Source organism: Spermophilus citellus, assembly GCF_964194105.1.
Source record: "Spermophilus citellus genome assembly, chromosome: 7".
Classification (NCBI taxonomy): Eukaryota; Metazoa; Chordata; class Mammalia; order Rodentia; family Sciuridae; genus Spermophilus; species Spermophilus citellus.
Genome location: NC_138188.1, coordinates 146,790,315 through 146,862,403, shown reverse-complemented (window position 1 = coordinate 146,862,403; position 72,089 = coordinate 146,790,315). Strand labels below are relative to the sequence as shown.

The following is a 72,089-nucleotide window of genomic DNA, read 5'->3' as shown; positions in this document are numbered from 1 at the left end:
TATAATATTTTTATGAAAAGGGTACATTTTTGTACTTGAGCGAAAGAAAGCCATTCTATTCATTTCCAGGCTCAAAAGCAGTGTTTTCAGTTTTTATTGTACTTGTGCATTGAAGTGATGTTTTTATTTATTTGTTTATTTAGTGAAAAAGAAATATTTTCCAGAAAACTTCCTATTTTATATGTAGAGAAATAGGATTTACACGTGAAACCTGATAAATTGTATTTTATTGCAGTGGCACAAAGTAAATACTCTTTTACAATTCATTTCCTATTTAACGATAGTGGAATTTTAAACTTTTATAATCATTTGAATAACTTAGTACAAAAATGTTTTTTTTAACTTTGTTGCTGTTTCTGTCCATTAAGTAATTTCAGTCAATTCCTAATATTTTTCCTGTTACCTTCTTTTCTCAGTGAAAGATAAATAGGTTCTGTTAAGAAAAATATTTGAGAGAGCAGAACAACAAATGCCTCAACCTTTTACTTGTTATGTCCTAACAGAAATAAAGTGTTTCTTTCAAGTTAAATAATTTGCCAAATGTTTAATAAATATACTTTTGACAATGAAGTTAAGAGTGCAGAAAAACTTTGAGTAAGTGTGAGTATAGATGGGAAGTTGGGGACCAGATAGAGTTTACAACTGTTAGACTTTATGGGACAAGAGGAAGGTTAGTTATGTACTTTCCTATGAAGAAGATGACCTTGCAAGAACCAGCTAGTGTGAACCACAAAAGAGGTAGCCACCTCACTCACCTTCCTTTCTTTGATCTTCTTCTGTTGCAGAAAGAATACTGCACACTGGAGTAAATCTGGTGGAGCCAATGAGATTCATCTAATAGAATCTCAAAAAATAAGCCAAAGCCAAGGAAAATGATTTTAACAGTTCTACCCATTTATAATCCAACTATCATGGGTTAATTAAAGCAGCAGCAGACACCATTTCCCGTGGCATACAGGGTTAACAAGTAATCAAATTGCGTTTCTGTTGCCTTCTTCCTTCCCTCTTCTGGTTCTATTATTACATTCATCTCTGTGTTCCTTTGTTTTTATCATGACTTCTGTTTATATCCACCCTTAAATTTTCCTTAGAGTAAAGGCTCGCTTCTAGTTGAAAGACAAGTATTTACTTTTCTTCATTCAGAAATATTTCTTCTTTTAAAATAATTTTTTTCTTCTTCCTCATCTTCCTCTCATCCTTTCTGCTCATCCTTCTCCTTCTCTTCCTAGTCCCCTCCTCAATGGCTGGCATGGGACCCAGGACCTCACATGTCCTACACAAGAGTTTGCCTACTGAGTTATATACCCCCAGCCTAGGAGCCTTTATTGCTGAACCAGAACCAGTTCAGATGGATTAACAGGCTCATTTTAGATGAACTGTCAATATTGTTGAGCCCTTATCAAGCCAATGATACTAAAAAGTAGCTGAATGACAGATGTATCTGAGAAACTTCACTGATCCAAGCATAGCAATTATGCTGCAAAACAAAAATCATAGTTAGCTATGACAGAAAAATTAGGGCATATACCTTGGAGATTTATATACTTCTGACCTCCTGATAGACACCATTACTCGTATTTTGGGAGTTGTTTGTGTTTATTCTGTTAAGGTCCCATCTTAAGGTGTAGGAATACATTCTAGGAATTTTGATTGTTGATTATTTAAATGTATTTAAGCACCAAAAATATGAAGAACTCTAATGAAAGTATACATACCAATATCTTAAACACTGAAATTGACTAATGACTTTGTTGATGGCTTGATTTCTTCTCTTGATAAATTTTGTAGACAATGCTAACAAAAAATGACTTAATTATAGCAATACCATGAATAAAATAAAAAATGTAACTATAAAGTTGGGTGAAAGAAGCTTAAATATTAAGATTCAAAAAAAGAAGTTGAGAGTTTGACACTCTGGGTCCCCAAGGTTATAAATCTAGAAATTGAAATCAACTGAAACAATCCATTAGAAATCAACTATCCACTAACCTAAATTGTATTTTTTCAATCCAAGCCTAACATCAGATTTAAAATGGGCAATCTAAACTTGTTCTCAGTGGGTAAGAATAAGCCCCGAAGAAGTACTTTTTAAATGTTGCATTTCTCCTCAAAAAACTGGGCTTCAAAGATATTCTGAATACACCATAAAGTTTCAAACTTCAGTACTCTCAAAAGACACACAGGGCTGCCTTTGGCATCAATCAGAATTTTATGTGCATAAGCTAAGGGCAAAGGATAACCATTTATATGATTGACAATATGTTTTTTTTTTTTTTAAGAGAGAGTGAGAGGGGGGGGAGAGAGAGAGAGAGAGACAGAATTTTTTTTTAATATTTATTTTTTTTTAGTTCTCGGGGGACACAACATCTTTGTTGGTATGTGGTGCTGAGGATCGAACCCGGGCTGCACGCATGCCAGATCGAACCCGGGCCGCACGCATGCCAGGCGAGCGGGCTACCACGTGAGCCACATCCCCAGCCCCCGACAATACGTTTGAGGACTAAAAGTTTGTCCAAAATTTCACTGTGACTTTATACTCTGCAAGGACATTGAGTCTCAATGGCTGACTGGCTATCTTCATATGGTAACAATACTAGTTTATTTTCAAATTTAAAAATTTAGAAGAAAAATGTTATTGGATATTTGAAAGACATAGCTAAATTAACTGAATCTTCATAAATATTGAACAGATATAAATATTGAAAAGATATGAAGTTTGTCTTAACTGAGATCCCTTTTATATCAAACATTGGCTTATAAATGCCATAAATCTATATGCAGTAAAAGCAAACATTGCCAATGAACAATCGGAAGTTGCAACTTAGTAAATGAAAACTTTTCTTTCATTAAAATTACAATCTTAAACAGAATGTGTATTTATTTACCATGATGTATTTAAAACTAATATGTTAAGCTCTATTAGCTGATTATAACTGGGATTAAACTTCAGACATTTTCAGTGTCAGAAACCTGTGTTGTAAGGTTTATGCTTATTTATTAGAAATGACACGTTTCCCAGGTTGAGTTATTTTTTTCTTGGAAGAGACTTATTTTGTCCCATTCTGTTCCCTGAATCATTGTGAATGCCTTTTCTGCTTTAAGGATGAATCAAAAAGGCGACTGTATTGCAGGTATCTTTTAAGTTTAAGGTCTTTGACACTGTGGTAAATGACTTCCTGTGGTGAGGACCTATTCCATATACTGTAGGCCACTTAGTGAAATCCCTGGACTCTACCTCCTTCCTGCTAGTGGAGTTCCCACCAAAGTTTAAAAACTAAAACTTTCTCTGGAAACAGAAGTTCATTTGCAACATTTTATTCATTGTCCATCTCAGTAGATAAAAATCTATTTTTTTATTAATTATTCTTTTTTGGCTTTACAGTGCTGGGAATCGAAGCCTGGGCTATGTACAGCCAGGCAAGGGCCCTAACACTGAGTTGCAACCAGAGCCCAAAAGAATTTTTAACATTAACAAATCTGTTAAAATGAACTTGAGGCTGAAAAGGGCACATCCTTGCATTGCTACTAGCTGACTACATAATAAGGATAACAGGTTAGAACAAGTTTAAACAAAACAATAAGGAAACACATAAGGAATAAAGTATGTTGTAGAATACAGATAGCCTGAAGGCTAAAATTGTGAGAAAAAGTTGAGTAAAATGAAATAAAAGTCTACCAAATCTAAACATCAACTACCTCACTATTTTGAGACCCTTTTATACTCAGGGCTACAATTTCATTTTATCTAATGTATGTATCTAATACATGTATCTATCTAATACATATATAAGTGTACATATTAAAATCAGCAAAGGTAAATGTGTATGAGACAAAGTCCAGGAGGAAAAAGGGAAGCTTCCAATTGTGCTTTCCTAGTGGAGTCTTAAGAGATATCACCTTATTCTGCCAGCAGTGGTAAGAGCCAGCCTGCAGAAAGATTTGTCAACCAGGAAAATTCCCTGGACACTGCGTGTCCAGCATTTTTATTAGGGGTTGGCCATGTAGACCAACAGCATTCTCGTGGGTAACATTGATTCCTCAGTCTTCTGCTTCCCACACTTCTCTCTCTGCATTAAGATAGACCTTTCAGTTTTTCTTCAGGTTAAGTATTACTGTGTGGACGAAGGTCTCCACCATTAACCACAATGCAACCATATATGATCCAGCCTAGGCCCAGATCCCAGGAAAACAAACACATTTTTTAGGCAATTATATGCTAAGGGCTTAGAGATTATCTCCTAGAAGTTGTCAAGGAGCAAAGGTTTCTTGAGGATATGTAGAGGTTAGACAGCCCAGACATGTGGAATGATAAATTTCCTCATTGCATTGAATAAGCTAGTGATGCACAATCATAGGAATGTGAGAATGTTCTTGGCCTTCAAAATTGTTTCTTCTTCAGTTTCACTATATATGTATTACTAGGAATGTTATTAATATTTTATATATTCACCCATATATGTAATATGAATTAGAAAAGAAAGTGTCCTATATGACACTGAAAGAGAAATCGAGAGCACCTACATTGTTCTTATATACTAATTTCAGTGCTAAGTGTTTTACACAGTTTAGTAACCTATTGCTGATTTCAGGAATTTGCAGTGATGTAATAGAGTTGGCTGCTACCTACACACAAAGGCTAATGGTTATATTTGAGACATCATGTTGACAGCTTGATATTGTTCATGGGTAGAGATATGTACATTAAAATTGGTAGAAAGTTCAAATCATCATTCTTTCACCCCCAAAGCCACTAATTAAATATTTTAACCCAGATATCAATATGAGGTAAGTAAGTATATCCCAATAAGTTGCAATCCAAGACACAGCACAGTGTTTAAAAAGATTTATTCTGACCCATGTAACTAAATTTCTTTCGAAAATATGTGCTTTAAATGTTCCAGTTCCTAGCCAGAACTCAAAAGAGAATCACCAATTATTGTGTTCCTCTTTTATCCACAGACAATAGCCTCTACCTCCTGGACAGTTCTTTCGTCTTTTTTTTTTTTTTTTAAGAGAGAGAGAGAAAATTTTTTAATATTTAATTTTTTAGTTTTCAGTGGACACAACATCTCAATTTTTTATTTTTATGTGGTGCTGAGGATCGAACCCAGCGCCCCGCACATGCCAGGCGAGCACGCTACCTCTTGAGCCACATCCCCAGCCCAGTACTTTTGTCTTTTACTTTATGATCTTTGGCTCTATTTTAGAAATTACATATGTTTCATATTTTTTCAACAAGTCCTTTCATCATTTTTCATTTTCTTCTCAATTTGTCCATAGTGTGTTTATGTACCAACCCCAAATTCCTTCCACCGAAGTACCTGCAGAAACATTTCCCAGACATGGGAGCTTTTATGTGCTGTTATGTGGGATAAACAAAGTTTCTTTTTTTTTTTTTCATTGCTCAAGTGAAGGACAATATTTTAATTGTACATTTTGAATGGTCACTTTTTATTTATCAGTTTTAAATTCAGAGTCATATGAATCACATGAAAGTCAACTACGATAATTTTACATTTTCTTCTGTAAGACGATGCATGGTAAAGTTATAAGCAATGAAGTACAGTTGGATCTTGGACTCTTCTAATATTATTTTACTCAAGTATAGAGCACAGAAAATATTGCTAAGTCAAATCACTCTCATGCAGATCAATAGGAAATAGTTTTAGTATTTTAAGTCCAGATCATATGTCATTCTTTGACTATTTTCCACCCAACCATAAATATCACCTTTTTTGTAGTTAAAATAATATTAAATATATGATGTCTATTTCCCGGGAAGGTTCTCACATAATATTTAAAAATTTTATACAATTTGAAGAACTGCTGGGATATTTACCTCAGATAACAATCTTGTGCCAATGGTTATAATCTAATCTACCTGCAGTGCTCAGATTAAGTTAATGTAAAACAGTATGTTCATTTCCATTGCATTTCTGTTCTCATCAGTTCATCAATGGTATTTATTTACTTTAATACTATGATGCATCAAGTTGTTCCATGAATGTCAAATCTGTTGCTTTTAACTGCTGCTTCATTTCTAATAATTTTTCTCCACAATAACATGTGTTTATCATGTTATCATATGGTTGGTATATTATTTTCATTAAACTGAAAAAAATGCAGTCATTTATTTGTTCCTTTACTCTTTTTCATCTCCATGCATATAAACATTTCTATAAACATAATAGATACATACTAGTATTAATGTTATTTTTGGTGTATCATTTTTACTTAAATGTGATCTATAAAATACACAAAATTGTATACAAATATTTTAATATAATTACATAAATGTATAGGTATATATCCTCTAAATATGCAATACTGTGTGTACATATTTTAATATATAAATATATAATTACATAAGTACATTGGTATATGCCATCATATTCAAATTGAAATATATTTCTATATATCATGGTTCTTAGTTTACCTTAATACTATGATACATCAAGTTGTTTCCTGAATGTCAAATCTGTTGCTTTTAGCTGCTGCTTCATTTCTAATAATTTTTCTCCATGATACCTTACTCTTTTTTAGTGATGGCTGCTCAAATTTCTTCTAAATGCTAATATAAAAAACTATGATACCATGAGCACTTTAGTTCATATTCATTTATGGACTTACACAGAAATTCCCCAGTATTATAAAACTAGAAGTGACATAGATGAGTCAATTTTATGTTTCTATATTCAGTCTGACAAATATTGAATTGTTCTTCAGCGTGGGTCTGCAGAATGACTATAGAAGCAGTGCCTGAGCCTTCTGATTTCTCCAAATTTCCACCAGGATATGACTGTATTAAAATACCATATTTTACAATCTAGTACACATATAAAATGGTATTTCATTTTTTTAGCTACAATTTTTCTATTACCAGTGATTTCTGTACAATCACAACAATGCTGGTTCTTTGGGCTTTCCTTATGTGACAGGCAGAATAAATCTCCTTCCCCCCAAAATGTGACTATATCCTAATCTTTGGAGTCTGTGAATGATACCTTACCTTGTTAAAGGGGTTTTGCAGACATGATTAAGTTCAGGATCTTGAGAGGGAAGATTGCCCTGGATTATCTGTTGGGCCCAATGTGATCACAAAGCATTATAAGAAGGAGGCAGGAGAAAAACAAGCAGAAGTAACAGTTGCAATGAGAGAGGTAAAAGATCAGAATGACATGAAAAAGAACTATGAGGTGTAACCTAGCAGCTCGAAAAAGTGTGGAAACAGATTTTCCCATCAGAGTCTCTGCATAGAAGTAGTTCTGCAAATGTCATGACTTTAGCGTAGTAAGACTACTTATAAATTTCCAAACTTCAAAACTTTAAGATAATACATTTTTATTGTTTTAAATTACTGAGTTTGTAGCTTTTTTTTACAGCAGAAACAGAACAAATAAAATTTACTTTTAAATTCTTTTTAAATGTTTGCAAAATGTATATTTTATTTTCTGTTTCATTTTTCTAAGTTAAGTAAGTTTCCTTATATCCCAAGATCATCCATTTATAAATTCTAAATATAGAATTTTTTTTCTTTTCTACCATCTGCTGTCCCAAACTTTTATTCATAGCATTCTTAATTGAACAGGACCTTTCATATAAACATTGTTTTTGCTCTGTGGCTTATATTTTAAACATGTTTTTTTGAAAAGTTATTTTTATTATTTCACAGGGATTCTCCATTCTCCTCTGCTGAATATGTTCTAACTTTGACATTGCAGTGGGTAACCATATAGAGACCATATTTATTTTTGATATTACATGGGATATCTTTTGTATGTTCTCTCCTGAATTGGGTCCCAACATGATTTTGAAAACAACCTAACCCATCCACAGTTGTTAGTGATGTCATCTTTATGCACTGCTAAATTTCAAATATACACGTGGGGACACCTTACTTAAACTATCCATAAATGTTCTGTTTGCACACCTTAATAAAACTATTTTTCTGTTTTTGAAAAGATACTGTATTATAATTATTTAATCTTAGCATAATAAAATTAATGCTTTCTCTAAAGAATCAAACTAAGATTGATTAATTAAAAATAATTAATATCAAATAATTAAGTATTTTTTAATATTAAATAACAAATTATTTCCATAAAGAATACATTCTTTACCTATTCTGAAACTACCAAATAAATTTAATACTAAAAAGAACAAAATCTATGCAAATCATTTGATTTTCAGTAAACATGAGCTAGAGCTTTGTGTCTAGAAACAGTAGTGAATCATCTACAATAATCCAGGGATAAAACAATTGAAAAGGTACCTGGGCAGGTGCTTGTGTTCATGAATATGTAAAAATGCATGCTTAACCATTTAGGTATTTGCTTACAATTTCTGTTAGCTGAAAATATTCTTATTTTTCTATTTCTTTAAAATAAAAGAGCATTCAAATACCACATAATGATGATTACATCACTTGAGGAATTATAGTAGCTCAAAGTAGGAACATTGTACAATTTAAATCTAATTTCACATGGATGAAGTTGATAAATATATCAAAAACAATAATTGAATTTCAAGATTAGAGTTGGCTTTTGTATTTTCCAAGTAACACTGAGTTGACACTGAATTTCATATATTTGTTATCATAAAGTTCAGATGTTCATTAGGTCAGACCACAAGCAAGCAAGGAAGTGAGAAAGCAAGAAAAAAAGAGAAGAAAGGAATAAAGACAAAAAAACAGAGAAAATATTTCAGTCATATCATACAAAAATTTGCTATTTAAATAGACATTATATAATTTATTATTATTATTATTCAAATTATTTGTAGAAAATAAAATAAATGTTTTTTTAAAGTATTAATTCATAGTTATATCCATCTGTATATATTTATTCTTTTGTTTCTTTGAATAGTCTCATCATCTGAATCTTTCTAATTCCCTGTGTTTTTATCATTTATATCCCTTCCAAATATTATACATTATAGTTTGTTATCTATTCTCCCTAATTCAGTCTTGCATTTTTCTTTCTCTTAGAATCTTCTTCACCCATATATAAATCACAAACTCAACAATATTGTCTTTGATAAAACACAGACCCGATGATGTCTGCAAGGAATGTCTAATCTCTATTTTCAGAATCTGCAAATTCTCTACATGTCCTGATCTTCATCTGTCATTTCACTTTATTTCATACACTCACCTTTCTGTGTGTCTCTGACACTCGCTCTTCTGTGGTTTCTGGAATGAGGTGTTTATCCAGTGTTTGATCACCGCAGTCTACACATGGGAAAAGCTCCTCATTTAGAGGTTATCCATGTGTGTCTCACATGTTCCTGCAGCCATTCCATTCTGAGGTGTCAGAGAGCTTGTGAGAAGGAAGAAGGACAAATCATGGCTTCAGGTGTGACACTCACAACAGCATGAGCCATGTGGAAGCTTTTGACACAGACTGGTCACCATGATGGACTCCCAGAGGAAAATGCAGAGATTAAAAAAAAAAAAAATGTATGCAGTACTAGTGGTGAACTCCCAAATGGTGATAATGACAATAATTACAATATATTTTTGATATGAGAATTAAATAAGTTGATATGATTAAGGTATGATAATGATAGATATAATAAGATAATATGTAAAATAGGCAGCTTTATTGTTAATTCTATCAGTATTATTATTTAATTTACTACCATCTGAGGGCTTGTTACTTTTTAATTCAAAATTCACTTTGTATTCTGAATATTAAAACAATCGTTATTTAAAAGTTGGAAATATTTTTTACAAATTGGCATTTATCACTGAGGTAAATTGTTACAAGCTGTATTTTACATTATGACAAAACTGTAAAATCGTTTTCTGATTATACTTTTAAAAATCTGTAGTAATTTTTCCCCTTGGCCACATTTAAAAAATATTTTTCTAATTTTCTTGTTTTTAATTGCCTTATTTCAATTTATTTTTATGATAAATTTTACTTTATTTTTTTTCATCTGTAAATCTAATTTTAGCAATAGCCATTCTTGACTATATCTTTATAGATTTAATGAATATGACATCATCCTTTAGTGAATTGCCATTAGCAATGTATTCATTTTTGAAATATTGATTTAAATCCATTGATTTTTAGAAATCTTTCTTGAGCCAATCCAACCTGAAAATATTTTTACTTTCTCCTAAGAGTTGCCATGTTAGCTCATTTTTAAATGTATTTTTTAAAATATTTCTTTAGTTGTAGATGAACACAATGCCTTTTATTTATTTATTTATTTTGATGTGGTGCTGAGGATCGAAACCAGTGCCTCACACACACGAGATACGTGCTCTGCCACTGAACCACAATCCCAGCCCCTTAAATGTATTTTTAAATATTTAATATATTTAAAGATTTAAAGATTTATTTCTGTATACCTGATATTTCACAATTACTGATCATTCCTTTTAAACATAGCATACCTTCAATTTATTTGAGTGATAAAATATGACAGAATATTCTGATATTCTCTGTAAGCAGATCACTTAAACTTTGGTCCCAAGTAGTGCCTATCTAACTGGAAAGCATTTGTTTCTGTAGTGTTCATAGCTTATGTTGAGTGTCCTGGTTTCAGGGACAGGTGGGAGTCTGAATGGTAAAACTTTGAGACTCTTAATTATGGTCTGAATACTGAGCTAAATACCTTTATTCTTGCAGTTAAAGAAATAAGAATACTTTTATTCTTGCAGTTAAAGGAATAAGATCCACTTACAGAATTAACTTGCCTTTGCTGTTGTTGGGATATATGTGTATATATGTGTGTGTGCGCGCGTGTGTGTGTATGCTCGCGCAGTGCACGCATATGCTTGTTATTACTTTTAATGTGTTACTTAATTAAAATGTCAACTTTTAATTGATTAAATTACCTATCTGCATTTAATGTCTTTCCTTCTTCATGTTAGATTGATTCCCTCTGTGAGAAATACTTTTCTAAAATGTAAAATTCCACTTCTAAGTTTTTTTTTGTTTTTTTAAAGAGAGAGAGAATTTTAATATTTATTTATTTATTTATTTTAGTTTTCGGTGGACACAACATCTTTGTTTGTATGTGGTGTTGAGGATCAAACCCGGGCCGAACACATGCCAGGCAAGCGCGCTACCGCTTGAGCCACATCCCCAGCCCTCCACTTCTAAGTCTGCCTCAACATTCCTCTTATTGTATTCTGGAGACGGAACAGATCCTATATTTGAGAACAGCCTGGGATAAAAGTCAAAGTTGGAGCAGGAAAGGAGAAGAGTGGAGAGTAAGCCTCTCTATGGTTTTCATCACTTTCCCCACAATTTCTAAGCTGAGCTGAGTTTCTTTATTTTTTCCTTTCTTTTATTTCTTTCTTTTTTTTTTTTTTTCCAATGACAGTATCCTTTATAAGGATTGTTTGGAGGGTTAAAGCATGGTGATGCATATAAGGACTGGAATGTAGCCAGCATTTGATAAATAGTAGCTGTTGTTATATCACTGCATTGGCCAAAAAGCTGCATATCACCCCTAGTACAGCTAATATTTTTGAACCATTGAAGAGGTACCCAGGATTTGTGCATTTATTTTCATTGCCCTACTTAGTTCTCTTGTGAACTATAAAAACTGTTAATTTTTTATTACATGTTCTAAAGTAGTAAAAAGGCACAACGTCAACTTGCACAGTTATATGCTCTTAATTAGAACAAGGATGGTAACAATTTTAGCACAGCACTCATCTGAACGGCATATAAGGTTTACACTGCTGTTGTGACTGCAGAGGAGTGTTTCAAAGCTGCCTCCCAATCCATGGCATAATAACCAGCAGAGGAATTTTAAGCTAAACCAACTGGAGATTCCTATGCCCACTCCCCCCATGTTCTGATTCAGAGGGTTTGAAACAGGGCCTATAAATCTCTACTTCTCACAAGTTCCCTGAGTGATCTACATGTACATCCAGGCCCTGAGCTACCAATGCAGAGCAAAGTCATGTCCCGATTGGATCTACATGGCTAAGAACAGTCAAATGACAAAGGTAAAGCACACAAATTCTTTTGAGGCCCTGAAATTACAGATTTAGTGAGGCGTGCGGTCAAAAGTTTCTCCAGTGTGGTCATGGCCTGAGAACACCATGAGTTTTTCTCAGGCCGGGTCAGGGATGGCCTTGTTGTCCAGAAGTTCCATCTTCTAGTCACTTGGTGTAGCCACAGTCACCACAGACACGGAGTGTCCACTGGCCCCAGACTCTAGTGAGGAGCCTAAGAATTTCTAACCATTCACCTGGGTGAGACTCTTACCTACCACATGACAAAACTCCAGGCCTAAATACTGAGTGGAGATCAAATTTTAATTCCTCAACCCTGGCTTCTACTTCTCAATTAACTTGTAAATATAAAAAATTGCTTGACTTATCAGCTCCTTTAGAGGACAGCAAGTTGAAATATTTGCACCATTTAGCTTTTTCCAGCTCTGCAGACTTCAGCATGAGATTTCAGTCAACACAAACAAATCCCTCCATCCCAGCTTTGTTTCTGGTGGTATTCAGGCAACAGATTCCAACATCATGACTTTGTAAGACACCTTAGTCTTCCAATTTTTCAAAGTCCACCACTTCTTGATGCATATTTTTTAATGTCTTTTTCATTTATTAATTAGAACCCCTCTGAAAACAGACACTTCCTGTCAACTATTGATTGCCCAGAGACAGAGTTCTTACAGGAAAGGCATTAAATGTTTGATTCATTCCCCTGATTTTCCTGTTTTTAAAATTATTTTTTTAATTTATATATGACAGCAGAATGATTACAATTCTTATTATCTAAAGAGAGCACAATTTTTCATATCTCTGGTTGTACACATAGTGTATTCACACAGATTTATGTCTTCAACTTTGGATAATAATGATCATCACATTCCACCATCATTAATAACACCATGCCGCCTTCCTTCCCCTCCAACCCCTCTGCCTTACCTAGAGTTCCTCTATTCCTCCCATGCTCCCTCTCCCTATCCCACTATGAATCAGCCTTCTTATATCAATGAAAACATTTGGCATTTGGTTTCTTGGGATTAGCTAAGTTCACTTAGCATTATCTTCTCTTACTTCATCCATTTACCTGCAAATGCCATGATTTTATTCTATTTTATTTCTGAGTAAAATTCCATTGTGTATAGGTGCCAGATTTTTTTAATCCATTCATCCACTGAAGGGCATCAAGTTTGGTCCCACAGTTTAGTTATTGTGAATTGTGCTGCTATAAACATTGATATGGCTGTGTATCTGTAGTATGCTGTTTTTAAGTCCTTTGATTATAGGCTGAGGAGTGGGATAGCTAGGTCAAATGGTGGTTCCATTCCCAATTTTCCAAGAAATCTCCATACTACTTTCCATATTGGCTGCACCAATTTGCAGTCCCACCAGCAGTATATGCATGTAACTTTTATAAGCTTCCTTCTCGTAGGTGAGCTTCCTCAGGCCAGAGTGACCCTGGAAAACAGGTTCTGTTCCAGGATTTCTTTTAAGAGCACTCTGCTGGTTTCCCTGCTGGCACCCAGAATAAAGACAAATTTATTCTGCATCTTGAAGTCTTCCTGAAGCTTCTGCAGCACCTCATCTCGGGCCTTAATGAAGCTAGCCCCCTGCTCAATGGCCTCATGCTGTGCCAGGAGCAAGGCTCCATCAGTGCTGCCATAACCCTCAGCACTGCAGAAGCGGGCACCACTGCCTGCCCTGGAAATCCAGAGGTCCCAGTCCACACCTACCTGGTATTTAAGGCTAAATAATTGGGGTGGACGCTAACCACCTTTGGTAGTTAGTTGTACTGGAGAGAAGGTGCTAGTTGTAGCAACGCATCTTATCAGGCTCTTATTTTTAGAGCTTAGTAAAACTAGGACAGAGAAGAGAAGATATGATTCAGTCAAGGGACACTTAGATGATTCCTTTTGTTTTGTTTCCTTCCTCCAATCTAAAGACTTTTAAAATTCTGGCTCAATTTCAGAGTTTGTCCTTCTACAGGGAACTGCTTTGATAAGATTTAATGGTACTAAAGTCTGAATACTTCTTGAGAGTAAATCATGTCCAAATTAATCTTGTTTTTCAATGGGCCTCTTTCAAATTCAATATGAAAGCAAAACAATGCTATGTCCTTTAGGGAAACAGAATGACCAAAATTGATAACATATTCTTTAAAAAGAGAAGGAAAAGCTATATTTTCTGTAACCCTTCAAAGTTTAATTCTTACAAGTTTTAGTCAATAAGCTCCAATCAATCCATTAAATAAAACTATTAACCTTTTGAATAATTAATTCAACTATTAACCTTTGGAATAATTAATTTTATTGGTTAAAATTCATATCTATGCCATACCATATAGAGTTAGATACTGTAAAAATTTATATAAACTATTAGATATTGTAAAATATCTGTGTAGAAGAAAAATAAAAGGAAACATGCTTCCATTTTCTTCAACTAATTAGTCATATATATAATAAAGTAATTATTCCAAAGGTTTTAAACTGTACTCAGTAATTGCATAAAAATGCTATACATTTATTCATCCTGGTTTATTTGTGGGGTAAGATTAGTTAAGTATAGTATCTCTGTTAGGGTTCAATGAGAAATTTCTAAGAACTGAAGTAAGGCAACTGTGGGAACCAAGTAAGCAGTCTCTGTAAGGATCATGTCTTCTGACAGGTTGATTCTAAAGCTTTGATACTACAAGAAAAGCATTAGGATAAAAAAAAAAAAAAACATATGGATAGCAAGAGGAAGCAGAAGCTGGAACCCAGAGTGTGAGGTTTCAGATCCTGTGAACTCGCTTTGCTTCTGACCTGAATGTGGTAGGGACCCAGAAGAAGCCATGGACCTTTATTATCTAGCACTTGCTCTCTCTCTCTCTCTCTCTCTCTCTCTCTCTCTCTCTCTCTCACACACACACACACACACACACACACACATACACAGGGGCACAAACCAGGGTTTGAAGAAGTCTAAGAAGGATCCAGTAAAGACTCAAATTAATGATAAACTGTAAAAATAAGTGGTCTCCTCATATTTTAGCATTTCCTTGCCAAGTAAATTGAATAGCAGAGAAACAAATTGTCTCATTAGAAAAGAAATTACATAATCAGGTTAGCATAACATAATAATGATAGAGTTGATTTTTCTCTCTCATTGTCCTCCCACTTGCTGTTTAATTATTATCTCATGTATTTTATTTTTAAAACAACATTTTGTGACTTCTACTGATATGCACATCAGTGTAATGCATCAGTGTTGTAACCCTCGTGGCACTTATGTTTAGAGTTCAGTTTTTCATCATTTATTACATGCAAAAGCAGGCATAAAAGCAGAGATAGGAAAACATGTTTTTTTCTTAGGTATTGGTTTTCCCATTCATTGTTTACTTTTTAGTTCAATGGACTATTTTACTTTTTAATGGTTCAATTCATTGTTGCTTCAAAAGAAGCAATCTATAAAAGCAGTGAAAATGCTTTGTTATTTTCCCCATCAACGATTGGTTCAAAGGGCTAAGGTTTAGTTTCTATTATGTGTACTATGATTTGTCTTTTATACTTCTTGGTTTCATAAACTACTGGCATTAAAATCAATTTTGTAAGATTATTTTAAAATACTTGCTTAGATGAATATATTCAGCAGAAATGATCAAAGCTGGAAAAATGTATTATGAATCAAAGGCCAAAGGGAGCATATCTGCAGTTGAATAGTTATCTAATTTTTTTTTCAAACAGCTATAAAGATAGTATATACAGAATGTGAAGGAGATAGAGTGCTATGCTGGCAGTGATAGGATTCATTTCATGAAATAAAAAAGTACATTTCCAACTTCTATGGAAGTGATATAGAAAAGGCTCCTTGTTTCATTTGCATATAAGGATATTAAACACAGTAATATTTTTTCTATACTGTGGAATCTAAGTTCATCATCACAATTAAATGAACAAATTATTTCTATCATCATCATTTTTGAATTGAAGACAATACACATACACCTTAGGCTCCTCATAATTGAATTTAACCATCAAATTAATAAGTCTGCATTCTTTTCTATACCGCACATATTGTAAATCTCAAAGAATTGTAAAGGTAAGTGGGCATACATTTTAAGATATTGACATGGAGTCACTTTTTAAAGTCGTATTAACATTAGCGCCAACACAGATTTATTTAGATTTATATTTTACTAAGGGCTTGAAAGATCTTGAAACTGAAAATTGTACAATATTGCTAATAAAATGTTGAGTGACCTAATGAATGATGGGAAAAACTATGTTCAAAGATCAGAAAACTTATTATTACTTATTACTAAAATGGCTGACTCTAAAAAAGCAAGAGTAGATTGTAGGTCTAAAGCAAAGTCAATAAAAATAGCACCATTTGCATATAAAATGACAATCAAGCTACCTAGAACAATTTTTAAAGTAAAGAATAATATTTTAAATTTTAAACTATAACCATGGTTTCAGTAATTAAGGCATGATGAATATGTAGAAAACAATAAATGATTCAAAGATAAAGTCACATATAATAGTCAATTGATTTTCAACCAAAGTATCAACTCACTTAAAGATAAAAGAAAATCTTTCTAAATAATGTTTGAACAGCTCAGTAGCCATGTAAGATATATCTATGTGAGATGTAAAAGACATTGACCTTCATTTCACACCATAATCAATACTAACACAAAATGTAACATAATCCTCATAAAAAAGCCAAAATTTACCTCCAGATAAAAATTTAATAAAAATGAAAGCTACCTAATGGAAGATATATTTTCAGCACATATAATTGAGAAAAGACTTATAGACAAAATATATAAGGGCCGTAAACATCTCAACTTTAGGTTGGAAATAACTGAATAAAATGGGCAATTATCACCAAAGGCATTATATAAAATGAATGTATTGCAAACCATGAAGTACATGAAAAGCTGCCCAGCAAAAATCAAAATAAGGAACATGTAAATTAAAACTAAAATGAGATTGTTCTGGGTAACTTCTAGCATGATCAAATATTTGGTGAGGACTTAGATTAAATGTAATGCTCATATGTCACCAGAGATGCAAAATTGTATAACCACCTCATTAAATGTCTTGATATTTTATAAATAAGTTAAAGGTGTTTCTACTTTATGCCTTGGTCATTCCACTCCTAGATACTCATCTAGAGTAAATAAAACAGGTCTACAAAAAGATGTGTACAAGAGTATATGCAGCCCCCAAATTCAAGATTGTCAATAACTGGAAAATTTTTAAATATCTGTTAATGAATAAATAGTTGAATACAACATATTATGTCATTCAATAGATTAATTCCCAACAAATAAAACACTACATGTTACATGGGAAGTGTCTGATGAATCTCAGCATCACACTGAATTAAAGAAGCCAAAATAAAGTAATACATTTAAAAGTTAGCTAATTTATAATGATAAGAAGCCGGTCATTCATTGTCATGGTCTAAGGTAGAGGGAGGGATGTTGTAATAAAGCTATGAGGAACTATTGGAGGGAGGGTATTAGAAATGTAAGGTATTTGAAACAGAGGACTGTAAGGTATTTGCTGTGGAGGACTATAAAGTTATCAATGTCTATTAAGTTGCACGGTTTAAATAAAGATTTTCATACACAAATTAATCTTCAATAAAATTGATGAGAAATAGTAAAAAATAGTATTAAAATTATTCTCAGTATAGCAAGTAAGCTAAAATTAACTAGTGATGGGAGATCTGGTAATTTTTTACCATCCTGGCATTATTTTTATTAGTTTTACATGACTCATCAATATATTTGATTGATACACTAGGTGGCCCGTAGTATAGCACTTAATGAGAATCAGCCAAATAGCAAGTTTTACTTAAATTCCACAGGTTGTTGAAATGCTGAAATCATAGCAAGTATGATCATACTTTGTTACTTTTTACACATCATTACAGAATAAAACAAATTGACTATATTCTGAAAAATGCCCCTGGGGAATTCACTCAAAGGATCCACACTGTACTCTTAAATGGGAATTGAATCTATTTAAATTGTTTCTCAGTGTTCAAAAGGTCTCAGAAGTTTTCTGAGGAAAATCATTGAAGACTTTTATATGAACATTGGTGTCATTGTTATTGTTAAAGCAGAATGAGGGTGATGATTCCTATTATTTACTACTCTATTTAATGAACATATCATATAAAAATTAAGCTTTTTTGTTTTCTTTTATATTTTTACAGTCTGTTCTGCTCAAGGTTTAATATGTGGCTTACTATAAATTAGTTGTCATGGTTGTAAAACCAAAACAAACAAACAAACAAAAGATATGTTTCCTAATCCTAAAATGTTACTATGAAATTTTTAAATGCTCTGAATTTTTAAAAGTTAATATTTCTAAAACTCTTGACAATATAAGATCCGCCAATGAAATGACATTAATATGCAGACAAAATAATAAATGAGTCTGCTGGATTCTGAAGGAAAGTAGCTACAAGTAGCTGAGCTGGATTGAAGGCCATAGGAATCAGGAGATACCAGGTTGGTGGAAGTCATCTGCCAAGAAAAGCAAGAGGCAGAGAGCAGAGTCCGGCTGAATGAGGGCTCACGTGGGATATAGTCAGTAAGGCTAAAGGGCCAAGACTTCCTAAATCCTAAGCCACTGTATGCCCTGGATGCTAGATGTGGAGTTACAGGACATATTTGCCCAATTGGATTTCAGTCTTGCTTTGCTTCAACCACTTCTCTCTATGCTCCATTCCTTCCTTTTAGAATGGGAATGTTCTCTCTGTGTCATTGAATATCGCAAGCATGTAACTTGCTTTTTATTTTTACAGGGACTCATTGCTGAGAGTTTGCATCTGGTCTCTGAGGAGACATCATACGTGTACTTTTGAGCAATGATGAAACTGTTAAGATTGCAGGGACTCTTGGAGACTGACTGAGCTCATTTTGCATTGTAAGATGGGTACAAGATTTCCATGCCAAGGGTGTAATGTTATGTTTGGATCTAGGAATGTCACACCAAAAGCTCAAGTGTTAGGAAATGTGGTACTTTTCAGAGGTGAAAAGATTGGATTATGAGAGCTCTAAGTGGATTAAACCATTGTCAAATTAATAATTTGAATGGAGTACTGGTGATCACTGAGGGAAGGTGTGGCATGGCTGGAGAAAGTATGTCATTGGAGTATTGACTGAGACTGTACCTGTCTCCCCATACACACATCCTCTCCTCCCTTTTTTCTCTCTATCTCTCTTTCTCTGCTACTGAGATGCTTTTCTCTATAATACTCTCACAGTTGGATATCTTACATTGCCTCAAGTTCAAAATAAACATGTTCCCTTTAAGTTGTTCTTGTAAGGTATTTCAGTCATAGCAACAAAAAGCTGATAAACACAATAAAATTCAGTGAGTACGATGTAATGACTTTTGTAACAATTTTGGAGATTTATAAAATATTGTTCTTTAATTTCTTTTTTTTTCATCATTATTCAAAGCAAGAATTGTTCATAGCACCTATTTGTGCTATGTTTCCAAATGATAGATCAGTTTTTTTCCATTGTTTTACAGTTTTCACAGGATCTTGGGAAATGTGAATCTTGAAGAAATAATTCATTTATTGTAATGACTACAATGATTACATTGATTTATAATAATGAGTTAGACTTTTGGATACTCAGGTTTTTATCATTAATAAAGGAATTATTGAACTTAACATGTAATATTTAGACAGAATTCCAAGGCAGGTTTTGGATATCTGAACAGGAATACTTCATCCTATTCCATACAAGTTACTTCAATATTAACAATGATATTTTACACACTTTGATCCTTAACAATACTTTTATTGCAGGTGTAGTCATTGAAATTTATTTGCACCCATCATTGAATATTTCCACAGGAGGCTGCCATTAATCTTCAAACTGGAGAGTTGATTTGATAAATTCAAATTTAGATTCCCATTCATTTGACTTAACACATAGAAAGTGTGTCACATACATTTAAATGAATATTTAGCAACCACGGGCAGTATGAAATTAAAAAAAAAAACAGCACTAATTTTATTCACTTAAGAGGAAAATTACACTTGCTAGGTTGATACAACTCTGGTGTCTTTTGTCCAGTGAATTTTCTTTTGGGTGAAATAAAATATGGACATGATACAAATTAAAATTAACAAAGTGGCGAGGATATGACACAAATGGCATAATATGTAAGATTTAGTTTTATGCCTAAAGTACACAAAAAGATCTATGTGCTCAGTCCCACAATAAGCTGATACTAACAGCAACAGGAAGAATAACTTCTTTTAATTTCCAAAGGAATTCAAATTTAGATGAAAATCTTTATAGACACCCTAAGGTTAAATGACTTGAATGAAATTATCCAGGTAGTTAATTGAGTTAATAGGAAGACTAAGAGAAGAGATTACCTGTGGTTATTTTAACACAATGAGTTTTTAGTAAGATTGGAGGTGAATTTATGCTTGAAGGAGTCTTGAATCTAAAACATTTCATTACTTCATAATAAATCTTCAGTTCATGTTCAATTCCATCCATTATTAAGTTCTAGCAAGAAGCTATGTAAATGAAGACACTTTCTTAACTCAATAGTTTAAACTGAAACCTTACAGCATATTTTGATAATCCTTAACAAAGCTAACATGTGGCTTGATGCATTTTGTTTGTTGGTTTGTTTGTTTCTCTTTTTTTTTTGAGAATGGCTATTATCTTGATACATGTATTGTAGAAAATGCACAAAATACAACCATAAGAATATAATTTTTAATTTGTAGCATTCATCCTTAATTAGGCATGTATTATTTCCCAGTATGTAAAAATTGCTTCTTGGGAATAGTGGGAAATGTTTTACTTTTTTGGTGTAAAAATATTAATTGAGTACATAAACAGATAGTAAAGTCTTCTGAAAGAAGTTATGAGAAAAACAGCTCAGACAATTTTAATATCAGAAAAAAGTAATTATTAAGATCCTTTAAAGATGATCTCAAATATCTCTTGTTTCAATACAGAAATAATCATCATCTTCTTCTCATTCTCCTCCTCCTCCTTTTAATAATCTTCCTCCTCCTCCTCCTCCTCCTCCTCCTCCTCCTCCTCCTCCTCCTCCTCCTCCTCCTCCTCCTTCACTTGTATCGTCATTCTTCATTTAGGCTTCAGTTTTCCCTCTACTGAGGTCACTGGAAATCCTTATAGGCTTGTCAATAGTCTTTCCTTCCACTATAAATTCTTCAAAAGATTCATGTGCAGATCTTGCCCTTTGCTAGGGACACTGTTCTGGTGCTGTAAGCAAGTCATGGTTCAGAAATTCAAATCATTGTCTCTCTTATCATCTTGGGAGCCTTTTGTTTGGCTTTGTATTCTATTTCTGCAAAAGTAAGACATTTCAACTGGGAGAAAAAAACAAATAAAAATGAGTACTGTTGCCTCTTGGCACCAAGTGCCAGAAATTCTTGAAATGTGCAAATTAGAATGTTCCCGTTTCTGAAGAAAGACTGGGAAGAAAGAGATGCATCTAAGGATTCTGGGCTCTTCTCTGAAACAGCACAGATAAACACTCCAGGAAAACTGCATGCGCTTCATTAATCAAAGAAGAGTGGCAGCATCTACTTTCACCATTATCACCAATATGAACTCAATTCCTCAGTACAACTCAATAGATGAAGAAGATTGTTGTTTACTTTCTGCTGAAATATAACAACTCTCAGAGAGATCTTTACTAACTATAAGAATAGTGTGCCACAAATAAATCTTTTATCTTGCTTTATTTTGTTTTTAAAAGTTATTACTCTATGATTTGTGCATGTTCATCTATGGGTCATTATCCTTCATATACTGGGTGATGAACTGAAGAAAATCATGACATTTTCAGATGTGTTCGTTTTACTATACTCAAGGCCTGTTACCAAGAAGGCGGCAGTAATTATTTGTTGAATAAAACCAATGTTATATGAAAAACATCTTGTTCATTCAAAACAATTTTTTCAGAAAAGCTGAGATGATATTACATTTTAAAAATTATTTTCTTAAAAAATCACCAGGTATGGTGGTGCTAAGGAGGCTGAGGCAGGAGGATCACAAGTTCAAAGCCAACCTCAGCACCTTAATGAAGCCTTAAGCAACTCAGTGAGACCATCTCTCTAAATAAAATACAAAATAGGGTTGGAGATGTGGCTCAGTTGAGTACCCCTGAATTCAACTCCCTGTACCCACCCCCCAAAAAATAATGTACTGATTTAGCAGAGGATCATATATACCACGATCCTGTGATAATCATTATTAATAAGTGACACCTTGATATTACATCCCAATTCTAAAAAAAATTATCATTTATCATACAGTAATAATGTAAATAAGTTCAGTTATTTTAAAATACAATTAACTAAAGTTAAACATTTTTAAAAAGCATAGTCTTTTGTCATGTATCCATTATCCATTCTCTGGCAATTTATAGCAACGAATATCCATATACTGGCATGAAATAACACAACACATAGAAATGCAGACATATTTAAATTTCAATATTTAAATTTTTTATTGATGTGTTTAAAACTAAAATACAGAAGGATTCTGCTTAGAACATTTTTTTATGAGATGCAATACAGTTGCCCATCTCAGTTTTCTTGTCAGTAAAATGTGGATTTGAATTTATAATATTCAGTATGATGACTGCCATATTCAAGATGAATTTTTGTTCTGTATTAGGTTTTCTTGATGGATTGGTGTAAAAAGTAAAAAGGAAGGCAAAGCTCAGATAATCAGTTGGAGGTTGTCAGGAAGTACATGTGCGAGTTCTGTTTCTTGTGACCTGAATCCTATAACCTGTTAAAAAGAGGCTTCTATTATGGATTTCTCTGCAGTCCAGTAGCCCACTGGAATTTGCCTGCTAGTCATTGCTGCCCCCATAACTCTCCCTAAACATATCCAAACATTCCTGCTGAGTGCCTGAACAGAACAGCACCTTGAAGAATTACTGTGCTCTTCTCAGAGAATAAGAATATTCTTGTAGGAGATAATAAACATAGACATTTCCAATGGAAAAAATACAACTTGCAAAGAATGTAAAAAAAATAATAATACAAAGCACATATCAAAAACTAAACTTAATCATGTACATTCTCACATATTTATTTCATAGAAATATCACTGTTACTACTCCTGTTAGCCTGCATTTTTGCTTATCTATACATGGAAATGTTATCTCTTTACCTTATTAGACTCAACTATATACTTCGAGTCTGGTGAAATGGAAAGAAATAATGTGTGGTAGATTTATGCAAAAATATTTTATTAACATATACTAATTTTTCATATTAATAGGCTTAAGTGTGACATTTCCACCCATGCATACAGCACTCATTGATCATATTAAACCACACTTCTTCCACCCTAACCTTCCCCTGTAGTCCCTGGCACACTTCCCAATCTAGTAATCACTATTCTACTGTCAAATAGACTGATGTTTTCCATATATGAGATAAAACATGTGGTACTTGTTCATATCTGGCTTTTTGTGCTTAACATAGTGTGCTCTGGTTTCATTCATTTTGTCACAAATAACAGAATTTATTTCTTATTTTATTTTATTTTAATGGACCAGGTATTGAACCCAAAGACATTTAACCACTGAGCCACATCCCCAACTTTTTAAAAAAATTTTGAGACAGTTTCACTAAGTTGCTTAGGCCCTCGCTAAATTGCTGAGGCTTGCTTTGAATTCTCAATCCTCCTGTCTTAGCCTCTTGAGCCACTGGAATTACAGGCATGCACTAGTGCCCTCAGCTCTACTTAATGAATGAATAATTTTTAGAGTCACTGAATTTTCCCAATCCTATTGTCTTCCTGCTGGATACTTCTTTAGTTTGGATCCTGAATTAAAGACATTGAGCTCTGGGCTCGGGATGTGGCTCAAGCAGTATCGCGCTTGTCTGGCATGTGCGGGCACTGGGTTTGATCCTCAGCGTCACATAAAAATAAAATAAAGATGTTGTGTCCATCGAAAACTAAAAAATAAATAAATATTAAAAATTCTCTCTCACTCTCTCTCTCTCTCTCTCTTAAAAAAAAAAAAAAAGACATTGAGCCCTAGAGCCAAAGCTGACTCATGATGCACGTGTTACTTCTTTTATGTAAACCCCAGAACTTTCACAATTGTTTATGATTTCAGCAAACTTTGCCTATTCTGATCCATGAAATCAATGGTGGAATTGAAACTATGGTGAAAAGCAACAGTTCTAAATGTTGTTGGCACATTTGAAGTGTAACATTTAATACTACCACTCTGAAAATAAAGTTTACTAAATGACATAAATATGAAATTATTATTCATGTGTTTGAAAAACTCCTGAGAAAACAAAACAGAACTATACTTCTAAAGATATTCAGTATGTAGTACAAATTCTCAAAAATAAAATAATGGTTACTAAAAAAATTGATATTCAATATTAAAATCGTGCTGTGAAGACAAACTTTCATCTGTTCTAATGGTATCACTTAACATTTCAATGTTCTTATGGGAAGTGTTTGCTGTTTAGTACTGGTATTTTGGAAGCCATTGCTGACCATAGATGACACCAGCAGCTACGATTTTTAGCCCTTGATTATCCTCAAACCAATTCCTGAAAACCATATTTAAGTATCTGGAACTCAACTGTTTACACAGCTCTTAAATCAATCTATCTATCTTTTTTTCTTTCTTATATATTATATATACTTATCTTAAAAATTATTACAAATTATTATTTAATAATTGTTTTAGTTTATTTTGTGGCTGAGAATAAATCAAACTGTTATGCCTGAACGTGTTTCTGTTCTCCAAAAATTTAAAGCATAATTGCTTTGAAGACCTTTACATATACTATTAAGTCTGGTTGTATTGTAACTCACAAGATTCTGTATACAGACTCCCCGTGAAGTGTTGTCCTCTCACAAATCCCTGTATTGGAGAAATGGTACTGATTCTTCTTGCCTGTTTTCTTCTGTGAACTCATATTGAAAAGATATGATCTGCTTTAAGATCTTATGGTCTTTCTTTCAATCTGATATTTGAAACTCAAAGGGAAATTATCTTGACTATTCATAGCTTCAGTTGTCTCACTTGTACTATAGTGAGAGAAATAATATTCCACATAAGGTTTTATTAAATTTTGTGGGATATAATCTATAGGATGTGATAAGAATACTTCTCAACATATAAGTTACTTTTGACAAATGTTAGCGATTCTTAAAAAGATGATGATTCATTGACATTATAAATCAACCGTGAATATTGATACAAATTGTACTAAATAAGAGTTTCCATTGGATATCAAACCCCATTTGAAATGGAAGTAAAAAAATAAAGTATACAATTTAGGTTGTATTCTAGTCTATGATAATATTCATGAATGCTTTTGTTAGTTCACACACACATACAAAAAAAAAAAAAAAAAAAAACATTCAGAATGGTATACCAAGAAGCACATCTACAGCTAAATTCACTTAGGAATACTCATCTTCCATTTTGGAAATCCTTCCTTTGAAAGATTAATGTAATAATAGTGTAAATACTATTCTCATGATTGAACAGTGGATCAGAAAAATAGAAAGGGGAACACTTTGCACACAAACAATATGCAACAAGTCCCTTGCTTCTGTAATTACTTGTAGATATTCAACCCATATAAAATTGGAGAATGTTGAAAACACACCTTAAGTATTATACTACTTTAACTTTTGACCCAAGAGATTAAAAGTTGCAAGATTATAAAACAGAAGTGGACATTTTATCACCTAAAGCAAAAATGATACTTATTTCTGTCATATTCTCTGAAAAAAAATCTAAAGGAGCATTGTAAATACATATAGTAATGTTAATTCTATCTTTATAAAAAATCATTGTACTTTCTATGATCTCTCATATTCAATGACTGCTTTCCTTAGAACTATGTGACATTTTTATTTCAAAATTAAGAAATAGGTCTTGCAATAATTATAAGTACAACCCATGAATTCATTACAAATGTAGGCATTTCAACTTCAAGAGAAAATTGGCACTAGGAGTTGTAGGAAATAAAATATTTCTGAGCAATTAGGAACTAAATGAGTATGTAATTCTACTTTAGGAAAATATTGTTCATCCCTTTCTATTTTATATAGCATTTCAAACACTGTGATTAAAATACAAACAACATCGTCTGAGAAAACATTTAGCTTGAACAACTGATAGCAAAGTATTATATCATTTTCATTATATATAGGAGTGTTTTCTTTAAACAGCAACACCTGACAAATAGCCACTTTCGGTGAATTACAGTAATGACAGTCATTGTGCTTTGAGGATTTATACCAGGCCCTGTGCCAAGTGCTTTGCATATAGTATCACAACAAATTCTTGCAAGAATTTGAGAAGCAAGTACCACTATTATGTTCAATTTACCAATGTAAATTGAGAATTATAGAGATTAAACGTCTTGGCCAATGTACAAAAATAATTAAAAGAGGCAGCTGGTTTCTGCAACTAGTTCAGAGCCTCTGCTATTATCCAGGAAGTCCTCCTGTCAGCTAGCTCTTAAATCTTGGACTCTTCTTTTTCCATCTGCTTTCCCACTTCCCCAGCTCAGACAAGCATCATGTCTTTTTTTTTTTTTCAATTACTACAGTATCTTCTTATTGATTTGCTGTCTCCCAAACATAAATCTAATCAACTTATTCACTGCTCTAATGCTTAAAACATGTCCAAGCAAGATAATTTATTACCTGGCCACTTCTCCTTGCAGACTTAGTCCTCAAAACCCTCTTGTTTATAGGTGGGGCTCCAATTTTATCCATTCAGTTCACTGAAGATGCCAAGTCATCCCTTGGCAGGATACCAATGCCTGTGATTTTCCCTGGACAAGGCTATCTCTGTCTTCATTTCTTAGGTCAAATATCACATCTTACTCAAAAATCGATTCTACCTGGAAAAGCCCTCTTACGTGCTTGCACTGTAACTGTATCCAGGTTCCAGAGTAAACCAACACACATATCAACAGAGGTAATTTGGACATTTCTGAGGAATTGCTGCCGATTGCCAGTGAGAATCATGTATTTCTCCATTGTCCCAGCTGCCTGTTATCTTCTCTGATTTTAACTGTCCAAGAGCTAAATACTAACACTAGTTTCCCTGGAGTCATGGGCCTATATTTTTGTAAGCCTGTCTTATAGTATTGTTTTATTTTATTTAATTAATTAATTTTTTGTGTGTATGTATGTGTGTGTGTGTGTGTCCTTCTCTGATATAACACAAATACATAGTTATCTGTGATTTAAATTGGAGATTCAACTTTAATATGTGTGTGTGTATGTATATATATATATATATATGTGTGTGTGTGTGTGTGTGTGTGTGTGTGTGTATACATACACACACACACACACACATACATATATACATATGCATATTTTTTTAAACAAATGTCCTAGTAGTCCATCATGGAAGTTCTCCTCTGCTTCTTTAATTTACCTTGTGATCTAATTTAACATTTTGACTCATTGCACTTGTTCATGGGGTTAAACATATAAATAAAAATTTAAAATAAATTTTCTCTGAAGTCTTCCCTGACTTCATTATTGCCTCTTGATGAGGCTCCAGAGGTTGGGCCAATCTCAGGGAATGAGAAAGATAGGATGATAAGTGAGAAAGTTAGACTCCACATGGATATTGTCTGCTATTTTTTTTTTTTAAATTAACCCAGAGGCGCTTAAACACTGAGCCACATCTCCAGCCTGTTTTTATATTTTATTTAGAGACACGGTCGAACTGAGTAGCTTAGGACCTTGCTAATTTGCTGAGACTAATTTTGAACTCATGATCCTCCTGCCTCAGACTCCCAAGTTACTGGGATTAAAGGCATGAGTCAATGCACCTAACTTGTGTGCTAATTCTTTTTATTGGTTGTTCAAAACATTACAAAGCTCTTGACATATCATATTTCATACATTAGATTCAAGTGGGTTATGAACTCCCATTTTACCCCAAATACAGATTGCAGAATCACATCGTTGTGTGCTAATTTTCATCTGGTCTCTGATCATTGCCAATGGAAATGTTGACATGATCACAATATGTCCTGAGCTAATGTCCTACAAATAAATAATACCCATTTGAAAATTTTTTCATTAAAATGGGCATCAGGAACATAGGTTAAATGCTTCGTTCCTTAATGTCAAAGACATTAAAACTCTTTGTAAAAAAAGATAAGTCTTTTACATATATTTTTAAAATATCATTTTTTGCAGAAAAATACTCTATGAAATTCATAAATGATCCAGCATGATTTCTTCATTTAGAATAAGAAAATTAGGAGTTATCATTTTTGTCCATGATTTTTACTCATCTCTTATAATGTTGAAATAATGTTATCACATCCTAAGCATCATATGTTATCATTATCTGACAACAGAAGAGAATTATGATGTGTAAATGATTAGAAAGCAGTTATTAACTAGAAACTGGAAGCCTATTGTATTTTCTAAAGAAATTAGTCACAGTTTTAGTTATCAAATTAACCTACTAATATGTAATAAACAGCTATCCCACTTCTCCTTTTATACCCAAAGGACTTAAAATCAGCACACTACATGATGCAGCAACATCAATGTTCATAGCAGCTTAATTCACAGTATCTAAATTGGAATCAACTTAGATGCCCTTCAACAGAAAAATGGATAAAGAAAATGTGGTATATATACAAAATGGAATATTACTCATCTTTACAGAAAAATGAAATAATGGCATTTGCAGGTAAGTGGATGCAGCTGGAGAATATTATGCTAACATTAATAAGCCTATCCCCCAAAAGCAAAGCCAAATGTAATCTGAATCTCTGATTCATGGATGCTAATGTGTAATGGGGTTGGGAAGGGCTAAGGAAAAAGATGTACTTTGGATTAGGTAGAGGGGAGTGAGAGAAGGGGACGGGGTAATAGCGGTAGGAAGGATAGTTGAATGAATTTGACATTATAAACCTATGTACATATATGATTACATGACTGATGTGATTCTACATCATGTATAATCAGAAGAATGAGAAGTTATACTCCATTTATGCATAGTGTTATTCTACTGTAATGTATAATTAATTAGAACAAATTTAAAAGATCTTTTTTTAATTGCAAAAAAAAAAAATTAATCTGCAGCCAGATGTGTTAGTGTATGCCTTTAATTCAAATGGTTTAGGAGGCTGAGACAGGAGGATCAAAGCTCAAGGCCATCTTCAGTAACTAGTGAAGCCCTAAGCAGCTTACTGAGACCATGTCTCAAAATAAAAATAAAGAAGACTGGTGATGTGGTTCAGTGGGAAACACAACAGGGTTCAATTGTTGGTACAAAAAAAATTAATCTACATGTTGGGGAAGAAACACCTAAATGTATGATCAGATTTGGAGATTTGGGAACATTTATTCCTAAATAAGCAAGATATCTCTTAATAAATAAGCTCTCTTTCTGGGAAATATATATTTAAAATAAGCAAAATATTAAAAATAGGCATTTGATCAAATTTTTACTAGACATGTTTCAAAATTTAACATTTGGTTCATTTTCATAACAATGTAATAGTAGACAGAAAAAAACAATCAAATGGAAAATTTGCTTTGACATTGCACAACATTTTGAAATGCGGGAAAAATGAAATATATTGAATAAAGTTAAAAATTAAATTCTGCTTATTGTACATATTTTTAAAAGATAAATCTTCTGTTAAAGTGTTTCTTGTGAATTTTCCAGATTATTATAAATTAAATGTTAAATATTGAAAGCTTCTCATGTAACAAGAGAAATAGGTTATTCAATGGAGAACTATTAAACAATACTTCTTCACAAATACGTCTAAAACTTAAGTAGATAACTTAAAATACTTATTTTTTACTAACCTATCACTTATTTTTAAAATATTTTAATAAAATAGTGGATATGTTACTATTTTTCAAAATCAAATCTCCAATATCAAAACTCACGTATGCTTAGTTAAGACATACATTTTTCTGCAATTTCAGTTAATATTTATTTCAAGCTTTCATTCTGCCTGGGAAAAGGAAATGTAATCTGTAGCGTCATAGGTTAAACTCACCCAACTCTTCTGGTGGATTTTCCTTCTTCTTTTTCTAGGGTTGACTTTTAAATTGAAGAGTTTATTAAATCCTGTGTTATCATTGCAGATACACTATTGTCCCATCTGTTTCCCAGCAAATGTCATATCTCACATTTGGCATCTGATGTGAGAGTAACATTTTAAGTTGATTAATGAACATGGGCCAAAACAAAGGTAAATGAAGCATTTAAAGTACAAAATTAGAGGAAATTCATCATGGGGTCATCTGAGTATTCTGTTCTGATGTAAATATATGCCTATGCCATATTAGGGTGAGGTTTGCAATCTTCAAAATTAGAAAAAATTAAAATCAGCATTGTTTATTTTTTAAATTTTGATTTGTTATTATGACAACAGAATACATTATAATTCATATTACACATATACAGCACAATTTTCCATATCTCTGGTTATACACAAAGTTGAGTCACATCTTTCATGTCTTCTTATATGTAATTGGGATAAAATCAGCACTTATTCTGTCACCTGATCTGTCAATTTTTAGTTACTTCAATGGTAAAAGTAAGTTCTGTCACTTTCCTCTCCTTTCTTCCTTTAAGCTAAAATTTGGTAAAATCTCTTCTCTCTCTCTCTCTCTCTCTCTCTCTCTCTCTCTCTCTCTCTCTCTCTCACACACACACACACACACACACACACACACACCAATTTCTTCCCTTTTACATACTATCCTTGTGGTTTTAAGAACATCTGAAGGCTTGCCATGTATTAGGGGAAAAAAATTCAGAACATGAATTCTAGCCCCATAACAAAACTCACAATAAAACTGTGTAAAATTTGTGATTTAATAAAATATTTAAGCTTTCAGGGGAAAAAAAGATGCATTGTATACAAAGAAAATAAGAGATGAATGGCATTAAGCAGCTGCTTTCCTCTCATTAAAATAATAAGTCAAAAGGCAGGGAAGCAACATCTTCAACATACTAAAGACACTGCCATTCTACAAGTCTGTACTAAGCAAAACTATTTTTCAAAAAATAAAGGTGAACGAAGACATTTTCATACAGCCAAAGCTGGAAGAATTCACCATCATAAAACTGATACTACAAAACAATCTCAAGGGAAGTGGTTCAGGGAGAAGCAAAATGATACCAAATAGAAATACAGACCAATGAAAAGGAATGATGAAAATCACGAAGTAAATATGAACTGAACAGCTTGTTTGGACTGCCCATAACCCAGGGTTCAGCAGACCTAAATGAAAGAGTCGTCATTTGGCACTAGGATCAACCACAATAGGCAGTAAGAGAAGGGGAGTTATGGGCCAGGAACGAATAGGTTTGGACTTAGATGGTCCCCTTATGTTTCTTGTGTTTTCTTCCGTCTCTCATAATCCTGAGTGTGAGAAGATGAGCACAGTAAAGTTGGCTACGGCTCAAGATGTCTCTGGAATGAGGGTATGGACCACACTACAAGTCAGGCACCATGACAAGCAGATATAGTTTTGGTAGGAAAATACTCAATTTGAGGGAGATATAGAAGGACCTAGGCAGCCAGGATCAAGATGATGAGTGAGGAGGTTGGGAGCAGGGCCCAAACAAAGGGGCACAGAGAAGGTCTTTTAAAGAGCTCAACTTCCTGGTTAACAAAAGCACTTGTGGAAGCAATCAGGGAAACGAATCAGACAGATACTTCTGTACTCATGCACCTAAGCTAGGGATCCAATAGGAAAACTAAAATAGATATGTGGACATAGAGGCAACAAATCAATAATAGTGAGAAGAGTGTGAGGGGAGGAGATAAGGAAAGGAAGTAACTTCAGAGACCATAAGAATAGTCCCAAACTTCTCCACCAGATTCCCAGCTCTGGGATTCCTTCTCTTTGGAGAAGTCTGGCTCTGTTGCTTGTGAACTAAATCTTCTGATTGCTTGCTACCTCTGTGTCCTGTTCTTCAATTCTTTGCTGAATGGAGACAATAAACCCATCACCCCTAGATGGTTAAAAATAGCATCCTTCAAACCATCTCCAGTGATGGAAGGCTATAGTTTGTTCAAGTTATGTCCATCTGTCCATCTTCTAAATTTTCTTACAGGAATCTCAGAAATCAAGCACATGTGGAAAAAAACTTCATGTGTACAAATCATGGTCTGTGAAAGGAATGAATTTGCAGAATACAGGTAGATTTTCACAGAGGAACATGTGTGGCGTGTAGTCATACAAGTCTCCAGTTTTACTAACTTCTGGGAATATCTTTCAAACTGAGGCCACACTCCTCCCAGGAAGCCCCAGCCAATGTTAAAACTGGGTCTAGCCATCTCTTCCCGAGGTGAGACTCTGAATTGACCAGTAAATTTGATGGAAAGCTCAAAGGGTTTTGTTTTGTTTTGTTCCCAATGGATGCATATAATTCGCTTTACTCCAATTATTTGGGTCATCTATTTTTTTTTAACACTATGCATGAAGACATCTAACCAATTAAAAAACTGGGTCTTATAATTATGCTTTGTACATCATTAATATTAAACTCAAAAATATTATCACAGTGGATGTAAATAATCAAGTTAACAGTGATCACAAAAAAAACTGAAGGGGCAATAATTGTACAGCAAATTATCTGAAATTTTTCAAGTGTGGTTTCTACTGTAACTTGATTTTCCTTGGATTATGAATTTTCTATTCTTAGGTATTTTTATACGTACCTGCCTTATCCTTTCATTTTTTCTCTATCTATCTGTCTTTCAGATTCTAATGATTTAAAACATGTTTAAAAAAAGACTTTCCATTATATCCTAAATACTGTTATGTAATAAGACTATTTTTTTCTAATATTTTTTTCCCATTTTAAGGTTATTTACTGACTTATCTGTTTCCTAATTATACTTATATCTTAAATGTCAATCGCTTTTACAATTTAAACTTACTCCTTGAAAATGACTGATGACTTATGACTTTTAGCTTTTTGTTTGTTTTAAACCAAAACATCTCTGTTTTTGTAATGAAATATTAGTGTGAATATAAATAAATGTAATATGCAGCTATTGAACAAATGTTTTCTGATTGTCATAGTCAGGATTTTGAAGATTTCCATTCCAAAGTGATTTATCAACACTGATCAAGGAACTTTGCAGAATAATCAACTAAGTTATTAATTAGTTGTGGTATATATATGTAATAAGAATTGTAATTAAAAAAAAACAAAATACATGTATAAAACATGAATTGGCAGGAACATAATTTATATACAAAGATATGAAAAATTGTGCTCTATTTGTGTAATAATACATTGTAATGTATTTTGCTGTTGTGTATTAAAAAATAAAATCAATTAAAGAAAAAAAAAAGAAAAGTGTAAATGAGGACCAAAAAAATGTTATTAATTAGTGTCCCTTAAATTTGGAATATCATGTGAAATTATCCATATGTATTCAATATCATTGGGCAAACTTTAAAAAATAAATAAATATTTTTTCTTTGGTTAGAGCCAGGGAAAGAGTTCAGAAGATGAAAGCAAAAGACACTGGGCAGGAATGAAGGGAAGACTGTTGTTACATGTAGCTCAGGAAGCTGAGGTTGACTGCTGCTCTACAGCTGCTAAGGAAACAAGGCTTCAGTCCAACAACCACCAGGAATTCATTTTGACCAACAACTGGAATGAGCTTCAAGACTGATTTTTCCCAGAGCCATAGATGAAGAGCCCAGCTAACTGACATCTTCATTTTGTCCCTGTAGAACCAAGAACAGCGAAAGCAACTGAGTCAGCTTGACACTGATAATAAATGGAATGTGATAATAAATCTATATTGTCTTAAGCCACCAAGTTTGTGATCAGTTTTTTACAGGAGGAATAGAAAACTTATAAACTTAAAATTTCTTTATGTTATATCATATATTATTGATTCACATATTTTATTAATCCTACTTCATGAATACTAAACCTTCATAATAGAATATACAGATTCATGGTGAAATGTGCACTGGGTCTCAAGGGTACTTGACATTTTTTCTTCTATTTTTGCAGTGACTACAGAGGTAATGGGATAGAAACAATGGAATCAGACAGAATGTAACATTACATGGAGGAATGCTATCATGTGAAACATACTATTAGTATTAAAGTACACCAGGAATAAGAAATAAAATTTGTTGTGCTTAAACCACTGCAATGTTTTCATTTGCATTGTTTGTGTAGAGTGGATATGGACAAAGTCATTTGAACCGTATGGCCTGCAGTTGCAATTATTATAGCTTCAGAGAATCTGGCAGATTCTATTCTAGTCCTGAAGTGCTCAGTGAATACATCCCATCATGTAAAGAACTTGCAAAGAAACTTGTGACTTGCATTCATTTTGACACCTTTTGGTTGGTGTGAGTAGACATGAGAAGCTGACCAGAATCTGGTGTTATGGATCCTTTTGATATTGGGTTGAATTATGAATATGAGTTTTTTCCAGAACCCTATATTCTCATCAGGTATAACATTAAGGATAATACTGCAGGTGTAATATATTTTCATCTTCCTTATGTTTGTAATATACAACATAAGAGAGTAATTACTGAAACTTCAGCAATGTTAACAATCATATGGTTGAAACACACTTGTGAAAAATCATGGTTAAGAAGAGATCAAGGCTTGGAGGTAATGCTAAGCACTGGAATTTGCTAAAATCAGAAGGTTGGCCAGGCACACTTGCACACCTATAATCCCAGGAGGATTACGCCTGTAATCTTCAGGAGGCTGTGGCAGGAAGATAAGATTTCACGACAGGCTCAGCAGAAGTGAGGCACTAAGCAACTCAATGAGATCCCATCTCTAAATAAAATACAAAAAAGTTTAGAGATGTGGTTCAGTGGCTAAGTGCCCCTAAATTCAATCCCCATTACCCATCCCACAAAAATATCAGAAGGTCGTTAGGGCCACTTTAAATCAGAGAATGGCATGGTGACTATGAATTATCAACAGTGATGAATATGAATGGGCCAAGACTGAAGAGAGAAACTGACCCATTGGGCAGCAGTGTTGGAGAGGAGGTGAAAGATGTGGGAAATATTTAAGAAAGCAAATGTGGAAACTTGGAATGTTAGACATAAGGTATGGAGATTTTTCATAAATCAACAATTCACATATTGGAGATTTAGTGGCTTGTGTAACTGTTATTTTAAATAGCAAGTGTTTAAGAGAATATTCCCTCCTTAGTGCATTTTTAAGATACACTTTAACCTGAGTGCTTCAAAGGTGACTTCATGCTCACAATCTAAATTTTAGTGAAGTGAAGATAAATGAAAGGTGCTATCTTGTATCCTCTTGTACAAGAGCTCACACTTTTTTTTCTTTCTTTTTTCTTTTTCTTTTTTTTTTTTTTTTTACTTCTTAAATGAACCAACAGCTTAATGTGCTGTAAAGTCCCAGCATATGGAGAAAACATCTCCAAGTCTGCAGCTCAAACAGAGGTTATCTGGAGTTTTACCTATGACATTAAAACTAAAAACATAATGCACTTTCTTGTTCAAGTGAGAACAATTGCCCAGAATAGTTGAGCATAGTAATGCAATTAATAATTTTGAAGATATTCAAACATATGCATGCTGTATATAATTTCAAGTTAGTTTAGGTTACATCATGGAGCTTTTTATTTGCTTTATGAAAGATCTATTTTAAGCCTTTGTCTGACAGGAGAAATAATTATGAAATATAGATCCTCAGCATGTGTAAATCATGAATTAGGGGACAGAGTAAGCCCAGGTCATACATGAAGCAAAGCCTGGCCTGAGTCTTGTCTTCTTCACTCTGTTTCTAGAATTCACATTAATTATTTGTCATCAGCTGCTACATTTCCCCCCACCTTCCACTCCCTGCCAATCCATTAACTCTGATGTTTTTGTTGTTGTTGTTGTTGTTTCTTTTGGTACAAGATATTAAACCCAGTAGTGTTTAACCATTGAGGCACATCTCCAGCCCTTTTTATTTTTTTTATTTTGAGACAGGGTCTTCTAAGTTTCTTAGGGCCTCACTAAATTGCTGAGGCTCATCTTGAACTTGCAATCCTCATGCCTCAGCCTCCTGAGCCACTAGGATTATAGGAGTGTACCACCATGCCTGGCTGAACACTGATTTTTAATGCTGCTTAGGTTTCCAATGCTTTATTGAATTTTTTAAAAATTCTTACATTAGTTTAGAAAAATTCTTAACCTTTAAATCTACTTAACTATTACCATTCTATATATCAGTGTTTCTTCTGGTAATTCAGTTACTTAGATATTAGACTTCTTATACCATCCTTTAAAATGTCTTTAGTTCTTCACTAATACCCACTAATTACCACAATAAGATATTTGCACATTTTCTTCAATATGCCCCTACTCCACTTAGTTTTGCGTATCTTTTAATATTTTTAGTTGTAGATGGACACAAGGACTTTATTTTGTTTATTTATTTATTTTTATGTAGTGCTGAGGATCAAATCCAGTGCCTTGTACATGCCAGGCAAGCGCTCTACCCCTGAGCTACAGCCCCAGGCTCCTCCACTAGTTTTTGTATAGGTGGCTCTGACTCAGTCATTCAGGAATCAGTTCAAATATAAGGGTCTTAGAAAAACATCTCCTTATAATCTGTGTGTGAACCACTTACACAATGTTGCACTAACATTTTCTTAAATTTGCCTATCATTTATTTCTTTGCTTACTCTTAATCCCACATGAACTATATATATTCAAAGTAAGTATTTATTTTATTTATTATGACATCCACAACTAAAAAATCAAAGGTATACCCTTAACAAATATTATTTAAATTACGGAATAAAACAATGAGGTTACACAACTATGTCATAAGATTATTCTAGGATCACATAACATAATACTTATAAAGTACTAGTCTGAGTCTTGCATAAAGTATGTTTTCTTTCAGTTTAGAACATCACCTGTATATATTATTTATACAGAAGCCGTCAAAATACTTGTCAACAAATTTGATTTTCATGAACAAATTAATCTTCTAATTATAGTGTGCTCAATTATATTTAGAAATGACTATTACCAATGATTGAATTAAAATCTCATTTTCATTTTACAAAAACCATAACTGCTTTAAAAAGTTCTGTCTTTATAATAGTCTATGATCGTGTCAGTCAAGGGAATCTGTTTCCTTGCTTTCCTTCTTTTCATATCAAAACTGTGCTATTCTTAAATATGATTTTATCATAGAGTTTCAAGTGTACACTTTGAGATTACAGCAATAAATTTTATAACATTAACATGACATCATAACTTAAGCCTGAATAAACAATGTTTGGGGAACTTGAATAAACTGCAGATTTTGTAAAGCAAGATTAAAGCTCTATTAAGCCAACCCTGCTCCCCTCTCAGTGTCATCACACTGACATCCCTGAAGAGAGTGGGGAGGTGAAATACAAGAAAGGTGCAAGGAGAGCACATGCTTATTATCTCTGTAAATTATTAACAGGTCCCAGTAGAAGCCATAAACCTATGCCACAGGGTTAGATCAATTGGTAATGAAGTCTATTAGTTGAGTAGGCATTGGAAGCCTAGTTGTTGTTAATGATATATGAAACTAAAAATTGTACCCTGTGGTAATATTTGTAATTAATGTGGTATAGACCATTTATTTCCATTTCCAGATATGTTATATGTAGTCATCATATATTAACAATTATAATGATATTGCACGTTAGATCTGACAATTTTGCTATGCCTCCCGACTGCTGTAATCACCACATACTTTGTGTACAAAGCTACATGAGGAAATGACATTTTGAACATTTTCCACAATCATATGATTCCTTGAGTATCACATGTACAGGGAAATGATTTATTCAACAAGGTGGAAATAACTGCAAAATCACAAATTTATTTGTGTAATGGTTGTGCACACATTAAATAGAATTTAAGAAACAATGTTAATATATCAATTTAAAATTCAGGCCCTATTCATTGTGATCATTGGGTCACATAAGATATATGAGATATATTTTATGTATATATGTGTCAGAGGAAAATGGCTGTAATCTGGAAAATCACACAGACAAGATCCTCAGGTTAAACTCATAGTAAAATAAGCTGAAGAAGTCATTTTTATCACTTCAATGGTCCATTTTGCAAAATAGGTTTCAGTGAGGATAAAATCAATGAAAACTTTTATTTAAATAACTTTTTCAATAAACGTAATAAAAGTTTACCATTATACATCCAGGTAGAATTAAACTTCCAGAATAAGAAATATAAATTTACGTAAAGCTTCTATTATTTACCAGTTGTTAGAACAATATTTCCATTAGAACAGTATGTCTCTCCCCTAAATTTTATGAGATATCCTAAACCACAAATTGATACCCTCAATATTTTTCTAGCGCTGGATATGGTCAATGTTTACAATGATATTTTGTTTATTTTAGCTCCACTTTGAAGTAATGGAAAGGTTCGCCTCAAAGCTTAATCAATCGACAATAATAACAGTAAAGACGTTTCACATATCTTTATTTGCAAAGCCTTTGAAATCTGTTATCCACAATGTCAGACTTTTCAACTTTTGTAACACATCTCACATTCTTCCTGTCCTCAGGCCCCCCAAATGGGAAAGACTACTGTGCTCCAGTGATGAGTGTTTTCTTTACTCTAAAATTATAGTCACTTCCTGTTCATATATCTTCCTTTGGGCATCTTTCTTGGGGTATTATTGGACTGAGATGTCTTTTAATTTGGAAACTGAATTTACTTCTATTAAACAGCTATTTACTCTTACCCAAAATATTTCATTTATTCTAAGGTCCTAGTTTTTTCACTTTTTTTTTTTCCGATACTTCTGTTGACCGTAGTTTTACTCCTGCACATGAATCAGGTGCTTATAAAACGTGCATTTCTAAAAATAATATTTTTCTCTAGGTACTCAGAAACATAGCTTTTGCTGACTTGTTAAATATTCCAGTTGGCTACTTTTATTGGTAGTGTTTCCAGGTTTTATTCTAACACACTTTCAGACCATTCAGTGAACTTTTAAAGAAAAATTTTAAATGGAAAACATTTCTGTATGTTATGTCAACTTTAATTGAACTGCTATTAGGAGAATTTAATGGTTCTTTAAATATATCCTTCTGATCTAAGTTGAAATGAGAGTATAATGTTTCCCTTCTGGTTTCATATTTAATTGGCCATCTTTATGAAAATTGCATTATCTCATTTAAAGATCTTGAAGGTCACATCATCTCCCATTTTCTTTAGCAAATCTTGATATTAACATGAAATATGATATTAACATATCACACTTAAGAATTCCAATTCACATTTACATGATTTTGACATAATAATGTTACAGTCACCTTCCTCAGAATCGCTGTAATGTTAATAATATAAGACCTGTAGACTCTTTAACATGACAAATTAATGGTATCTCCTCAAAGAGTCATTAACAATCACTGTTTTTGAAATGAGTGAATGATTACCAATAATAACTTCACTTCTGCCTCATAGATTTCTCTTTAAATTAAGATTTGGAAGCTAACCTCTTCGTACACATGCTAGTTTCTCTCTGGGAAAAGGACTTTTGACTCATTTAACTTCTCTGAGTTCACACACCACTACCACACTCTCATGATCTCTTCCAGATGACTCAGAAAATATCAAATAGTGACTTAATATACCTATCACATAAATTGTTAAGCATTCACTACAACCAGAGAATGTTGTAGCAGAGCAATGTATATGAACTTTCCATGTGTTATAATTTTCCACCTCACAATGGCTAAAACTGTCATCTCATGTATTATGTGAAGTCTTCTTTTCACAGTTCTTTTCCAATAGAAATATGAAATTTTCAATGAATAAGTAACTTATGTTAAGCAATATGGCTATGAAGCTTCAGAAAATCATGTAAATCCCTTTAAACAGTATGATTTATTGCAATATTTCCCTTAAAATTATTTTTATCTAAGATAGTTCTCTTTTGTTAACAGTTATCCCAGGTCCAGTGTGATATTTATACCTATAATTATTTTATCATGATCCTTCCATATATGTGGTGGTAAGTTCCACTTGGTAGGTTAGATTCTGGTTTAGCTTATAATTGAGTTTTAGACACCTAGTAAACTATGTAACACATAGAAGTGGATGAATCACTTATTGGAAGAAAAATAGAAAGGGGAAGGATGCTAGGAAGGAATTAACGAAGAAACTGGAGGAGAAAAGGATATAAGGAGAAAGGAGAACAGAGGAAGAAAAAAGCCTTTTTAAGTTTGTTTTAGATTCAGGATCATGGAGATATGGAGGAACAGCAAAGTTCCTATTGGTCAAGTCTTGTTTAATTCCACGTGCATGCCTTATGTGATAATTTAATTGTCATGTCCACACCTAATTCTAAAAGAGCATGGAAAGAAGTATAATCTGGCAGTCATATGCCCAGCTATAACAATTTCTGCTGAAGAGAAGGAGTGTGAATTTTGGTAATAGCTTAGGGATCTTAACAACAAGGACTTTCCTAGGTTGCTTCTTTGCAACAAAGTATGTAAAACCTATTTATCTGTATAGAAATCATCTGGTTTCCAATCCTTTCATGTTTAGAAGCTAGTAAAATTAGCACCCCTAATTTGACTGTTTAGTGTATGAAATATGTTACATTTAACTGCATATGAAATGAACTTAGCAACATGACTAGTCATAAGTTTACTTCATGTTCCCTCTCTTCCAGTTGCTCTGACTTGTTCATTCTATTATCCTTGTCACTCATCCAGTAGACAAACATGACCCTACCAGTAGCTTTTTGCTCTTCCTGTGCCTCTACCTGAGCTTATTTTCAGACATCCTTAAGGTTCATGCTCTTGCTTTCAAATATCTTTATTCAGAGGCCATTTTCTCATTAAGGTAAACTCTGGCCACCTTTTCTTTAAAATTCCCAAGTCACCACAATTCCTAGATTTTTCTCTAATTATATTTTATTGCTGATTTTGACATTAAAGTGCTATTTGCTTTACCATGTTTTTCCAGTTCTGTTTGTCCCCTATTCCACTGAAATTCCTCAAGTGAAGGCAAAGATGTTATTCTCCTTGTGTGATGTTTTATCGCCCGTATTGGCACATAGTACACATTTAATAACTATCTGCTGAGAAGATCATTGCTTGCTATCCGCATAATGTCATCAGTATAGAAATCAATCTGTGTCAGGAAAGAATATGAATATTTTCACACTTCTTGCATAGTCACCAATTTCTAGGCAAAAAGTACCAGCAACCCCCAACCTGTCTTAGAAAAATGAGGAAGTGGAAGCAAGTCTCTGAAATTATAGGTAAATACCAAGGGGAGATTTTAAATCAATTATCCCTATAGGTGATCATTTACATAACAAAAGGCAAATAAATCCCTGACCCATTCATTTATATTCCAGAGAGCTGAAAACTTAAGAACTTTTCCCTTCACTTCCTCAAGAGAATTTTTTAACAATACAAAGTTTTCCCTTTCTCTGTCTAGATGAAAAGAGAAGAAGAAATATATACAAACTGTCCTATGTCCTGTGAAAGTTTTGAGATTCATACATTTGGAGTGCCTATCTTAAACCACATATATATGCTGTATGTACAAGATAATTTGGTCTTCACCATGTTGTCCACAAGGTAGAACAGTTTTATGTGCAACCTGTGTTAACATATTCTGTAAGTGTAGGGCACGCTGGTGCACACCTGTATTCCCAGCAATGAGGGAGGTTGAGGCTGGAGGATCACAAGTTGAAATCAATCTCAGCAACTTAGCAAGACCCTGTCTCAAAATAAAAAATAAATAAATAAACTAAAAGGGCTGGGGAGGTGGCTCAATGTCCCATGGGTTCCTAGTACTACAAGGAAAAACATACACACACATACATACACACACACACACGCACACAAAAATGAAAGATATTCTATAAGTAACTATTTTGTATGTCTCTGATCCATAAAGCACTTTTTCATAGTTACACTACAATAAATGAATATAAACATAAAATGCCAGCCTGTAATCCCTGCAACTCAGGAGACTGAGGTAGGAGGATCATGAGTTCAAGGTCAGCTTCACAAACTTACAGAGGCCCTAAACAACTTAGGAAGACCCTTTATCAAAATAAAAGTGTGGGGGTTGGGGATGTGGCTCAGTGTTTAAGTATATATATATATATATATATATATATATATATATATATACTTATATATATATATATAAATTTATATATATATATATGTATAAATTTAGATGAAGAAGTGAAATACCATCACCTATCATAAACATAATTGGCTGGAGAAGAAAGATGGAGGCAGGAGTTTGATAATCCAGTTATTATTAGCAGCAAACAGATTGAGCCAAGTATTTAGAAAATCATTCTCTCCTCAGTGTCTGTCCCTTTAAGGAGGAATTGGGAGGATGCTTACTGGCTGGAATATAGTTGACCCAAGCATCCTGATTGTGGCTTGCAGTTCTCTCTCTTTCCTCCTCAAGGAAAGGAAGTGCCATTTGATTCCTGAGGCTAGTTGCTGGTCTTGAACATAAAACCCATTGTGTCTCCACCACTGGTTCAGAGATACTTTCTTAATATTCCTCTGATTCCTTTATATTTGTCCACGAAAAATTCAGCTGCTTTAAAGTTAAATAGAGCCAAGGTCTCACTAGACTCCAAGTTCTCACCCACTCCATTAGATCTTGCTCAGAAACTTCAAGGAAATAAGGATTTGAATTGTTATTACTCTATTGGGCACAGGAACTCAAATACCAATTCTCTTTGGACACTGGGTACAGAGGTGACAAAGGTGCTAACAGTGTAGTATGGAACATGTTATCCTGTGGAGGGGTAGAGTAAATAATCAGTAGCGACCTGGTTGATTCATATTTATGAGGGATGAGGACCGTGGGGCAAGGCAGAGAGGGAGACAGCCATGGAGAGATGGTGTGCATGTGAGACAGCACACACACTTGACACTGGCTGTTTTTGTGAGCTTTTGCCCAGCTCTCACCTACCCATTTCAGTTTCACCTTCCCATTATCAATCATCTAGCCAGAAGATATGTCAGGATGGCCGGGCAGCTGTGACTTCATCCCTGAAAGGGTAACATAAGCTTGAGCTTTGACCAAACCCTGGAGTGAAGAAATACCACACAAACAAATGCTTTGTGGTATTGTTTTACTGGTTCCACCTTTGAAGGCATGTTAGAGATAAGGTATTATGTTCTTTGCTTGTTATTTCTTACCTCATGAGATCCAGAGGAGATAGTTCCAATATTTCAAGGGGGGAAAGTTGCAGTTACAGAGTGAAATAAACCCCTCTAGCATTTATGAGCAGCAGGTGAGTTTGGAGTTAATACAGTATTCTAATCTCTGAACTCTAGCTGTCAAGGCAAATTGTTATCTTTGTGTCCCCAAAACAAAAAAAAAAAGGGGGGGAGGAAGCATATACCCCCTTGTGAAGTTTTTAACTTGCTTTTTCATAAATTGCTAGATATACTCACCCAAAAAAATCAGATATTGGCTTGACAGTGAACTCCTATTAGGAGATGTAATGACTCTTCAGCCTGAGATGCCCATTTTTGATTCTATAACTCAGGTGAAAAAATCTTAGAAAATGCTTCATCAATAAGTGATTAGTCATGATTTTAGGTTACATTGTGACAGCTTAATAAAAAAAATATTTTCATCAGAATAATGGTAAATACCCTGAAAATTGTCATTTCTGGATCCTACTTTTTGACACCTCTTTTAATATGACTTTTCACATAGCTGTCATAAATAAGCATCATAAATATACTATAAATAATCAAAGTAAGACCATGCTGTGACTTTTGAATGCATTTATAATAAAATCCACATTCCTTACTCTGGCCTCCATCTCTGACATCATCCCCTTCTCTTCTCTTCCTAGGTCATTAGTCCCCATAGAAAGTAGGTTTTCATTGGTGAAAGTTGTTTTGTTTTACATTCCTGGTCTATCATTATATAAAAATTATTCCCAACTTTTTTAATCTTTTAAAAAACATAGACTAGCCTACATGTGTAGAGTAGTTGCTATACTACTAATTTTATTTTGTATCTGATTATATTTATAATTAATATGTTCTAGCTTATTCAACTTCTCATTTGACTATTATCTTTTTTCCACTACAATATCAAATCCATGAGAGCAGCAACCTTTTCTGTTATGGATATTGTTGAAACTTCAATGTTGAAACAGCACATAGAGTAAAGTTATGCTCTCAACATCTTAAATAAATGAGCAGTTTTAGTGGATGGTTGAGATTTAATACACTGTAATCTGCTGAATTATAGCTATTTCAGATATTAGATTAACATAAAACCTATAATTTGAAGGAATTTTTTGGTTATATGCTTCTATAGTGGGCAGGGCAAAGGTCCAGGGATAAAAATCAACATAAAATCCTTTATATAGATTATTTTCAGAAAACAATAAAAATCTTCATTTTTCTACTATAATAATATGCGTGCTCCAATTCCCATGCTGATGTAATGAGAAATTCAACCTCATTCATAATTGCTTAATCCTTTGTTGGAAGTAGGAATTTAAGAGTTATCTTACCATGGGAAAGAAGGATTTCTTAATCATTTGTGCATGGTGATCAGCTTTATTGGCCTTTCTTTTTCTGTTGTATAATAGTTTAGTCTATTTAAAAGGATGCTGAAATCTTTGGGGAATTTAAGTGTTGCATTTTACATGAGTCCTCTTTATTGAGTTTTAATTCAAAGACATATTCCAAAACCTCAGAACCTCAGATTACATTAGTGAGATGAAATCTTTCCCAGTTCATTAGACTTTGGTGGTTTCTCAGTGTTGCAACTCAAAAGCCATTTATATAACCCTTAAGTAGATCTTACAGTACACAAACATGAATATTTAGCCATTTCTTGGGGATGAAAAAAAGGAATATAGTCTTATTATGGATCTCTTCTCTAGCAGCAACAAACAAATATCAATGTCATCCAATTACCTTGGTAAGATTACATATAAAATCACAATAGAAAGAAGCACCTCAAGCTCAATTTTAGAAACTTCCTGAGTTTTATTGCATGAATGTTCAGAGTTGAAATAATAAGGTTCTAAAAGCTTTAAACAAATCAGTAGATCAATCCATTTCATGGATTGATAATTTGAATAGAAAAACTGTATGGTAACTTTAGAGGCAGATGAGGCATAACTGGGAAAAGTAGCTCAGTGGGGATGTGCCTATGGGGTTTCTATTTTCCAGGCACCTCACTTTCTGTCCGTGTTTTCTAGCTGCCATGAGGTGAACATCCTTCAAACCCCACTATCTTTCTACCATGTTTTGCTTCATCCTGGGCCCCAAAGAGATGGAGTCAATCATCCATGGATGGACTGAACGTCTGAAACTGTTATCCAATACAAACTGCTTCACCTCTAAGTTGTTCTTGTCAGGTATTTTGGTTTCAATAATGAAATGCTGACTAACACAGATTATTAAAGCATGTTAACATTTACAGTACTTTCCATTGATATTAAGTATTCTCACTTCTAGTCTCTGATTATCAATTTAATATCCTAGCCCATTTGTGGATGTAGATTTTTCCACATTTCCTTTATTACTCTGTTAGACTTAAAGTGGTTACTAGTATCAAGTGTTAAACAAGTGTGATATATCTAATATGAATACTAAGAAATTAGAAAAAATATTGAGATGAATTTTATAACTCATTTTTCAATTATCCAGATTTTCTTTTAGGATATGCAAAAATAATCTGGAAATCATTTTAAACAGTAAAGATTACATAATCTTTTTCAAAAGTATGGAGTGCATCTACACACTGAAATAAGAGAAAAATAGCCTTTTACCAAACAAAAAATTACTACAGTATTATAATAACAATATTGCATTTAAAGTAACCACAATTTTCTTGCTTGTGTATAAGGATTTACTATATGGACTATAGATGAGGTTGTATTTACACTATAGGAAAATACACAAATTGTTTATTAAACAATTTGAAGTAAAAATAATAACTCCACATTCATATAAGAAACATGTACATCAGTATCAATTGTCCTGTATATCTAGTACAGCCACATCTTGCTCATATGTTAGATTTTCTTGAGCAGTTCTGTATTTTAAAATGGTCAAATATATCAAGAAGTTTTCCACCAGGTATTTGCTCTTGTGTCTTAAAAACTTTTGTTTGTTTGTTTTGCAGAGGAATAGAAATTATATTTACACTTGTATAGTGATTTTGTATCCAGCAATATTAATGTATTTCCCTTTAATATTTAATCTGAAAACCTTCAAATTTTTTTCTTTCTAGGACCATAACATTCAAAGATTGCACCAATATTCTAATTAGTAAATATCTACATTCACAAATATATAAATAGTCCTATAACACAAAGGAAAAATAGACATTGTTGTTATTTCAATACAGTTATAGTTTAGAGAAAAATAAATGATTTCATTAATTACCTTCCTTTGTAAAAAAAAAAAAAAAAAGCATACTTTTACTCCAGAATCAATTGTATTTTCTCTGCTATATATATATATATATATATATATATATATATATATATATATATATATATCCTTTAAAATGACTTTTAATGAGGTTGAATTTCCATGTTAGGTAAGATTTCTGGTGACATGGAACAAATTTTTGAAATGTATTTTTAAACGTGTCTTCTCTTGTCTCAGAGGTAGTAACTCAAAATACAGTTCTTGTGAAACTCAATCCTGACACCATTTGCAGTAAAAACACACCTAGCTCAGCAATGCTTTCCAAAGTTCAGTCATAGCTGCCCCTTAGAAAATCTGTTGTCTTTGCTGGCATACCTGTTAGAAGATTCAATTTGCTTGGTTATAGTTATTGCTCTTATAACTGACTTATTTGTCCAAGACTCATGTGGGGTCAATTAACTCTTCAAACATCCCATGGAGACATTGGAGCACTTCAGCTAAAGGATAACCATGAAAGGGTGGTGATATGTATCCAGAAATACAAATTCCAGTGTTTCCAAGTAACTCCCAACAGGGGCTTCATTCTGCTAAAACAGGAATATTTTTTAGAAATATAGGCTAAAAAACAAGACAATTTAGAAACGGTGATTGACTATATGCATGAAATATGATTACAATGAGTTTTTAGAGAGAGAGGAGACTAAAAAGGACCCTCTAAAACCACATTTTAGAAAGTTAAACCATCTCAGTGTGCAAACAAAACTTGTAGGTAAAGTCCATTTTGTAATCTACATTTGGAGATACAAGTTATTTGTAATAAGGTTAGATGTATTGAGTACTGATTGTCTAATGTTGCTTTACAGAACAAGGGTACATTGAAATAGTGGGCACACAGTGTAGAAAATGAGTTTCCCCCTGAGCATCAAAAATTGAATCCTAACTCCCAATATGATGGTGTTTAGACATAAGGCCAATAAGAAGTAATTATGGCTAAGCAAAATTAGGAGTGGGGTCTTGAATCTATAGGATCAATGTCCTTAAAAGGCACTAGTGAGATCACTGTCTCAGATATTTGATGACACAATGAGAAGACAGCCTTCTACAATCCAGGAAGAGAGCCCTACAGGTACTCAACCTCAAAATAAACTTGTATAAAACTTGTGTATGCAAAGTAAAATTGTATGGTGTTTAATCCTCCCAATCCATGTTTTTTTTTTTTTTTTTTTTTTTTAATGGTGGCATAAGAAGGCTAATGCAGGCTTTAAATCTTAAAAAGCTATTTGGTCTTTTACAGAAGAAAGTTGACTAAGTTATTTGCTAAAGTAGCCTCCCTGGATCTATGAATATGACATTGGAATAGAAAAGGTCCCCAGAATTTGCTTGTAATTGCAGAGACTTGGCAGAATGAGAGAGGTAATGTTGAGTATGTTTAGCATGCAATGGAGGCACATGGCTGAAGGGTGAGAACTAATCAGTATGTGACTGTACACATTACTGAGGGCAGCAAATTAAGATCTTATTTCTTCAATAATATTTACAGCTTGCTTTATAAATACAGTTGAAACATGCTGGCTTTGGTACATTAAGAAGGCAATTGAGGGGCCTGGGGATATAGCTCAGTTGGTAGAGTGTTTGCCTTACATGTACAAGGCCCTGGGTTCAATCCCAGCACCACACACATACACACACACACACACACACACACACACACACAAAATTGAGGGGTTCATTTTCAGTTTTAGATGATTCTATCTGCTAAATGGAGAATGCTTTGAGAGTGTTAGATAGGAATACATATACTTACATAATTCTTTAGGTGACTCAGAATTTGCAGCAGAGAAAATCACACTTCAGAACGAAGATGGGGATCCAGTCTAAATCTAAACCTAGAGGTTTTGTGAGTCAAAAGAAGTTTCCAACATCCCTGCCAAACAGCTGCTAAACAGGTCTTCTGAAGCAGGGAATCCAAGTTTGAATCCTTTCGCCACAAGGGCCAACAGAGAGTTCTACCTAATATACTCTTCTCTGTGTTTTGAGACAAATTTAAGGAGAAAGAGATGATGTCTAGAAAGCTAATGTAAGCCAGGTGCCGTGGTGACTGCCTCTAATCCCAGTGGCTCAGGAGGCTGAGGCAGGAGGACGGCCTGTTAAAAGTCAGCCTCAGCAAAAGTGAAGCAGTATGCAACTCAGCGAGACCCTGTCTCTAAATATAAAATATAAAGTATGGCTCAGTGGTCGAGTGTCCCTGGGTTTAATACCCCCCCAAAAAAATGTTAATGTAAAAATATTATCTAGAGTTTGGTATATGAAATTGCCAAAATGAACTAAATATCACAATATTCTCCACTTGTCAGAAAATTTGTCAATGATGGTTGACATCATTAAATTCATGTTAAGTATACAATGCATGAATGTTTTCAATTATTCACATAGGAGTTTTGTATCTTTGACTTTTTTTTCCTACTGTGACTCTTTATCACACCTCCCCTTTTACATTAAAAGAATTTTGTCATTTTTAAAGAAAATCTGCATGAAAAATGTGAAGTCTCACACTCAGCATGGTATCACACCACAGTTACTTAACACATTGTAATTAGAGACTTTTAAACAGAGCTATGACACAGTGCACCCTCTAATTAACTTTTAAAAAGAAAAATGAGAATTTTCTAACATTCTGTTGAGACAGAGGGATTTATATCACAAAGACTACATAGAATACAGCCCTTGAGCAAAGTATTGCAATATATAATGATTCTTATTTTAAATTTAGCAAATTTTACTGCCTACTGGAAAGTCTTTCATTGTCTGGCTATGTACTTCCTCTACCTCATAGGAACCTGTGTGTTAGGCCTCATTCTCTCCTCTCCAACCACATTAGCTTCTTGTAGCTTACTTAACACATTTTCAGCATTGGAGCTTTTGCCCTATTACAGTTTTAGTGAGCAACTTTTACTACACCTTGTCCCTGAGGACAGGCAGGGAGACACACCTCCACATACCCATCGAACAAAAACCAGCCACCACACCTTCACAGTTCCCAATTCCGTCTTCCTTGTGGTAGGCAATTACCCTGGACAGGAGACCGAGTCAAGCCCTCAAAAACCTTTCTTCATAGACTGAGCATGTTAGATATGTTCCTGATATTTCATGAGCTTTTAATGAGCATTTCATTGAATGAATAATTATTGAAATTTTCACCTAACTCATTCATATTTTGAATACTATAAGCAGAAACACTAAATGCTGTCTTAAACAGAGTAGTTTATCCAGTGAGTTTTAATTTATATCATTACAAAAGTAAATACTTTATTGTTTAATTTTCAGACAATGACAAAGAACTGGGATTGCATAAAGCTAAAACTGCAAAGCATCTGGCAGTGTTATTATGGTATTTAACAAAGCATCATTAATTATATACTATTTGTTCAATAGAGTTTTTGAATCCTTCATTTCTTCATTTAAAATATTAATTATTAATTATATCTTTAATCTGCATGCTGCAAACTCTTTCTTGGGCATTGTTGACACCATGATAGGTAAGAGTAAGAAAGCTCAATGGTAATCCAGATATAAAGCACACATAGAAAGCATTTTTTATTTCAGTTCAACAATGATAATTTCTTACCTGAAAAGAAAACATTATATGGAATACATTATTTTGTTTATATGTCATATTCTTCCTAGAGAATACACAGTAGAATTATTCACCACTGTGGAAATAATTGTTGATAATACAGCACCATGGCAACATCTGTAAAATAAGGGCATGGATTAATATGAACTCTGTTTCTAGGTGCATGTAACCTAAGACAAGAAATTACAAGTATATGTAAATAAAAATGTAGACATATATACTTATATGTACACATTCATATATGTGCACAGAATTATACAGAAAAGCTGATAACTAGTGAAGACAGTGACAGCAAAAATATTTTAACTCTTATAGGAAGGGTTGTACAGCTAAATGTAGAAATTCTGATAGTCTATTAATGAAAATATTTTATTGAAAATACGGGAAATAATTTACAAAAATGTTATGTTTTTATCTCTAGAATTTTTGGAAGGGATTTTCTCATAAGCAATTTCTATATTAATCATTCAGAAGAGCACCTACATTAGATTATATTGAATTTTCATTCTCTAAAAAAAAGTTTGTATTTGTTTTATAAATAATTAAAATTTTCCAAGTTTCGTAAGCAACTAAAATTACAAGTAGCTTCTCAATCTTAATACATACTTACTAGGATCAATGCATGTCACGGTTTTATTTTGCTAATTGAACAGATCTAGGATATGGTTTGTCATATATTAAATATGTGTAAGAAACTCAGAATTCTGGCATTTCACTCTCAGCACAGATGAGTTTTCAGAGGCAAACACTGCCTTGAAGGAATCCTGCATTTTGTGAGATAACTAACCGTAGTAATTGGTCAGAAACAAATGCATTTCTTTGTCCATTTCTGTACCCTGTGTAAGATCCTTTGCACTCTGAAGGCTTGATAGCATTTTAAAATACCAACCTTAACAAATGTAGTTAGCTAAGCATATTTACCCTGTTCAGAAAATGAAAATATTAGTTGAAAGACTTTCCACTGAAGTCTACAAGGCATTTTAACTTTGTTGATAATACAAAGGAGTACAGAGTATAACACAAGTACATGCTTCCCTGACTTCAAACTTGAATGAAAAATCTTCAAATTGACTGAGTATTGAAGCAATGTCTTCTAAAACCCACATTCTCTTCTTGATCTTAAATGAGCAGTATTTTTGAGAATGAGGTGGTAATTCTGCAAAAAAAAAAAAAAAAAAAAATGAGAAAACCTTAACAGAAGCCCTGAGACGCATAATGAGGGAATTTTCTCTTTCACTTTAAACTTGCTTGTCTTTAAAAAAAAAATAAACATTGTGGTTGATTTTATTTCTAATTTATATACATAATAAGTGCATGATCATTGTGAATATTATAGATAACATAAGAAAAATGTGTTATTCAACCTTGAGTTTGTATAATGGCAAGTAACTCTATATTTTGTTCATCTATTTTTTGTTTGTTTGTTTTTTAAATGTACCAGTAATGAGTATGGGCAAAACATGTCCTATTTTGGTTTAAACACACAAAGGTGACATGAAACTCCCCTGTGTTCATTTTCTCCTACGGTGGGAAGCAGAAAAATTGAGAGTGTGACAGGGTGTTAAATTGGGAAATGCTTTTAATAGCTGAGACAACATAGATGAGAATGTGGTTATTTGTCAGATGGAGCAAATATCCTACCGAGAAAGTAGAGGAAAGGGTGAGAGCAAGAACTGGTGTAGCCATGCACAATGCTGCTGACTCCTCCATGAGGAAAAGACTCTCAGAACCCAAGGACCAGCAGGGACCTAAGGAAGCGGTGTTAGTCCAGGCAACCTACAATGAACTCTACCCCCATGTGAATCTGCTAGAAGAAAACTGAACAAAACATGGGAGTTTTACATGGGTTAAAATGAATTAAAATCAGAAATTGAGAGGGTTCAGACATAAACATCTCCAGGCAAATTCTGTCCCTGGAGATGATTCATATATAGAAGAACCAGGCTGGAGAATGTGAAAGAGTCATCTACTCTCAATTCACGGAGGACAGACACCTTGACTTTCAGCTCTTTCCTCATGGTGGAATCCAGAGTGTTGTAATTCAGGGGCTCTGGAGAGGGAAGAGGTGAGGAAGAATGACCTTCACTTCTTCCGTGAGACATGGAGCCTGTCCTGCTGCGGAGCCCATGGTGGAGGGGTAGGCTGGGAATAAGTGTGACTTTTTGACTAGAATTCAAATTCTGAAGAGTGATAGCATTTTGGTCCCTAAACTTGGCATCTTTACAGTATAGAGCAACTTTGAGATTATGCTTTAACAGAGGGATCAGAAAACTGTTGTGCCTTTTGAAGTTTTCATTTCCCCCACATACTTTCACTCAGGTATTAGAAGCCATATTTACACTTACGTACTAGAAGTCAACAATGTTCCTGAATAAAATATGGTCTTAAACGATGATCTAAATATTTATTTTGTACTTTCTTACCTAATTTTTAAAACTCCTCTAAGGACAATACAAAGAAAAAGTAATTTTCTTTCAAAAATGAAAGATAATTTCATTTTTTGTGATATTCTTCTGTAACATATATGCTATATCTGTAACAATTTGGCAATACAGGTTTTATTTATTTGATTATTTTTATTATTTAATAAAAAAATTTTTGTAGTACTTGGAATTGAACCTTGGGACCATCTGATTCTGAGTTATAGCCTCAGTTTATTTTTTAATTTTTATTTTGATACTAAGTTGCCTAGGCTCTCCTTGAACTCACAATACTCTTGCCTTAGCCTCCAACATTACTGGGATTACAAGCATGTAATTTGGGTGATTTTGAGCAATAGTAATTCAGTAGTAAGTCCTAGTATTGGGGTGGATAGGGATTCTTTTTTACAGAAGATTTGGATTTGCTGAAGCCAAATGCCTAGGGGCTACTGACCTGAAAACACATTAAAGTCATATATTTTGTTAGTAAAAATTCAAATTCTAAATATAAAGGTAACAATCTTATTTTATCTTTTAAGTTCAGGGTGGGATTTATGAAGTTCAATTTTCTTTTTTTTTTTCTTTTTTTTTTTTTTAATAATTTTTTATTGATTATTTAAAGCATTACATATGGGGGGAGAGAAACGGAGAGAGAAGGGAAAGCATATGGAAATGGTAGGAGACCTTCAAGGATACATAAAATTATAAGAGGCTATGAGGGGCAAGGGGGAGGGAAAAAAAAGGGAGAGAATTGGAGTTCAATTTTCATGAAGTGTGAATCTTTATATTCATGAATTGTAAAGGGTTACCACACCAGCTTCTTACCTGGGCCTTGTCTTTCTTATGCTGGTCTTCTGATAAGACTGAACTGGAAAAGTTCTTCAACAGGATCTCCATTGTAGTCTATGCGTACCAACATTTATTTTGTTCTCTTTCTATTGTTTCCTAGGCTTTCCTTGGTTTATTTCAAATCTAAAAAAAAAAAAAAAAAAAAAAATGTTTGTTTCATTTTGCCCTGTCTGTTTAATGCACATACGAAAATTTTGTTGTTTTACATTATGTAAAGATCCATAAAATTAAATGCAAAATTTATTAATAAAGATTTCTTTTTTTCTCTATTCTAATCCATGTGATTCCATTATGTAGTCATAAGGTTGAAGATATATGATTACTATCCATCAAAATTGTTTCTCCAATTAAAATAATTTTAAACCATATTTTTTTTCTTAAGATATTTTAAAGTAGTACATTTTAATAAAAAGTTAGATCACACTGTAATAATGTATACAGGAATATACAGTGTTAACTGATTGCTAAAACATTAATAGAAAATGACAAAACATGGCAATATTTTTAATGAATTTGAAGAGAAAAATCTGAATTTGGCTTGATGTTTAGATTTTATTATAGACTTAATTTTAGATTTTATTATAAAATATATCAATCCATAAGCCAACAAATGCATTTTTTTAAAAAAAATCTGTATGTTGACTCATTATCATTTAGAATTTATTTTTATGTAGAATTTTTAATTAATTTGCATTGATAATAGGAATTACTTTATTTCCTCAGTTTCAAATATTATATCATAAATTCTTTTCATTTATGTAATGATCTGTAATTTGTAGCAAATATCCTTTTTATTTTTAATTAAATCTTCATCATTTCATAGGGAAGAGAAACATAATCTTTATTCTAATTTTTTAAAGGAGCAAACAGACTCAGAAATTATGTGTCTTACTTGATATGATTAGAAAGCAGAGTCATTCAGATTTAATCAGGATCTTTTCATCTTGCCCAATACTCATGAGTGCCAATTCTAATTTTTAGTGTAACTTTGGAGTACTTAAGAGTCTATATTTAGCATACTGTGCTTTTATTTATTTATTTATTTTATTTTTGGTATTATTTATTTCTGTCAAACAGCCGGTTAGAGGGCTGTCTGAAGTAATAGTTTTTCCTTTATCTTTAACAATGGAGACTTATTTACAGAACTGTGGAATGTGAATATGTTCTGATAAGGGACATTTCATCAACACAATAACAGTCTCTATTTCACTGTGCTTTGCTTGTGAAGGTTTAAGCAGCACTCTATCTTTTTTACAGACAAGTGATTCTTATAAATGTAAGTTATTTGCAACATAAATGAAATAGAAGGTTATTTGATATTTATTTTTTTCTCTTTGTGTCTGATGTTTCAGTAAAATGTAAAAGTCTCTGGGCAATTTGGACTTAGTCATCTTGATCTGAAGCATTGGTTTTTATTTCAGTGTAGAAATTGTGCGCGCCTGCTCCCACAGTACTCAATCCAGGTAGTTCCAGAGCAGATTTGCTTTCAGGAAAGTTGCAAAGAATATGAATCCTAATTTGTAAGCTACCTGAACAAATGAGTTCCTTAGCCACACATAAATAGTCACTCTATATCACTATTCAACTGTTGTTTAAAGGAGTCTTGCAAAGGAGTCTTGCAAAAACATTTATGTTTGGGACAAGCAACTCCATGAAGAAAACTTAGTTACAAGTGACACAGCAGATGCACAAATGCAAACAAGTCAATCAAATAAAGGCTGCTCTAGCAGCATTAATGTAACCTGAGAACTAGAAAACTCTTAGTGTTGTTGGTGCTACAGATTCAGCAAATCAGAACCTTCATTTCAACCTATATAACTTAAAGTTGATAGTATTGCTATAGAATTTGGGGGGGGGGCATGGGCTTCATGATTAGTAAATTGTTTTCAATCATATATATTAACATTGGGTATGGTTTGGGAGATTGGAGACCTATTCTTTAGGAAATATTTGGATGTCTATTAGTTCTACCCACGAGGAAATCAGAGCCTCTTAGCTGCTGCTTTTCATGATACTCTTAATGAACACTCTAATGGCAGATTTTAGCCACATTTCCCCTCTTCAGTTTTGTTTTCCTCTACTGAAAACTAATTAGCTATGAACACATTTCAGAATTAAGATAGTCAGAAATTGTTTACGTAAGGACAATAATCAGGTATATCTCCTATCAGTTGTCTACAGTGAAGTACTTACTCTTTACAAGAAGATGGTTTTCTTGAAAATGAGTGGCATTAGTGTAAAAGATGTATGACATTGATGTGCTCCAGACTGTAAATTGAGCACTAACTTGTCACAAGCTTTGGTAGAAAGTTTCTCTTTTTAAGTGTTGAGCCATATGTCTGTGCACCAGGACAGTCTAGAGTAAAGTTTCACAGGGTGCTGCTGTTAAACCATAAATTCTGATTCAGAAGATCTGGGGAAAGCCCTGGGATTCCTAAGTGACACTAGTGCTTCTCTTCTGCAGACAACACATCCAATACAAGGGCTTAGTAATTATTTAAGCAAAAGACTAAAAGAAAAGATGTTTCTCAGTCCTTTTTACTTAAGGCTTGTTATTTCCTATGATCACTCTCCTCTTGCCCTGCCTCCAAGACAATATTCTGTCTACTTCTCTCTCCACCTAATGACCTCATGATACTTGATATCAAGACTGATAATGTCAAACTGAAGGTAAATTCTTCATATTTATTTTTCAACGACTACACCATGCTTTCTATCTTCAAATTTATTTTCCAAAGATGTCTTTGTAAAAGTAATTTATTTACTGTGCAATGTAGGATTTGATAACTTTTTATTATTTAAAGTGTTTTTTTTTTTTTCTTACGATCAATTTGACATACTGATGACAGCTTCCTTCCCAAAACTCTTTTGGCCACCTACACTCAACTATCTTCATGTTCTTTTCACTTATTGATAATTACTTTGTAATTTTCACTGGGATCCAATAAATGCCATCTCTCACTTCAAAATGATATTAATTTATTTGGATTTAGCTGTAATCTACATATCGATAATTTCCAAATATCAGCCAGAAAATATCAAAGCTGGAGCTCCTTGCTTTTTTCATATTTTCATTATTCATTTAATCTAATTCAAGAAACTCATAATTGACTTACGCCTGTTCTAGCTATCAATCAAGGTTAATCATTTTACATTGTTGACAGGTAGGATACATATAATTCAAAATATGATTTGTAAACTCTTAAAAAGCAATTCTGTATATTTTCTAACTACTTCAGAAATTACATCCTTAATGTAGTAAGCAAAAATCTTGATAATTTGGAACATTCCCATTGAGATCTTTTGCTCCTGATTCATTATGTTTTTTTTTTTTTTTTTTTTTTTTAAATTTTCACATCCAACCTAGGTATTTGATGCCTTAAGAAAACTGAGCATTCTCTTTCTTTTTCCATCTGAGGTATCACTTATAATGTAATAATTTGAAGTTTCATTCTTGTTTTATTTCTTAAATCATGATTATATTCATGATTTACCTTCAGTTTCAGAAATAATATTATTTTCATAAAAATTCATTTAACAATTTTATTGACCCAATTACAATTTATATATACTTTATTATGGAAAAAAAATTTCTGAAATGACTTTTTGAATGGAGAGATAATAAAGATAATTTTCAGCTGAAATAATCTTCTATTATTTTCATATGGCAATTCAATCTAGTATTTGTGTTTATTTTTATTTCTGTTTAAGAATTATAATTTAATAGCTAACATTAACTGTTCATATATGTTTGAAAATTCATATTTATTGGTATAAGATCATGATCCCCTATCAGTGGAGGTTGCTGGTGACAGAAACCAAACTCAAACTACACTACAAACACACAAACCCAACATGGAGTCGATTGAATGTTAGATAAAGCAGCTCAAGGAGTTCCCATATCTATCATCAGTTCAAATGAATAAGTGTCAAGTTATCCCCTCATATCATCAGGCACTCCCTCTCTTTCACTACCCTGCCTCTCTCTACTTCCACATCCACATGTTCCTCCCAATTTTTATTTTGTTATCAAAATTTTTCTGCCATGAAAACATTTAGATGACTCCTCCATGATCTCTCCCTCCTAGCATTCACTCCTTTGCGTAATTTCCTGTATTTAATGGGACTGGTCAGTGACTTGAGTTTAGCTAATAGAATAAGACAAAAATGATAGAAGATAAATATGACATGTGCAATATTGCATTACCTAAGATTGCAATGCTCATTGTAGGAAGTGATTTTCCTCATTGGCCTGTGAGGCAAATAGTTATTTTGAAAGTACTCAAGAGACCAAAAAAAAAAAAAAAAAAGAATGAAAGAAAGTAAGCTCTGGAAACTAAGCCTTCTACAAATAACAATCTTAACCTTAAAGCTAAGAAAATTAATTCTTTCTCCCCACAACCATAATGAATTCAATTATATCAACATAACATAGACATGATATATAACCTTCTTTAGTCAAATTTCCAAGTTAGAATCCAGATCTAATGGGCTTGTTGATTTTATTTTTGACAAAGATCCTGACAAAGATTTTGACAAAGTTCTGAACTGTTCACCCTCAATTTGTAGAATAAATGTGTGTTAAGCATGTAGCAATATTGTTAGGCAGCAATAGAATGTTTATACATCTTCCTTCTCAAGTATTTTCTACTTTTGGTAGAGAAAATTCTACAATGGCTACCTAAATAGTTCCAATCATAATTTATAGGACTCTGTATATATGAGTCCATGATTTTAGTGTTACATTGACAAAGGGATTTGTAGTTGCAATTACAGCTAAGATAGTTGACTATGGTTAACAAATTCTCAATAGGGAAATTAACTAAATAGGCTCTCTCAAAACACAGAATTGCTAGTTTATTTTCTCTGTTTGTTTCAAAGTGAGGAAATGAAAGCCATTTCAAGCATGTAAGTTTGAGGTCATGGTGCTGATTTGATGATGAAGGGATCACAAATCAAGAAAAGCAGGTCACCATTGGAAAATGATACTGGCTTCCCTCTGACAGCCAAGAAGAAAAGGAGGCATTCAGCCATGACACTGCTACAAGGAACTTAATCCTCCCAAGTACCTGACTGAATAGTTATGTAAATAGTAAACTGTAATTTACAATGGATGACATAACTTATCTAAGAGTGCTTGGCCACTATACAAGAAAATGCAACATACCAGACAACACAGGACAGTAAAAGAGCTGAGTCTCTGGATATATTTGGAAAAAATATCTCATGGCATTTGTTTATGGACTGGATATGCTCTCATATTAAATTGTATTTAAAGTGAAATTGCAGCAAATATGACCTGTGGAAGACAAGATGACCTGCAAATAAAAATCTGAGTAACGCCACCAGAAATGGTATTTAAGGAGCCCAAGTGAGAAATCTGAAATGGATGGTAAAAGAGGAAATTGATAAATATCATCTAACAACCATACAATGCTAAGAATTATAGAAATTCTTAATAATTTCTGATGTATATGTTTTTGTAGGTCAGATTTATAAAGTAACTTTAATAGGGAATCAGTTACATAATATTTTAAAAACATAACAATTTATGTTAATTCTAGTTAAAATTAAATCAGGATCCGCATTTCTTAGTTAATATTAAATAAGGATATCTGAGCAGTAGCAGATCCTGAAACCTATCAAAATTTCATAGTGTCTAATTTATGACTTTGAAAAATCTGTAAGAAATATAAATTTATGTAAAAATACATGTATTTAATTTTGGTAATAGGTGAATCTTAGCAGTTTATAAAGTGTTGCCTATTTTTATTTAGTAAATATAAAACTTCAATTAGGGATTGGTGAGTTAAAATTCTCTTTACATCTAAGTTCCCGGTTCCTCTGAAATCTATTCGTGGTCAGCAATGATAGTCCAGTCATGCTTCAACAGATCTTAGTACTGAGACTATACAAAGCAAGTCACATTCTTGTGGCCCAGAATACTGGACTGAACGTAAAATGGAAGTCAGGAAGCACAGTAGTGGAGTGAACTTTCTAATAAGCAAGAGCTTAGATTTTGCATTAAAGTTCATCAGTGTTGAGAATAATTTTACTCACAACAATTACTTCTTTACAAACCATGAATTAAGGCATTTACCTAAATATGACCTTATTTTCAAAATACAAATCAATTATGCTTTTGTCATTTTATTTCAAGAAGTATAGAAATTTAAGAGCATTACCATTGTTCCAAATAGGCATATCTGTGTGCTTTATTTATAAATAAAAATTTATTGGCAATTTTCTAAGATTGTGCTTACATAAAACAATATTCATAGAGCAGATATAATTCAAATGTATACTTATCCCTTGGAAACTTATTTTATGGCCAAGAAAAATATTGAATAGAATCAATGTCTTATGGTTTATGAACCAGCAAAATGTAGTGATTTAAGCACATAATTCTAGTAACTAAATCTACTAAGTAAAGTGGTAAAGATTCTTCAGTTGGTCAGTCACCGTAATGTTTATGGTCTATTAATTTAGTCAGAGCCTACTAAAATTATTTCATCATGAAAAATGTAAGAAAGGCAAGACAACTTATAAATGTATCTTTACATTTTCATAAAATCATAAAGAAAATATTTTAAAAGCTTTGTAAAAACATTAAAATGAAATTTGATATTAAATAGACATATAAAAAAAGAAAAATTTGGGTTTTTTTTTACCTACTGAAACAATTGCTATGTTCATAATTTTTTAGAAGTTCACTTTAGACTTTGAAGATATCTATTGAATTAAAATATTAATATTCATAACTCAAGCTGTATTATTTTATTTGAAAATAATTTTTAATTCTGAAAGTAACAGAAACAGCTATGGTTATATTCATACATATATGCATTATTTTTTAAAACTTTTACTTCCAGTCTTTGACTTTTATATCAAAGTCTCAAATGCTAATATGATGTACAACATATATAAAATACTCTTAAATGTATTTTTGTGACATTTGACAAATTAATTTTCAGATTTCCACAAAGTGAAACCAGATGAACAGTTGTTGGAAAGTGTTTGGGGTTTTGCATATTAGTCCCCCAAGAATTTGACCCAAGAACATATCCTTGTCCTTGGTGTACATCTTCATATCATTTCAAGAGATATAGTTTGTTTCTGCCTGTTAAATATACATCTTCCTATGGCTAGTTCTAATCAATATAATACATCAGAAGAGGGATTTTTGAGGTGAGGCCTCTGAGGGTGTAGTAAGCTTCACTTTGTGGAATCCAGTTGCTATGCTGTCAAAATCATGGATAACCACATGCAGAAACCACCAGGGAAAAATGTCAACAGTTAATCATAAACGTAGTCCCAAATATATGACCTAAATAAAATTACTTCATGTATCTGCTCATCAGTCTAGCCAATACAAGACATTGTTTAGTCAGCTTTTTAGCTGCTGTGACTAAAAGGCTGACCAGTACAATTTTAGTAGAGGGAAAATTTATTTCAGAGCTTATGGTTTCAGAGGTCTCCACCCACAGGGAGCTGACTCCATTCCTTGGGGTCAAGGTGAAGCTGAACAACATGTTGGAAGAGTTGAGGCAGAGGGAAGTGGCTCACATGATGATCAGGAAGCACAGAGAGGCTCCACTCACCAGATACAAAATATATACTCCAAAAACACACCCCCAATGATCCACCTCCTCCAGCCACACCCTGCCTGCCTTCAGTTTACCACTCAGTTAACCCCTGTCAGGGGATTAATTCACTATTGGATTAAGGCTCTCATAACAGGATCATCCCTCCTCTAAACCTTCTTGCATTGACTCACACGTGAGCTTCTGGGGAACACCTCACATCCAAATTATAACAGATATTAAACACATGAGAAGGGAAGTCATCTTGAATGCTGTGTCTCAACAGATTCATGTATACAAAAGCTTAGCTGGCAGCCAGGACTCAAGAATGTTAAGTGCCGCAGTCTTGGCTGGGCACAGAATCAGGAGCCACCACACAGCTTTGTAGATTCAAACAGCAATTCTTTATTCCCGAACTCACACCGGCCTCCACACACGTTCTGGGGCAATCCCAGTTCTGCTGCCCCCAATTCACATACTACACGAGGCTTTTTTCCCAAAATGCTCTCTGAATCTCACGAGAGCTCAAGGGGAGCTCAGGTAGCAGGAACGCCCTAATTCCAGCAGCAATAATCCTCAACATCGAACTTCCCTAAAACCCAAGGTCTTAAACTGGGAACGCCCTAAACCCAAGGACCGGGATACTATACTTCCTCAAACTGCAGGATACACCCTAATCCTGGATCCACCCTCGTCCTTGAGTAGGGTCATCTTTCTCAAACACACATGCAAGGTCACAGCAAATTTAACATGGGGTCCGCTGGCAAGGAAATCGATGCGTCATTCCTACTTGGTAATGGCCCTCAGCAGTTAAGGTCCAGTACAATTACAGTTGTTCTAAGCTACTGAATTCTGGAGCAGTTTATTCTTAGAAACATTGATAACAAATAAGAGTGAAGCATCAATATTTTCAGCCATATCCACAGATTAATATTTTATGTTCTACCTGTTTATATTCTAAAAATGATTCAATTAAAACTTCAGAAAACATAGACTGAAATCAGTTTGGTGAAAGAGGGGCATTGATTAGTTTGCCAATACTGATAATAAAACATGCATTGGAATCCAGTAAGACAGCTGAGAAGAGATTTTGAATAACTTTTATTAATGCTTTCTCATTGACTGACTGAAAGTGACAAAAGTCTTTATAGATTTTTTTATGCATATCTGGAAGGTGTAGAACACTGACCACAAGTAGTTGAATAGATAATTATGATATATAAAGTTATTTTTTATTAAATTTTGTCTCCACAGAAAATAGAAACATTTTTTAAACTCATGAGGCTCTGTGTGTGTGTGTGTGTGTGTGTGTGTGTGTGTGTGTGTGTGTGTGTTGAATTATGAGGCATTCACTTATGACTATGGAGGCTGGATAGGCAACTCCAACATCTCAGTTTACATTCTATAGTCTACAACAAGAGAGACAGAAGAAATGATGATACAGATTCCAGTGTGAGCCTAAAGGTCAGGAACACAAGAGAACAGAAGGTTAATGTATCATGTCAAGCAGTTGGGCACAGGAAGAACAGATACATCCTTCTTCTACCTTTTGGTTCTCCTCAAGTCTTCAGTAAATGGGAGGACATGCACATACATATGCTTTATTCAGTCTATTGATCAAAATGCTGACTTCTTCACAGATTTTTGAAACACCTTCATAGATACACTTGGAAATAATTTTAGTAAGGTATGTGGGCTTCCTGTGGCCCAGTCAGGTTGATATGAAAAATAAATCATCACAGTCCCTAAACTACCTTGACAGTTCTAAAAATTATTAGCTATTACTCAGGAAGAATGAACATAATTGTAAATAAATAAATAAGTAAATAAATTGAAGAAAGTTGAAGCTATTAAACATACTGATAAATTCATGGATTATGGAACACAAAAATCATAGATGAAGGCAGAGTAAGCAAACAAATAATTTTTAGGATTAGGAGAAAGAGAAAATTGCAAAATATATTTTTTTAAAGTAGTAAATTGAGTAAAGTCAGAAATTTTAACATGAGATTAATTGGAATCATAAGAAGATAAAAATTATATGAGGAGATGATAACTGCAAATTTTCAAAAAGCGATTAAAAATTTAAAAAACCAGGAATTCTATTTTTATACTAGAACATTAAAAATATTTTCTAATCATATGTAAATTTCAAAATACCACAGATGAGAAAGTTCAAAGGATTGAGTGTCAGTTTCTTCTCAAAATTTATATGTTGAATCCTCACTCCAGTGTGTTGGCATTTGAAGGAAGGGCTTTGGGGAGGTAATAAGAAAATGAGGCTGGAGTCTTCATAAGTGGAATCATTGCCTATAGGACGAGGTCAGGGAACTAGGTAGCAATTTTCTAACATGTAAGGACACAAAGGGACTTCTACTACTTAGTAGTAGAATATTGTCCTCTCCAGAACTCAAAAGTGCTGACATCTTTATTTTAGATTTTGAGCCTCCCAAACTAAAAGAATGAAATTGTTCTTGCTTATGAGCTACCCAATCTATTTTTTTTTATTGTAGCAGCTCAAACTGGGATAGAAATTGTCTTATATCACCTAGAAACTGACATATTATCTACAGAGGGTCAACATTTAAATAGCATGTTTTTAAGAATGGAATTCATAAGATGATACCAGAATATCTTGAAATTATTCAGATAAAGTTTCAATCTAGAATTGTATTACTATTAAACTGTCATTACATTTTCATTAAAACCCCTATGAATAGAACATAATAGAGAACAGCAAAAGTCATTTCTCAATTTTTATGAAATGAAAGACTAATGTTTGATCAAATAAATGACAAATTTCCATTTTAGAATATAAGTCAAAACACGAATAATGTGAGGGGTTGGAAAAAGTACAAAACCAAAATACCCAAGGAAGTGACATAAGTGTCAGCAAAGAAAAAATATTCCTAAATACCTGCTTTATTTAAGAAGTTTGTTAAATTTAATCTCAATTTTTAAACTTTAATAAATTTTTAAGATAAAATTTTTTTAGTTTACAAATATAAGAATTTCATCCCAAACCTTTAGAGTCATAACTAAAACAAATAAAAATCAATCAAAATGAAAATTAAGATTAAAAAAAGAAAAAAATAATAACTAATTGATGAATTTGATAAAAGTTACAATGTATCACTGTTCACAATCCATGTAAACTTAATAAATGTATCCATTTTAGCTAAAATGCAATGTCATACTTTTTAAAAATTAACCAAATTTTGTTTTATTTATATCTTTTTTTTTTAGAAACTGGTCATTATTATGCATTATTATGTAAGATGACAATATCATATTAGTTCAATAGTTCCTTTCTGTTAATAGAAAATCCCATACGAATTTTAAATTCATGTTTTTTTTTTTTTTTTTTTTTTATTTTGAACACTTGGAGAACAACAAAGACCCTACATACTAAAATTCTAGAGGAGAGATTCTTTCTTAATGAACACATGATTCTTAACTACCCTCCCACCCGCACATACTCCTGAGGGATTTTAGTGAATCATGGGCATGGCCTGGAGATTAGGAGCTTCCTAAACAAGGTAAAATTGTGGGGAAACAGTAACCAGCAGAAATTTTATCTTCTACAAGTCTCATAGAGCACCAACTAAAGGCTGTTTTGCCAGGGGATGTGAGTGCAGTTATAAGGCAGCATAGGAGAAGTTGCAGACTCAGAAGGATTGGAAAACTCCCTAAGGTTCTTCATTTCCTCATCATTTTACTTCAGGTCAGAGTAGCAAACATGGGTTTGACACTATCTAGTGATCTGTTATCAACTGAACCACTACTATAAGGCAAGAACTGGGAGAGAGGGCCTAATTTTCAGTTGTTCTTTTATTTTTCTGTTCATTAAATAAACCTTAAGATATTAAGCAGATGAAATGTAAGAAGTGATACAATGATATTCATAAATGTGACTATAAATGTAATCTGTGAAATCAATATAAGTCCCCTTTTAACTTGTTGGATAACCCTTTGTGCACTGAAAGCAAAGATGGACATTGTAAATTGTAATATTTAAATAGTCACACAACAGTATTATTGGAACATGTGATTTTTATGATCATTTTCATGTCTGTGATATACAAACAGAAAAAAAGTATTTGTGTCTCATTTCATGTTTAGCATCACCTGAAATCTCACACGTTCACATTTGTCAGGTTTTCACTTATATTTCACTTTAAACTATTTCTATAATTATTATCAAGAGTTATCATATGTGCTCTGTAAGCATTTTAGTAAATGATGGAGTCATACTGACATAAAACAAGCTTTACAAAAACTAAGAACAATAAAAGGTACATGAATGAAAAAATACAGGAACAAAGTCAATTTTCTAAATTGCATTTTTTTTCTGATCCAATGATTACAGAAAGATAGATAAATCTTCAGAGACACTTTCTGGCTTTTATTCTTTTTACACTTTAATTACCAGTTTATTCCTTGCCCTTAGGGTCACTTTGCTGGACATTCCGTGTCTTACCCAGATCAAGGCTAAATAAATCAGCTTTCATTATTTCAAGTCACTAAGGACTTCCCATTAGTTTCTGACTTAAGGTCTGAGAAATAGAAGGTCACAGCTGTCAAAAAGAAGAACAACATGGGCCAACATCCATCAATCTCAATAAGATAGCCACCTCTTCCAAGTTTAGGTTATTTCTTTGTCAAACTTGAGGACCTTCTATAACTTAAGAACTCTACTTATTAGTGGTATAAATAATAAGAAAATAAAATAATACACTACCTGAACAGTCTGCATCTATTTTTTTTAAATCCACTATTTTTGTGCAAATTATTTTGTATATAATTAGAGTTATACTTTTTAAAGGCACAACTGAAAATAGACCTTGTTACTTTTTATTGCTCCAACATAATTTCCCAAAAACATTATTTTAAAAGTATTGAAGAAAACTTTCATACAATTTAGAGTAATTTCCAAGTAGGTATGTGATAGTTCTGTCAAACATGAGACAACTTTTGATTACACTAACCTATTGCAAAAAATACGTATGTATATCTTTTTTTCCATATTTATGACTAATTAATTTGCTCTAGAATATACCAGTATTCTTGAGGCACCAATATCTTCATGAAAAGGATATTCATTAATTTCATAACTATTCTCTCGAGTGTCTAAGTATTATGATCAGTACATAAATATATTACTTCCTAACTCAGAAATTGAGCAAAATCCTCATTATTATCAGGAGACTAAGAAGGTTTTACATTAAATATCTGATCATCAGAGAGCTCTGTTCAAAATAACAGTATTGTAACAGTGGTCCACTTTATGCATGCAAGTCTTAATTGGTAATCTACAAATATACAAATTGTTGCTTAAATACTATTATAGCAGTACTTTTGTCTTTAACTTCCCAAACAAAAACAAATAAATAAACTGCATCCTCTTTCCTGGTAACTACTAAAATTTGAAAAAATTTTGATTTGATTTACCTCCTTATTTTTCATAAAGGTATTTTTGAAATTATAGAGTTCCAATTCATGAACAATTGTTTTCAATTTCTGCTCTCCTTCTAAATTTCCACAGTATTTTAAAACTTTTTTTTATAAGAATCTTTCACATCTTTGGTGAAATTTATCCCCAGGTTTTTAAATAGCTATTGTAAATGGGATCAATTTTCTTATCTCAATTTCACATGACTTACTGTTGGCATATATCAATGCCACTGTTTTTTTTTTTTTATATAATGCCACTGGTTTTTGTGTTCTAAAATTTATGACCAGCAACTACACCAAATTATTCATTTATTAGTTATAAAAGTATTTTGGTAGAGACTTCAGGTTTTATTTACATATAAGTAAATGTAAATCATGTAATCATCAAAAAATGCCAGTTTGACTTTCGGTTCTTATTTTTCAATTCATTTGTCATTTTCTTTCTTTTCTTTTTCTTTTTTCTTTTTCTTTTTTTGTTTTTGTTTTTGCCTGAATGCTCTGGCAAAGACTTCTAGCACGGTGTTGAATGAAAAAATGGTGAAGAGTAGGCATCCTTGTCTTTTTCCAGAATTTAAGAGAAAGCTGTCAAATTTGCTCCACTTAGTGTATTAGCTGTTGGTTTGCTCTAAATGGCCTTCCCTAGTTTGAGGGATGTTCCTTCTATTCCTCTTTTGTCCAGCATTTTTATAATGAAGGGAATCTTGAAATTTAATAAATGCTTTTTCTGCAGGTGTTGAGATGGGCATATGATTTTTGTACTTCAGTTGATGAAGTATATCACATTTGCTTATTTGCATATATGCAACAGTCCTTATATCCCTAGTATGATACAAGTTGAGTGTAGTGAATAATCTTCTGATTGACTTTCTATTCATTTTCCTATAATTTTGTTTAGAATTTTGTATTCATGTCCACCAATGATATTAACACGTAGTTTTCTTTTGTTGTTATTATGTATCTATATGGATAACACGGCCGTAATAGAATTTATTTGGAGGGATTCCTTTGTCTTTTATTTTTTATAATAAATTGAAAAGAATTTTTTTTCATCTTCAAGTTCTTCTTTAAGTGTTTGGTAGAGCTCAGTAGTAAAGCCATCTGTACCTGGGCTTTTGTTTGATTAGATGCTTTTTATTATTAATTAAATCTTGCTATGTGTTATTAGCTTGTTTAAGTTTTTTATTTATTCATGATTTAATCTTGGTAAAGTGTATGTGCTCAGGAATTTGTCCATTTATTCTAGGTTGTCAAATTGGTTAATCTAAAATTGTTAAGACTAATACTTAATGAGATTATGTTCCTAGACATTGGTTGTAAGGTCTCCCTTATCATCTCTGATTTTATTTGAGTCTTGTTCCTTTTACTTTTAATCTCTTTTGTTACGTTTGAAGAACCAGCTCTATGTTTCACTGATTTTTTTTATAATTCAAGTTTGTGTTGATGAATTATTAATGTTGCAGGTCAACATTAATTTGCTTGATTTTTTTTTCTGCAAAATATTCACGTTTTTACCAATTATCTATTTGGAATTAAAAAAATATTTTAAACAAATTTTTGATAAGGCTCTTTGTTGTGTGTTATATAGTCACAAAAAAAGTTTTGTAAGATTTTTTAAAATTAGAAATGCTAAGTTTTATGGAGTCTGTTGATTTCCACTGGGATCTGTAAATTGTTGATATCTTTCTCTTAGTAGAGATCAATACAGAGATATTTACACTCATTTTGTCTCTACCTTGCCCCACAGAATATTTTTTAAGAAAACCCTGAGGGACCTTGGTTATTTCTTTAACTAGTTAATTTTTATTACTTCTTTGTGTTTGCAAACAATACAGAGACAAGTGTCTTAAGTCAGCCTGCACTCCCATTTTCTATTATTTGAAAGAAAGAAGCATAGATATTGCCACTGTTTTCAGCAGATGGGACTCCTCCAGATTTTTCTGAGGGTAGCTGCTGCAGGGGTCTCCTTGGCTATCCTCAGTACTGCCTCTTGAGGTTTTCCTGTATTCAGCTCCTCCTTATCTCATGTTGTAGCTTGAAACTAAAAAGTATCTTGTGGACAATGGATTTCACATTTTTGTTTTTTATGTCTCTTTATTTTTTAATGGACATTTTTGAATTTCACATTTTTGTTTTTTATGTCTTTATTGTTTAATGAAGATTTTTGAAAAGGGAAGGCAGAAATGTTCATTATATTCCATTCTTAAGCCCAGAAGTTTTTTTAATATACTTTAAGAAATACTATATCAATCATTTAAATTTTTTATTTTTACCCAATGTGTTATTTCCTTTCTCTTAACTGTAATTTCTCCTGTGGAATTGGCAATTTTGTTTCAATTCTACCCTATCAACATGTAAAAGCTTTGAAGCTGGCTTTTGTTAACATGGCTGGGTGAAACAGACTAATTATCTCTTGTTTTCCTATTACAATCCTAGAGTCTTTGCTTGTCCTTGTATGAAAAAAATGCATTATTTGTTCTTGTATGAAGAGCCAAATGTACTCATTGACACTGCTAGGAACAGCAGAATAGTTTTATATAATTTAAATGTGATAAGTAACATTTTGTAATACTTTCGTAAAGTACCACTATAATTGTGTTAATAAACATAGATAACAAGGTAATATTTATTCATTTAAATCCACATTTAAAATGTGTTCTTCTAGTATTTTAATGAAATTGCTATAATCTTTTGTGTTGAATCAAAGTAATGTAAAAGTTTAAAGTCTGTGTATTACTTATAGTTTAAAGTTAAAATTTACTATTCTGTGAAGTCCTTTGCTATGAATTATTTCAGATAGAATAAGCATGAAAATAATGGTATTGAAATCAGATCCATAATCATTCTTTTCTGTTTTTTTTTTTTTTTTTTTTTTACTAAATTGTTAGTGGTGTATATTTCCATAGACTAGAGAGTTGTAAGGGCATAGGAGAAAATAAGTATTTTTACATACATTTTATGACAGTAAATTGTTCTCTTTTTATTATTAGTTGTTATCATCCATTTCTTACTGTGTCACAGTTATGAATTGCATTTTATCTTAGATATATATACATAGGACTAACAGTATAAATTGAGTTATTAACTACCTAGAGTTTCAGGTATATACTGGGGGTCTTGGAACATGTACCCCACAGATAAAGTGGAACTACTGTACAATTACTGGGATTATAGGCCTGAACACATAAGATTCCCTTTTTTCTCAGTTATTATCAATACACTGTAAGTGTAAGTGAGCATCTGAGAAGAAGGCATAGTTCTATCATCTAAAGGTAGTTTAATAGAGAGATGCAGACATTTTTTTGACCGAAGATCTTCATTGTCATCTAATCATTTCAAGATAGTTAATATCAGTCATTTAAAAAATATTGACATAGGCCTGGAAATGTGGCTCAGTGGTTAAGTGTCCCCAGGTTCAATCCTTGGTACCAAAAAAAAAAAAAAAAGACCTAAAAAGTCCTCGAAATTTTTATATCAGTTTCTGTTCAAGTGAACAAAATTTTTACTGGACAGATACTAAACTTCACTAGTTTTCTCTTTGGAAAAATAATGTGTATTATAATTTAAAAAAAAATTTTAAACTGGAACAGAAGTCAAACCTAACATTCATTAAAAGTACTGTTTTGTTTCACACTGAGAAGAACATCATCCACATTTTAAATTCTATAAAATTTGATAAAGGAACAACAACATTATAAATTTATTTAAATCATAAAGAAGCATGTTCTTTTTAGTTTGGTGGTGTCTAAGTTAATGCAGTGATAAAATAATTAAACAAGTCTTGGATTTTGACTATTTCATTTCATATTCTTATATTGTGTCCATATTTTCTCCACATTTCTTAGAAAACAGTATGCTAAACATACATATTATATAATTCCCATATCATTTTTGAGAAAGCAAGTATATATAAGTGAATTTACCTTATCTATATAGTGAGAATAGTTTGAAAATGATATCTTAAAATTGTATAATTCACTATTTCTAAATAAGTAGATTGTCTATAAATCTGTATGATATTATTTTTGTAATTGAAACCTATGAAAAATCTCAGATAAGGATTTAAATAACTAAGAAAAAGCATTTTAATATCTTTATATCCAAACCAAGTCTATTCAATATAGCCATAAAGCATTATTTTATTGAAAAAAAATGATTTTGATTGTTTCATAGTCTTGATAAAATAATTATGTCAATAATTAATACATATTTTCTTTCACCAATAGCAATGATCTTTTTTTTTTCAAATCAAAATTTTGGACTTAAAATTTTTCTATGTTTATAAGAAGTTTGCATCAGGGTTGTTGGTACATGCCTGGGATTCCAGCTATTTTGGAGGCTGAGACAGGAAGTCTCACATGTTTGAGGCAAGGCCTTGTCAACTTATGGTACACTGTCTGAAAATAAAAAGGCCTGGGGATACAGCTTATATTAAGGTAATTGCCTTACATGTGTAAGACTCTGGATTCAATTTCCTTTATAGACCTCCATAAGGTTGTAATTTTATTCCTTCTCATCAAAGTTCTTCATATCATTCCATCACTAGTGGACAAATCCATTTATTACCCCATTGTGTGATAAAAGTCACTACCTAAATGATCTCTATAAATGAAAAATACAAATATAAAATGTTCACTTAGAATGAATCTGACTTTGCTGTTTTGTTATTTCCTCCTTCTTAAGATCTTAGGCATTTATTTATTTATCCTAATAAGTCACTCATCATTTCCTTTTTTTTTTCCTTTTGGAGAACTTACATTTATGTTCTAGATTTTAACCACATATTCTGACTGTAAGATTAAAATAATCCCTTTCTTTACTAAGGATCCCATGAGACTAGAAGGCAGTCCAGTGTCTGCAAAAGATTCTTGTAAGACCATGCCAAGCAATAAGGTATGAAATTGTGTTCTGAATGACATGTTCCATGTATTGCAAAAATAGTATCAATGTTCCTTTGTTGTTCTGTATTGTTGCAACCAAGATATACAGACAGGAATGACAACAAATAACTAAATGGAAAAAAATTATAATTTATTATGCTGCAATATGTTGTTTTGAATTTTTTTTTTTAGTTTCTGTTACCAGTGATTATATATTTCAAAGTTTTAATTTACTAAGATCATACTGTAGCACACAAAGTTTCAGGTTTGTAATGTTAAGTATTGAGAAACACCCCTTACAAGAATGAGATGTTTTTCATTTTTTTAAAATTAAAAAATGGCCTCAAAAACCAAAAATGGCCTCTATCTCTTTATTGAAGTGATCTTTTAGTTTAGGAACTGACTTCCTTAACAAGACTCCTAAAGTGCAAGAAGTAAAATCAAGAACCAATAAATGGGTTGGACTCAAACTAAAAAGTATCTCCTGAGCAAAGGAAATAATCAATAACATGAACAGAGAGCCTACAGAATGAGAGAAAATTTTCACCACTTGCGCCTCAGATAGAGCAACAATCTCCAGGATATATAAAGAATTAAAAAAGATCAACACCAAAAAACAAAACAAAACAAAATAAGAACCCAATCAATAAATGGGCTAAGGAACTGAACATGCACTTTACAGAGCCATCATTTGACCCAGCTTTCGCACTCCTTGATTTATACCCAAAGGACTTAAAATCAGTATACTAGAGTGATACAGCCACATCAATGTTTATAGCAGCTCAATTCAAAATAGGTAAACTGGGGAAACAAATTAGATGCCCT

The 72,089-nt window shown here is 32.9% G+C and overlaps 1 pseudogene across 1 annotated transcript; it reads right to left on the bottom strand.

The window, feature by feature from the left end:
* Positions 1 to 12,123: 12,123 nt before the first annotated feature.
* Positions 12,124 to 53,398, bottom strand: LOC308653419 (oxidoreductase HTATIP2-like; annotated as a pseudogene). Its single transcript has 3 exons — positions 53,327 to 53,398; positions 13,379 to 13,698; positions 12,124 to 12,565 (listed from the first exon to the last, which is right to left on the bottom strand). The product of its transcript is annotated as an oxidoreductase HTATIP2-like (transcript).
* Between the last annotated feature and the right edge of the window lie 18,691 nt (positions 53,399 to 72,089).